Source organism: Mesoplodon densirostris, chromosome X (assembly GCF_025265405.1).
Source record: "Mesoplodon densirostris isolate mMesDen1 chromosome X, mMesDen1 primary haplotype, whole genome shotgun sequence".
In the NCBI taxonomy this organism is placed as follows: domain Eukaryota; kingdom Metazoa; phylum Chordata; class Mammalia; order Artiodactyla; family Ziphiidae; genus Mesoplodon; species Mesoplodon densirostris.
Genome location: NC_082681.1, coordinates 90367677 through 90439765, shown reverse-complemented (window position 1 = coordinate 90439765; position 72089 = coordinate 90367677). Strand labels below are relative to the sequence as shown.

The window sequence follows — 72089 nt, the reverse complement described above, 5'->3', positions numbered from 1 at the left end:
AACAAAGAGGGAAGAAAAAGTGTCTTGCCTCTTCGGCAGGTCCAGACTTTTTCCCGGACTCCCTCCCGGCTAGCTGTGGCGCATTAGCCCCTTCAGACTGTGTTCATGCCGCCAACCCCAGTCCTCTCCCTGCGCTCTGACCTTGCCTTTACATTTAAAGTGTGTTTCTAGTATGCAGCATATAATTTGGTCTTGCTTTTTACCCAATATGGCAATCTCTGCCTGATTGCATGTGGGCATGTAGACCATTTCCTTTTTTTTTTTCTATTTTTTTATTAGTTTCTGCTTTATAACAAAGTGAATCAGTCATACATATACATCTGTTCCCACATCCCCTCCCTCATGCATCTCCCTCCCTCCCCCCCTCCCCATCCCTCCCCTCCAGGCAGTCACAAAGCACCGAGCTGATCTCCCTGTGCTCTGCGGCTGCTTCCCACTATCTATCTACCCTACGTTTGGTAGTGTATATATGTCCATGCCTCTCTTTCGCTTTGTCACAGCTTACCCTTCCCCCTCCCCATATCCTCAAGTCCATTTAGACCATTTCCTTTTAATGGTTGTTGAAATTGCTAAGGTTGAGTCTATTATTTTGCTCTTTGTTTTCTTTTAGTCTGCTCTTTTGTATAATCACTTTTCCCTCTTTTTCTTCCTCCTTTAGGACTAATGGAGTATTTTTATGATTCCATTAATATAATTAATTGGCTTATTAGTTATAACTCTTTGTTTTTTTTATTTTAGCTGTTGCTTTAACATTTACTGTGTATATCTTTGATATATTAGTCTTTCTCAAAGTTTATTATACTAGTTAATGTATAGTATAAAAAACTTACAATAGAATACTTCCATTTTTCTCCTCCTAGCTTTTTTCCCCTATTGTTGTCATGCTTTTATCTTATATGCTTAACCATTTGGTAACAATTTCTGGTGCACTTCATTCTTCTGTGTAAATACAGATTTCTAAGTGGCATCATTTTCTTGTTGCCCAGAGGTCATCCTATAACTTTTCTTTCAGTCCAGGGCTGCTGGAAATGAAATAATTCAACTTTTAAATTACTGAAATGTCTCTGTTTGGCCACCTTGTTGTTCTTGTTCTTCTTCTTCTTGTTCTTGTTCTGTTTCTCCTTTTTCTTCAACTACTCTTACCATATGCATGCTGATTTATTTCATCTCTGTAGTATTGAAAATTCAGATGGGTTTTGGTAAATTATTCAAGTATTACACACTTAATCAGGTGGTGATGACATTCATGTTTATGATTTCTTATGTAGTCTTTTTAGGAAAATTGGCAGTCACTGGAAATTAGTATGTGGCTACCTAGCAAGTGCTTTCCCCCATCTCTGTCAGGATCGAAAATCAAAAGCAGCTTACATTTGTATAGCAAGGAAAATAGAGTGCTTTCACTCTTTTGTTCAGGCCTATATCAAGTCTCCTGCATTGTCAGGTCTGGAAGGGCAGTAATCATCTTGATTTTCTGAAAAACATTGCACTGGTCCATTATATGTATTGACATTAGATAATAAATGGAAGTATTGGGCAGGAAGTAGAAGGCTTTTAGATGGCTGAGTATGAAACATGCATGATAATCATTGGGAGATAAAATATAAATATTCAGGAACTATCCATATTGATGAAGTCTGTAGAGGATTAGTGGTCTGAGGTACATTGGGTTATATTTTCAAAAGTGAGAGACAAAAAAAAGTGAGAGACAACTTGTTGCACTGATTTTGGAGGCATGTTACACTGCATTTAGGCAAGTTGTACTCTTGTATTTGCTGGATTGTCCATAAGGTTTTTGAGTGGGACCTGGAGCAAAAGAAGGCTCTACAGTGATTCAGGCCAGTGTGCAAACTGTTTTACCTCATGAGCCTTATGATCCATTAGACAAAATGGTATCAGAAATATCTGTGCTGTTAGATATGCATTGTGGAGGTGTTGGAATACATCACAGAAAAATCACAGGCTCTTAAGGTTTTGGAATAAAGTATGCTTTTTCCTGCTAACTATCCTCCATTCGAAAAACAGCTTCTGACCTGCTATTTGGTCTTGGTAGTGACTAACCTCCTGAATCTAGGACAGCAAGTGATTATGTGCCCCAAAATGTTTGTCATGAACTGTTCTATTCCACCAAATCAGAATATTGGATATATGTTGTGCTGTTCCTTTGTTAAATTGAATGGTATGTATGAGAACAGACCAAAACAGGATCAAAAGGCACAAGTAGAGTGTATGAGCAGCAACTGGATCACACTCTGATGATACTGATTCCCACTGCTTCAACACCTGTTACTGAACTCACCTTATTGCTTTATGGGGAGTTCACTATAACCAGCTAGTAGAGGAGGAAACAGCACACTCCTGGTTTATAGATGGGTTTGCAAGTGGCATCAGGTGGAAGTCTATGACTATTGCATTATAGTCCAATTCAGGGGTATCCACGAGAGGCTGAAGTGAAGTAAAATCCTGCCACTGAGCAGAGTTTTGGGAGGTACATTTACTTGTTCATTTTGTTAGGAGGAGAGATGTCCTGAGTTTAGACTTTATTGATTTGTGTCCAATGGCTGAATGAGTTTACTGATAGTCTGGGACTAGGAAAGAATATGATAGGAAAATTGGTGACAAACAAGTCTGGAGGCTAGTTATGTGGATGGAATTCTAGGGATAGGCGCAGAGTGGAGGGATGTAAATGCTTACCAGGGGATAGGACATTAGAGGGTAGAAAACAAATGAGTTCTGGGTATTTATTTCTTTGGCTCTTTGTCCTGAGGCATGTACTGACCATTACAATATTTCTATTCTTAAGGTCTCATCTCCTGATAGAGCGGCCTTTTCTGCCAGGGTCATACTCCTTTCCAGTTTGTGGGTGTAATGACTACTTCCTGGCACAAATCCCAGGGTCCTTTGTCATACACTCTTGGTTTCTATTAACTCTGCCAATGCTTTATAAAGAGCCCAAGACTCATGGATTATTTAGAAATATGTTGTTTAGTTTCCAAGCCTTTGGAGATTTTCCAGTTATCTTTCTGTTACTCATTTCTAATATGATTTTATTGTAGTCATAAAATGTATTCTGTATGATTTCAATTCTTTTAAATTAGTTGAGGTTTTTTTCATGGCCCAGGATATGGTCTTTGGGTACTTAAGAAGACTCTGTATTCTGTTGTTGGATGAAGTAGTCTATAAATGATGATTAGATCCTGTTGTTTCATGGTAGTATTCAGTTATGGTACATTATTGTTGATTTTCTGTCTGGTTGTTCTATCTATTGTTGAACAAGCCATATTGAAGTCCCCAGATAAAATTATGAATTTGCATGTTTCTATTTTCAGTTCTATAAGTTTTTACTTCACATATTTTGCAGTCCATTGTTTAGTGCATACACATTTAGGATTACTATCTCTTTTTGGTGGATTGACCCTTTTATCATTATATGATATCCCTCTCTGTGCATGTAAATTTTCTTTGCTCTGAAATCTACTTTATCTGATATTGTATTAGTCAGGGTTCTCCAGAGAAACAGAACAAATAGTATGTGTATATATATAGAGAGAGATTTATTTTAAGGAATGGCCCATATGATTATGTAGGCTGGCAGGTCCAAAACCTGCAGTCAAGTCTGAAGGCTATCAGGCTGGAGACCCAGAAAAGAACTGATGTTGCAGTTAAAATCCAAAGGCTATACTGCTGGCAGAATACTGTCTTGCCTGGGAAAGTCAGTCTTTTGTTCTATTCAGACCTTCAAATGGTAGTCCCTCCACAATATGGAAGGCATTTGGATTTACTTAAAGTCTACTGATATAAATGTTAATCTCATCCAAAAACATCCTCACAGAAACACCCGGAATAGTGTTTGACCATACACATGGACACCATAGCCCAGCCAAGTTGATGTATAAAATTAACCATCACAGATATTAACATAGCCACTCCTGATATCTTTTGATTAATATTTGAATGATATATCTTTTTCCATCCTTTTGATTTCAACATACCTAAGTCATTATGTTTGAAGTAAATTTCTTGTAGTCAGCATGTAGTTGGGTCATGTTATTTTTTTTAACTTACTTTGACAATCTCAGTCTTTTTTTTGACAATCTCAGTCTTAATTGGTATATTTAGATGATTTATATTTAATATAAATGTAATGTAACGTGTTAAGGCTTAAGTCTGCCATTTTAATTTTTGAAATTTATTTATTTTTTTATACAGCAGGTTCTTATTAGTCATCAATTTTATACACATCAGTGTATACATGTAAATCCCAATCGCCCAATTCCTCACACCACAACCACCCCCGTCCTGCCTCTTTCCCCCCTTGGTGTCCATACGTTTGTTCTCTACATCTGTGTCTCTATTTCTGCCCTGCAAACCGGTTCATCTGTACCATTTTTCTAGGTTCAACATATATGCATTAATATATGATATTTGTTTTTCTCTTTCTGACTTACTTCACTCTGTATGACAGTCTCCATCCACGTCTCAATGAATGACCCAACTTCATTCCTTTTTATGGCTGAGTAATAATCCATTGTATATATGTACCACAACTTCTTTATTCATTTGTCTGTCGATGGGCATTTAGGTTGCTTCCGTGACCTGGCTATTGTAAATAGTGCTGCAATGAACATTGGGGTGCATGTGTATTTTTTTTTTTTTGCGGTACACGGGCCTCTCACCACTGTGGCCTCTCCCGCTGTGGAGCACAGGCTCCAGACGTGCAGGCTCAGCGGCCATGACTCATGGGCCCAGCCACTCTGTAGCATGTGGGATCCTCCCAGACCGGGGCATGAACCCATGTACTCTGCATCAGCAGGCGCACTCCCAACCACTGTGCCACCAGGGAAGCCCAGCATGTGTCTTTTTGAATTATGGCTTTCGCTGGGTATATGCCCAGGAGTGGGATTGCTGGATCATATGGTAATTCTATTTTTAGATTTTTAAGGAACCTTCATACTGTTCTCCATAGTGGCTGTATCAATTTACATTCCTACCAACAGTGAAAGGGGGTTCCCTTTTCTCCACACCCTCTCATTTGTTGTTTGTAGATTTTCTGATGATGCCCGTTCTAACTGGTGTGAGGTGATACCTCATTGTAGTTTTGATTTGAATTTCTCTAATAATTAGTGATGTTGAGCAGTTTTCATTTGCTTCTTGGCCATCTGTATGTTTTCTTTGGAGAAATGTATACTTAAGTCTTCTGCCCATTTTTTAATTAGGTTGTTTGTTTTTTTTAACATTGATCTGCATGAGCTGTTTATATATTTTGGAGATTAATCCTTTGGCCGTTGATTCATTTGCAAATATTTTCTCCCATTCTGAGGGTTGTCTTTTCTTCTTGTTTATGGTTTCCTTTGCTGTGCAAAAGATTTTAAGTTTCATTAGGTCCCATTTGTTTATTTTTGTTATTTCCATTAATCTAGGAGGTGGATCAAAAAAAGACCTTGCTCTGATTTACGTCAAAGAGTGTTGTTCCTATGTTTTCCTCTAAGAGTTGTACAGTGTCCGGACTTACATTTAGGTCTCTAATCCCTTTTGAGTTTATTTTTGTGTATGGTGTTAGGGAGTGTTCTAGTTTCATTCTTTTACACGTAGCTCTCCAGTTTTCCCAGCACCACTTACTGAAGAGACTGTCTTTTCTCCATTGTATATCCTTGCCTCCTTTGTCATAGATTAGTTGACCATAGGTGTGTGGGTTTATCTTTGGGATTTCTATCTCCATGGATCTATGTTTCTGTTTTTGTGTCAGTACCATATTGTCTTGATTACTATAGCTTTGGAGTATAGTCTGAAGTCAGGGAATCAGATTCCTCCAGCTCGGTTTTTTTCCATCAAGACTGCTTTGGCTAATCGGGGTCTTTTGTGGCTCCATACATATTTTAAGATTTTTTGTTCTAGTTCTTTAAAAAATGCCATTGGTAATTTGGTAGGGATTGCATTGCTTTGGGTAGCATAGTCATTTTCAAAATGTTGATTCTTCCAATCCAAGAACATGGTATGTCTCTCCATCTGTTTGTATCATCTTAATTTCTTTCATCAGTGTCTTAGAGTTTTCTGCATACAGGTCTTTTGTCTCCATAGGTAAGTTTATTCCTAGGTATTTTATTCTTTTTCTTGCAATAGTATATGGGAATGTTTCCTTAATTTCTCTTTCAGATTTCTCATCATTATTGTATAGGAATGCAAGAGATTTCTGTGCATTAATTTTGTATCCTGCAACTTTACCAAATTCATTGATTAGCTCTAGTAGTTTTCTGGTCGCATTTTTAGGATTCTCCATGTGTAGTATCATGTCATCTGCAAACAGTGACAGTTTTCCTTCTTCTTTTCCAATTTGGATTCTTTTTATTTCTTTTTCTTCTCTGATTGCCATGGATAGGACTTCTAAAACTATGTTGAATAATAGTGGTTAGAGTGCACATCCTTGTCTTGTTCCTGATCTAGAGGAAATGCTTTCAGTTTTTCACCATTGAGAAAGATGTTTGCTGTGGGTTTGTCATATAGGGCATTTATTATTTTGAGGTAGGTTCCCTCTATGCCAAATTTCTGGAGAGTGTTTATCATAAATGGGTGTTGCATTTTGTCAAAGCTTTTTCTGCATCTATTGAGAAAATCATATGGATTTTATTCTTCAATTTGTTAATATGGTGTAACACACTGATTGATTTGCATATATTGATGACTCCTTGCATCCCTGGGATAAATCCCACTTCATCATGGTGTATGATCCTTTTCCTGTGTTGCTGGATTCTGTTTGCTAGTATTTTGTTGAGGATTTTTGCATGTATATTCATCAGTGATATTGGTCTGTAATTTTCTTTTGTTGTAGTATCTTTGTCTGGTTTTGGTATCAGGGTGATGGTGGCCTCATAGAATGAGTTTGGGAGTGTTCCATCCTCTGCAAATTTTTGGAAGAGTTTGAGAAGGATGGGTGTTAGCTCTTCTCTAAATGTTTGATAGAATTCACCTGTGAAGCCATCTGGTCCTGGACTTTTGTTTGTTGGAAGATTTTTAATCACAGTTTCAATTTCATTACTTGTGACTTGTATGTTGATATTTTCTGTTTCTTCCTGGTTCAGTCTTGAAAGGTTATACCTTTCTAAGAATTTGTCCATTTCTTCCAGGTAGTCGATTATTATTGGCATAGAGTTGCTTGTAGTAGTCTCTTAGGATGCTTTGTATTTCTGTGGTGTCTGTTGTAATTTCTCCTTTTTCATTTCTAATTTTATTGATTTGAGTCCTCTCCCTCTTTTTCTTGATGAGTCTGGTTAATGGTTTATCAATTTTGTTTATCTTCTCAAGAAACCAGCTTTTAGTTTTATTGATATTTGCTATTGTTTTCTTTGTTTCTGTTTCATTTATTTCTGCTCTGATCTTTATGATTTCTTTCCTTCTGCTAACTTTGGGTTTTGTTTGTTCTTCTTTCTCTAGTCCCTTTAGGTGTAAGGTAGATTGTTTATTTGAGCTTTTTCTTGTTTCTTGAGGTAGGCTTGTATAGCTATAAACGTCCATCTTAGAACTGCTTTTGCTGCATCCAATAGGTTTTGGATCATCGTGTTTGCATTGTCATTTTTCTCTAGGTATTTTTTGATTTCCTCTTTGATTTCTTCAGTGATCTGTTGGTAATTTAGTAACGTATTGTTTAGACTCCATGTGTTTGTGTTTTTTATGTTTTTTCCCCTTTAATTCATTTCTAATCTCATAGCGTTGTGATCAGAAAAGATGCTTGATATGATTTCAATTTTCTTAAATTTACTGAGGCTTGATTTGTGACCCAAGATGTGATCTATAGTGGAGAATGTTCCATGCGCACTTGAGAAAAATGTGTAATTTGCTGTTTTTGGATGGAATGTCCTCTAAATATCAATTAAATCTATCTAGTCTATTGTGTCATTTAAAGCTTCTGTTTCCTTATTTATTTTCATTTTGGATGATCTGTCCATTGGTGTAAGTGAGGTGTTAAAGTCCCACACTATTATTATGTTACTGTCAATTTCCTCTTTTATAGCTGTTAGCAGTTGCCTTATGTATTGGGGTGCTCCTATGTTGGGGGCATATATATTTATAATTGTTGTATCTTCTTCTTGGATTGATCCCTTGATCATTATGTAGTGTCCTTCCTTATCTCTTGTAACATTCTTTATTTTAAAGTCTATTTTATATGATATGAGTATTGCTACTCCAGCTTTCTTTTGATTTCCATTTGCATGGAATATCTTTATCCATCCCCTCAGTTTCAATCTGTATGTGTCCATAGGTCTGAAGTTGGTGTCTTTTAGACATTATATATATGGGTCTTGTTTCTGTATCCATTCAGCTAGCCTGTGTCTTTTGGTTGGAGCATTTAATACATTCACGTTTAAGGTAAACTATAATTCAAAAAGAGTCATGTACCTATATGTTCATTGCAGCTCTATTTGCAATAACCAGGATATGGAAACAACCTAAGTGTCCATGAATAGATGAATGGATAAAGAAGATGTCACGCATGTATACAATGGAATATTACTCAGCCATAAAATGAAACAAAATTGAGTTATTTGTAGTGAGGTGGATGGACCTAGAGTCTGTCATACAGAGTGAAGTAAGTCAGAAAGAGAAGAATAAATACCATATGCTAACACATATATATGGAATCTAAGAAACAAAAAAGGTCATGAAGAACCTAGTGGTAAGATGGGAATAAAGACACAGACCTCCTTGAGAATGGACTTGAGGATATGGGGAGGAGGGAGGGTAAGCTGTGACAAAGTGAGAGAGTGGCCTGGACATATATACACTACTAAACTTAAAATAGATAGCTAGTGGGAAGCAGCTGCATAGCACAGGGAGATCAGCTCGGTGGTTTGTGACCACCTAGATTGGTGGGTTAAGCAGTGTGGGAGGGAGGGAGACACAAGAGAGAAGAGATATGGGAACATATGTATATGTATAACTGATTCACTTTGTTATAAAGCAGAAACCAACACACCATTGTAAAGAAATTATACTCCAATAAAGATGTTAAAAAATAATTATCAATATATATGATCCTATGACCATTTTCTTAATTGCTTTGTGTTTGTTTTTGTAGGTCCTTTTCTTCTCTTGTGTTTCCCACTTAGAGAAGTTCCTTTAGCATTTGTTGTAGAGCTGGTTTTGTGGTGCTGAATTTTGTTAGCTTTTGCTTGTCTGTAAAGCTTATGATTTCTCCATCTGAATGAGATCCTTGCTGCATAGAGTAATCTTAGTTGTAGGTTCTTCCCTTTCATCACTTTAAGTATATTATGCCAGTCCCTTCTGGCTTGTAGAGTTTCTGCTGAGAAATCAGCTGTTAACCTATGGGAGTTCCCTTGTATGTTATTTGTCATTTTTCCCTTGCTGCTTTCAATAATTTTTCTTTGTCTTTAATTTTTGCCAATTTGATTACTATGTGTCTCAGTGTGTTTCTCCTTGGGTTTATTCTGTGTGGGACTCGCTGCACTGCCTGAACTTGGGTGGCTATTTCCTTTCCCATGTTAGGGAAATTTTTGACTATAATCTCTTCAAACATTTTCTCTGTCTTCTCCTTCTGGGACCCCTATAATGCAAATGTTGTTGTGTTTAATCTTGTCCCAGAGGTCTCTTAGGCTGTCTTCATTTCTTTTCATTCTTTTTTCTTTATTCTGTTCCACAGCAGTGAATTCCACAATTCTGTCTTCCAGGTCACTTATCTTTTCTTCTGCCACAGTTATTCTGCTCTTGATTCCTTCTAGTGTAGTTTTCATTTCTGTTATTTTACTGTTCATCTCTGTTTATTTGTTCTCTAATTCTTCTAGTTGTTTGTTAAACGTTTCTTGCATCTTCTCGATCTTTGCCTCCATTCTTTTTCTGAGGTCCTGGATCATCTTCACTATCATTATTCTGAGTTCTTTTTTTGGAAGGTTGCCTATTTCCACTTCATTTAGTTGTTTTTCTGGGGTTTTATCTTGTTCCTTCATCTGGTACATAGCCCTCTGCCTTTTCATCTTGTCTATCTTTCTGTGGGTCAAGACTACTCTTGCCTTATTAATTTTCAGTCCAGATGATATGTTCACTGATGTAACTAGGGTGTTAAAGTTGCCTACTCTCGTTGTATAATTGTCAGTTTCACCCTTTATTTCTGTTAGTGTTTGCTTTGTATACTTAGGTGCTCCTGTTTTCAGTGTGTTTATGTTAATGAGTGAAATATTCTCTTCTTGTACTAATCCCTTTATCATTATATAATGCCCTCTTTTGTCTTTTGTTATAGACTTTGTTATAAATTCTATTTTGTCTGATATGAGTATTGCTACCTTCCGTTTCTTGTCTTTTCTTTTTACATAAAATGTCTTTTTCTATCTGTTAACTTTCTGTCTGTGTGTCTTTAGCTCTGAAATGAGTCTCCTGTAGGCAGCATACAGATAAGTCTTGTTTTTTTATTCAGTCGGCACCTTAGGTCTTTTGACTGGATCATTTATTCCATGGATATATAATGTGATTATTGAAAGATACATACTGCCATTTTATTACTTGTTTTTCAGTTGCTTTTGTAGTTTTTCTCTGTTCATTTCTTCCTTTTTGGTTTGATGATTTTCTTTAGCATTATTTGCGTCTCTTTCTTTTTAGTGTCTGTGTATCTATTGTAAGTTTTTGACTTGTGGTTACCAGGGTGTTCACATATGTTAACCTATAACTATACATACTTTTCTAAAACTAGCAGTCATTTAAGCTCAAACACATTCTAAAATATGTACATTTTTATCCCCCAGCCCCACATTTTTGTTTCTGATGTCACATTTTACATCTTCATGTTTATCCCTTAATGGTTTATTGTAGTTATAATTGCTTTTACAATTTTTTTTTATCTTTTAATCTTCATAGTAGCTTATTTAAATGGTGAAACTCAGTCCCTACTATATACTTGCCTTTAGTATTGGGATTTTTCCTTTCCTATAAATTCTTACTTCTTGTTATAGTCTTTTCTTTCCACTTAAAGAAGACCCTTGAACATTTCTTTAGGGTGGGTTTAATATTGATGAACTCGTTAGGTTTTGCTTGTCTGAGAGCTTCTTTATCTATTGTTCAATTCTAAATGATAATATTGCTGGGTAGACTATCCTAGGTTGCAGATTTTTCCTTTTCAACACTCTGAATATATTATGCCACTCCCTTCTGACCTACAAAATATTTGCCAAAAAATCAACTGATAGCCTTGTGGGTGTTCCCTTGTATATAACCCTTTGTTTTTCTCTTACTGCCTTTATAATTCTCTCTTTATATTTAACTTTTACCATATTAATTATGACATGTCTTGGTGTGGGTCTGTTTGAGTTCCTCTTGATTGAGACCCTCTGTGTTTCCTGTACTTGGATATCTGTTTCCTTCTTCAGGTTGGGAAGTTTTCACCCATGATTTCATTAAATAAAATTTCAAATCCCTTCTCTCTCTTCTCCTTCTGGAACCCCTATAAGGTGAATATTGCTATGCTTGATGTTATCCCAAATATCCCTTAAATCGTTCTCATTAAAACTTCTTTTCTTTTTGCTGTTCTGATTGGTTGATTTCCAATATTCTATCTCTCAGATCACTTATGCATTTTGCTATATCACCTAGTCTGCTGTTTATTCCTTGTTGTGTGTTTTTCCTTTCAGTTATTGTATTCTTCAGTTCTGACTGCTTCTTTTCTATATTTTTGAGTTCCTTTTAAAAATTCTCACTGTGTTCATCTATTCTTTCCCCTAATTCAGTTAGCATTCTTATTATCTGGTAGATTAATTAACCAAGGAGGTAAAAGACCTATACTCTGAAAACTATAAAACATTGATAAAGGAAATTGAAGATGATACAAAGAAATGGAAAAATATCCCATGTTCTTGTATTGGAAGAATTAACATTGTTAAAATGGCCATACTGCCCAAAGCAGTCTACAGATTTAATGCAATCCCTATCAAATTACCCATAACATTTTCCACAGAACTAGAGCAAATAATCCTAAAATTTATGTGGAACCATGAAAGACCCAGAATTGCCAAAGCAACCCTGAGGAAAAAGAACAAAGCTAGAGGTATCACACTCCCTGACTTCATACTATACTACAAAGCTGCAGTAGTCAAACCAACATGGTACTGGCACAAAAACAGACACATAGGTCAGTGGAACAGAACAGATAGTGCAGAAATAAACCCACATGCTTACGGCCCATTAATATACAACAAAGGAGGAGAAAAGACAGTCTCTTCAATAAGTAGTACTGGGAAAACTGGACAGCTACGTGTAAAAGAATGAAATTAGAATATTTTATCACACCATATACAAAAAATAAACTCAAAATGGATTAAATACCTAAACATAAGACCTGAAACCATAAAACTCTTAGAAGAAAATATAGGCAGAACATTCTTTGACATAAATTGTAACTATATTTTTTTGGATCTGTCTCCTACAGCAAATGAAATTTTAAAAACTAAAGAAATAAGACCTAATTAAACTTAAAAGCTTTTGCACAACAAAGGAAACCATTGACGAAATGAAAAGACAACCTACCTGATGGGAGAAATTATTTGCAAATGATATGACCAATAAAGGGTTAATATCCAAAATATATAAACAGCTCATACAACTCAACATCAAAAAATCAAACAACCCAATTAAAAACTGGGCAGAAGACCTGAATAGACATTTTTCCAAAGAAGACATATGCATGGCCAATAGGCACATAAAAAGATGCTTGACATCACTAATTATTAGAGAAGTGCAAATCAAAACAACAACAAGATATCAGCTCACATCTGTCAGTATGACTATCTTCAAAAAGTCAACAAATAATAAATGTTGCAAGGATGTAGAGAAAAGGGAACCCTTGTACACTGTTGGTGGGAATATAAATTGGTGCAGCCACTATGGAAGACAGTATGGAGGTTCCTCAAAAAACTAAAAATAGGACTACCATATGATCCAGCAATTCCACTCCTGGGTATATATCTAGAAAAAACAAAAATGTTAATTCAAAAGATACATGTACCTGATGTTTATAACAGCATATTTTATAATTGCCAAAATATGGAAGTAACCTAAGTGTCCATCAACAGATGAATGGATAAATAAGATATATATATATATATATACATATGCATATATATATATACATACACATACACATACACGTAACTCAGCCATAAAAAGAATGTAATTCTGTCATTTGCAACATTGTGGATGGATGGACCTAGAGAATATTAGGCTAAGTGAAATGACTCTGACAGAGAATGACAAATACTATATGATATCACTTATACGTGGAATGTAAAAAATAATACAAATGAATGTATATAGTGAAACAGAAACAGACTCATAGATACAGAAAACAAACTAGTGGTTACCAGTGCGGAGAAGGAAGTGGGGAGGGGCAAGTTAAGGGTATGGGATTAAGAGATACAAACTACCATGTATAAAATAGATAAGCAACAAGGTATATTGTACAGAAAAAGGAATTATAGCCATTATTTTGTAATAACTTTTAATGGAGTATAATCTATAAAAATATTGAATCACTATGTTGTACCTCTGAAACTAATATAATATTTTAAATGAAATATTAAAATATTCAATTAAGAAAAAGGAGTGTGAATGTGCACCAAGAATAGAGTTTTGTGTTTGTGCATTCACACCCACTAACACCTCAGAAAGGCATTCTCTTCTCCCCTCTCCTCTCCTCCCATCCTATCAGACCAAGCTCCTCAAGTCTGGCTTCAAACACCATCCCTTGCCCCAAGCTGCACCGGTTCTACTGGCCCTGGAAGAAAACTCACATTTCTCATCCACACTCCCTCTTTCCACTACACTCATTTTACCCTGCCATCCATTCTCCTCACTAGAGCACTCTCATGCTTACCCCTGTCACAAGGCTCAGTATGAGACCACTCCCTCTCCTAGTCTCTCCTTTTCTCTTCTTTGTCAATGGTAAAGCAATGGTAAATGTCCTACAAGGCCTGGCATCAAGAACACCCTCAGATCCTTTGTGTCCCATTTCTATGTCTCCCACTGTTTGTGTATCCCAGTGTCTTTGTGTCTCAACCTTTGAGCGTCACCGTGTTTGTGTATATCCCAGTGACACTGTGTCCAAATGTTTTAGTTTCTGTGTGTCCTAATGTCTTTATGCCCTGGTGTCTCTGTGTTCCAGTGTTTGTATGTCCTAATGACTGTATGTCATAGCTTTTCTCTATGCCCAAGTGTCTATGTGTCTTGGGGTCAGTGTTTGAATATCCCAGCACCATGTTTCCTGCTGTTGGTATTTACCCTTATGTGTAAATGCCAGTGTCTCTGTGCCCCAGTGTCTGTACATGTCCCAATGACTATATTGAACAGTGATATTATCTTAGCATCTGTGTATATCTCAGAGTCTTTGTTTTTCCAGTTTTAATATGTCCCAGTGGCTGTATATCTCAATGTCTGTGTTTCCTAGAGTCTGTGAGTTGCAGGGTCCGGGTATGTTCCAATGACTGTTTGTCCTAGTCTCTGTGTCCCAGTGTGTGTGTCCCAGGGTCTCTGTGTTACAATGTCTCTGTGTGTCCCATTGACCAAGTGTGCCTGTGTTTCTGTGTCCCATTCAGTTGTTCTTATTGTCAGTATGTACTAACTCCTGTTTTCCAGTGTCTATGCATCCTATTTACTGTATGTTCCAATGCTGTATATTTCCTGATGACAGTATATCCCAGTGTTTATGAGCCTTACTTTCTGTGTGTTCCTATATCTGTATGCTTCAGTGTCTGTGTATCCCGATGCTTGTGGTGTGCTCCTGGTGTCTGTGTTTCATAGAACCTGTTAATGTCCCAGAGTTGGTGTGTCCCAATGTCTGGGTACCTTGTGTGTGTGCACCAATATCTATGTGTTCCAGTGCCTGTATATCCCAGAATCTGTGTATCCTAGTGACTATGCACCAGTATCTACATTCCCAGTGTCTGAGTGTCTCAATGAATATATATCCCCATGTCACTGTATCTCAAAGTTTCTATGTGTCTCAAGTTCTATGTGTCTCAGTGTCTATGTACCACAATGTCTATGTATACCAATTTCTCTATCTCTGTAAATAAGTGCATTAGTGTCCATGTGCCCCCAGTGTCTGTGTGTCATAGTGTCAGCATGTTGGTTGTATAGCTCAGTTTCAGTGTTTCTATGTGCCTCAGTGTTTCTATGTGCCTCAGTTTCTATCCCAGTCTGTGTGCCCTAGTGTTTTCATACTAGTGTCTGTGTATTTTAATATCTGTGAAAAGAGTGTCTGTACGTCCCAGTGTCACTGTATCTTCATGTCTGTAAGTTCCAGTGTCTATGTGTCCTAGTGTCTATGCAAATCCCAATGGACTGTATGTTCTATTGTCTGTCAATGTCTGTATGTCCCAGTGTTTGTGTGTTCCAAAGTGACTGTGTGTCCCAGAGTAAGCATGTTGCAGTGTGTCTATGTATTTCAGTGTTTTGTGCGCCTTAGTGTCTGTACCCCAGTTTCTGTGTGTTTGAGTCTGCGTATCCCAGTGTCTACATGTTTCAGTGACTGTGTCCCTATGTCAGCATGTTGTATTCTGTCTGAGTTTCAGTGTTTGTGTGCCTCAGGGACTATATCACACTGTCTGTATGTCCTAGTGTTTGTGTGTCCTTGAATCTGTAGGTTTAAGTGTTTGCTACTGTATATGCCAGTATCTGTATGTTTTCTGGTGTCTGTATGTCCTAGTTTCTGAGGACCCCAATGTTTGTATGTTCCAGTGTGTACCACAACATCTCTATGTGTCAGTGTTTGTGTGTCTCAGGGTCTGTAAGTCCCAGTGGTTGTTTGTCTCAGTGTCTGTGAACCTTGTTTCCCAGTGCCTAGGTGCCCTACTGACTGCATTCCTGTGTTTCTGTACATCCAAGTGTCTATGTGTCTCAGGGACTGTGTCCCAGTGTCTGTACACCCAAGTATCTGTGTGTCTCAATGTTTATGTATCCCAGTGTCTATGTACCTCAATGTCTATAAGTCCCTGTTTCTGTCTACTGACTGTGCAACAGTCTGTGTGTCAAAATGACTGTGTGTCACAGTGTGTATATAACTCCCAGTATCTGTAGATCACAGCCTGTCTGTACTCTAATGCTTGGGTGTCCCAATATCTGTTTATGTCCTAACGACTGTATGTTCTAGTGTCTGTGTGTCTTGATGTCTGTGAATGTTCTGGTATCTGTGTTCTTCAATTTTTATATGTCCCATGGTTTGTGTACCCCAGTGACTATTTCCACGTTGCATATGTCTCTTAGTTTCAGTGTTTTTGTGTACTTCAGTACCTGTAGCCCAGTGTTTGTGTGTCACAACATCTGTTTGATCCAGTTCTGTGGTGGGTCTATGGTGGTTCTGTGTCTCTATGTGCCTCAATAACTGTATGTCCCATGATGTGTCCCAGTTTCTGTGTGTTCCAATGTCAGTGTGCCTCAGTGTATGTATATTCCAGTGTTTGCTTGTTCCACTGTTTGTGAGGTAAATTGTCTGTGTGTCTCAGTGTTTTTATATGTCCTTATGTCTGTGTGCCTCAATATTTATATTCTATTGTCTGTGTGTCCCAGTCTCAACATGCTCCTGTGTGTCTCTGAGTTTCAGTTTTTGTGTGCTTCAGTCTCTATACCCAAGTTTCCTTGTGTCCCAGTGTGTGTGTGTGTCCCAGGTTTTATGTGTCCCTGTTTGTGTATCCCTTTTTGTGTTCCTGAGTCTTTACATGTTTCTGAATCTTTGCACTTTCCTGAGTCTTTATTGTGTCCTCGAGTCATTGTTCATCCTTGAGTCTGCATGTTCCTGAGTCTTTGCATGTGATCTAAGATCTAGTGTCTGTTCATCTCCATGTCAGGGCACCCATGAGCCTCTGTGTTCCAGTATCTGTGTGTTCCTGTCTTTGTGCATCCCCAAGTTTTGCATATCCCTGAACTTTTGTGATCCAGTGTAAGTGTGTCCTGGAGTCCCTATATTCCTGTCTGGGTGTCTTTCTCTGAGCCTCTGTGTTCTAGTGTCTATATTAATGAATCTGCACATGCCTCCTTCCACGTGCCCTTGGTTGGTGAGTCTCTGAGTCTATGCATCTCTGGGGCTCTCCATGTCTGTGATTTGGTATTTATCCTACTTCTCTATTTATTTTTGCCAGATTTTGCCAGTGTTTCTGTATTATTTTCTTGATGTTGCTGTGTCTTAAGTTGCTCTGTGTCTCAGTGCCTCTCTTTCTTAGTCCATTGGTCTTTTTCTCTAGATTCCCATGACTGTGTTCTTGTTTCTATGGGTCTATTTGTCAGGGTGTCTCTCTGTATCTGTTCCTCTTTTCGTCTTGCTCTGTCCCTGGTATAGTTTTGATCTGACTCACCACGTCCGTGTCCCTGTCTCTGTTTGTGTCTGGTGTCTGGATCCATGTCTTTTTATTTTTGACCCACTATTTATGTGTCCTTGGGTCTGATTCACTGTCCCCATCCTTTCATCTGTGGCCTTGGCTGCCTTTTTGTGTGTCTCTATTTCTGGGTAAACCAAGTGTATCTTGATTCTGTGTCTTTGCCCATTTGCTTGTGTTCTGTGTATCTGTTTCTGTGTCTAGGTTTCTTTATTCCTATCTTGATGCTTCCAGAAGTGTGCCTGTGTTTTTGTCCCTATGTCTAGCCTGTATCCATATGATTGTGTTTGTGAGTTCACATCCCCATGTCTACTTGTTCTAAGATTTCTGTCTCTGAATTCCTGTGTCCCTGTCATTGTGTCACAATGTCCCCATCATTGTGTCACAATGTCCCCATTATTCCTGGGCCTCTATTTTGTCTGTCCTTATGTCTCTGTTACCTGGTCTGAAACTTATATCTTTGGTGGTGTTTGTCACTGTTGAGGTGTCTGCATCCCCATGTCTTAGTCGGTGGATCTCTAAATATATAAGTCTATGCTCCTGTCTCACTCTTAATGTGTTTCTCTGCATGTGCGTGTGTCCTTGGGTCTTTGTCACCAAGTCTGGATCTGTGTAACATCTCTGTTTCTATGTCCTTATAGGTCTCTGGTCTTGTATCTCTGTGTTCTCTTCTCATCCCCCACTCCATGTCTGCATGTCATCATGTCTATGTGTTTCTACCTCTCTGTCCTTGGTGTCTTGGTCTGTGGTTTTGACCAATGTCCCCCTGGTTACTTCTGTGACCCTGTGTGTCTTGATTCCTCTGCTCCTGTGTCTGAATCTCTGTGAATCTCTATCTTTTCATTTGTATGCTGTTATGTCTCAGTGTCTTCACATTAGTCATTGTGTGCTTGTCCCTGGGTGACCTCATTTTTTTCTCCCTGCCTCTTTGTTTTTGACAGGGACAGCACCTCAAAATGGGGATACAGAAGCCCAGCAAGTGGGCATCTGTTTCTCTGGGTTTATGTCCCTGATACTGTCACTCTGGTTTCCTGCCCCCTCTTTGTATGTCTACGTGCCCTTATGTCTAGTCTCTTTATTTTGAGGTCCTTGTGTTTCCACATGTCTCTATCTCTATTTACCCATCCATGTCTGTGTCCTCGTTGCTGTCTTTCTGTGTGTGATTCCATGCCTTTGGTTGTGAGTAGTATATGTGTGTGTCTACTGCTGTGTCATGGGATCCTTTTTGGTTCATTCATTCGGCAAATATTTACTAAGCACCTACTATGTGCTAGGCCCTGGGGATACATAGATGATTCAGAAAATGTCCTTGCCCTCAAAGAGCTCACAGTCTAAGTAAGGGATCCAGACAAGTAAATAGATGATTACTACACAGTATGATAGGTTAGCTTGAATGGAATGTGGGAGTGGGCTATGGTAACAGGAGGGGACCACACTCAATCTATGGGAGGGGTCAGGGAAGGCCTCCTAGAGGAAGTAGACAACTAAGACTTGAAGAATATGTAAAATTTACCTGCATGAAGCCAAGGAAGGGAGTCCCACATAGAAGGAAAAGCACATGCAAAGGCCCATTGGTGGGAGAGAGCATTGTTTGTTAGGGGAACTGTAAGAGCTTTAAATATGTCATGGGAGCCAGAGAAGGTCGTGAGCAGGACTGGTGCCTCAGTTTTTTGTTTTAAGGAAGTCACTTCTAAGGCTGCTGTGGAGTATGGATTGGAAAGAGTAGAGACTGGAGACAGTAAGGACTGTGAGGAGGCAGAAGTCCCTAAGCCTCTAGATCCATAGATCTGCATGTCTTTGTGTGTGTGTTCTGGTATATGTGTCACTTAGTGCATGTGTTAGTGTGCATGTCCCTGTGTGTTTCCACGTCATCGGGGCTTTGTTCCTGGCTCACCCTATGCCCTGGCCTCTGGGTCTCCAAAAGTCAGGTCTCCTGCTCTGGGGTTCAGGGGCCATCACAGGACATAGGCAATGTAGGGGTGGCCCAGCAGCCGCTGTACATGAGAGTGCTTCACCAGCCAGCAGGAAGCCCAGCGGGGTGGCAGCCTTGGTGAGTCCTTCAGCAGCCTCTTGCCTAGGATCACAGGCACATCTGGGTCCTGGTGCCTCCTCAAGCTTGGCCCCATAGGCCCTGCCACCAGCTGGATGTCCGCATGCTGGAACTGTCCTGAGGGAGAGAGATGCAGCACCAGTTAAGGCAGTGGCCTCAGTCCTACTGACAGCTCTGAGAGGATCCTAAAGCAGGAAACCTAGAAGGAAAAGTGGGAGGGGGGAGGGACAGCAAAGGCCTGGAGGAGAGAAGAGACTGAGCATTGTGTGAAAGGTGGAGGAGCCAGATGGGACAGTAGTATGAAAGTAGAGAGCCAAAGTGGATGAGATGGCAGTAGAAGGGGTTCAGTCCGGCTTGAAGGAGATGACAAGGCAGATTGGATAAGTGAGGAGGTTCAGAGGAAGTAAAAATATCTGTCCAACCCACCATCACTGCCCAAACTCTTTGACGTGTGCCTCTGCCTCAAGTTCTGCTAGTGTCTCCTGACCTACAGTCTGGCTTCCTGCAATCCCCCTGTACAGCAGCCTCCAGAGGGATCTTTGTAATACTCAGATCTGACTGTATCTTTCACCTGCTTATGCCTTTTCATGACTCCCATTGCCTTCAGGAAAAAGCCAAATTCCTCATGCTGGCACTCTTGTCTGATCACTCCAGCTCCATCTCCTCCAATCTCCATTCCTTTCCTCTACACGTTTGCTCAACTTTCCAGACTCGGTGTGGGTCTCTCTCTTATAGGAGATCTTTCTTGAACTCCAAAGCTGGGCAAGATGCCTCACCCTGGGTTCCTCCAGCTCCCTGGACTGCTGTCTGTCTAGCACTGATAACTCCCTGGGATCACTCTGCCTGGGTCTGTCTTATACATACATACATATATATATATATATATATATATATATATATATATATATATATTGCTGCATAGGGTTTTCGTTGCTGTGTGTGGGCTTTCTCTAGTTGTGGCAAGCGGGGCCTGCTCTTCATTGTGGTGCGTGGGTTTCTCATTGTGGTGGCTTCTCTTTGCTGCGGAGCATGGGTTCTAGGTGCATGGGCTTCAGTAGTTGTGGCACATGGGCTCAGTAGTTGTGGCTCACAGGCTCTAGAGCAAAGGCTCCATAGTTGTGGCACACGGGCTTAGTTGCTCTGTGGCATGTGGGATCTTCCCAGGCCAGGGCTCGAACCCATGTCCCCTGCATTGGCAGGCGGATTCTTAACCACTGTGCCCACAGGGAAGTCCTGGGTCTGTCTTCTTCCTAGACCAGGAGCTCTCCAAGGGCACAGCTTGGCTCTGATTCCTCTTTGTGGTTTGAGGGTCAAGGTGCTGGGGGCTCATTGGCCTTTCACCCTGGCAGAGTCTCTCTTGGGACTGGTGCTCTCTGACCACTATCAGCCTCAGTACCACTTTTCCAGCAGGCCAAGGGCCAAGGGGCTGAGACCTGAGCCATTGATCACATAGAGCCCCAGGTGGGGTAGTTGTGGGGTGCTGGGGTTCTGGTAGCGGTGCTGGAGGACTAGGAATTCAAGGTGGGGCCCAAGGCAGAGGATGAGGTGGGCTGCGGCAGCCACATGGAGCTCCAGCTGGGACCTCTTCAGCAGGGCCGACTGGTCCCAGGACAGAAGCAAGGTACCCTCACCTTGTATGGATATGGAACTGCGGTGATCGTGATAGGGTAGGTCCGGGATTTGTCTTTAGTAACTGTGATGGTCTGGAAGTAGGTCCTTGTGCCCTGGCCTTGATGGTGTCCCCAGCAGCTGTCCACATACATGCAGCCCTGGAGGGAGAAGAATGCTTGCTGGGAGCACAGGCTTTCACATGGTCATTCACATAGTCACCCACAGCACAGGAGGGGTGAAGTCTCAGAGACTGGAGTTCAGATGAATTGGTACAGTTCTGTAGTTAGAGAGCAGCTCCTGAGGAAAGTGCTTCTACCACAGTCCATCTAGCTGCTCCTTCCTGTGCAGTGTATGAACATGTATGTATACCTGTGCATGCTTACCCCAGTGGGGCTGTTTGCATGTATGTGCTTGCCTCTGAGTGTGTAAATGTGTGTGTTTAGTTCTGTTCATATGAGTATCTCTGGACATATCAGTGCATCTGCGTATTTGGGGAAGGTGTTATGGTAGAGCGTGTATTTTTTTTTTGGTTGTATGTGTATATGTGTCTCTGGATATGTTGGTGTTATAAGTCTTGGTGAATATATTATGTTGTGTGTGTCTGGTTGTGTGTTGGTACATATTGTATAACTGGGGGTGTCAGTGTGCATGCATCTGGCTGTGTGCCATGGTATTTGTGTGCTTTGGTATGTTTTTTATGTCTAGAGTAGCAGAGTATGTGTACCTATGTATGTTGAATTCTTGTGTATTGGGATGAGTGAGGTTACCAGCGCATGTATGTGTGTCTGAGTGTGTTGATATATGTGTCATTGTGTATATCTGAGCATGTGTTGTGCATCTCTGTGTATCTGGATGCCTATTTGTATGTTATTATGTGTAGGTGTGGAAAGTGTCAAAATATATGTGCCTAGATGTGTATTTTTGTGAGTTTACTGTATTCCCTAGTGTGTGTGTATGTGTATCTGTGAGTGTCTTGGTGTTAGGGTATATTTGTGTGTGTTTCCATGTGTCTGGGTATGTACTTGTGTGTTAGTGCGGTGCCCTGCTATGTGTTTGTATTAGCCCACAAATGTCTGGGGGTGTTGACATGTGTATATCTGGCTGTGGAGTTATATGAGGTAGAGTCTTCGGGGCTCTCACCTGCCTTTGGGTCATCTATGAGCTGTAGTAGGTCCCCTGGACACCCATCTAGTGTGAAGTGGATCCTCTCTTTTGAGCATAGGATGTGGATCACAAAGTGGGTGTCCCCATCCACTGCAAGGCAGGAGGCACAACTCTGAAGTTATGGTCCTAGAAGTGAGGCAGGAGGTAAATGGGCACCCCAGGGTAAGCAATTGGAGATTCGTTCCCTGTGGACAGAAACTCCAAGATGAGCATAGCAGGACAACTGAGAGAGGAGGCTGGGCCCTGCTCAGATAGAAGATAAGAGACCACATATTTCTCATTCTCAAAGTCAAGGAGACCTTCCCAACTAGAAAGGCTCCTTGGAGGTCAAAAAGGGAGGGGGCGCCACCCCATAGTAAGTGATGTCAACTACCCATAGGCCTCTTGGGTGGCATCCATCTTGGCTCACACATTGGGAGGATCCTGAGATATACCAAATACGGACTCTGAACCAGGCAAATCAAAATGTTTGGCTAAAGGCAACCTGGAAGAAATGCCCCATATAAGTGATTTAAACTACCACGAGGGCGTGACTCTCTTTTTGAGTCAGTCCCTGTGTCTATACATGCGTACTGTACTCTTTTTCCTCCTAATAAATACTTTACTTGTTTCACTGCTTTCCATCTTTGTGGGAATTCTTTTCTGCAAAGCTGAGGGGCCAGAGCCTTGTCACTGACCACTGGTCTAGTGGCTAAGATTTTCTGCTCTTACTGTCATGACCTGACCTCCATCTCTGGCCAGGAACAGAAACTCTGCTTCAAACTGCTGCAGGCTGAGGCACCCAAGATCATATTTGGTTCCGAAACCTGGGAATTCAGGCATTCAAGGTAAACAGTGGGTTTCACCCAGCTGCGGCTTGAGGCCCCTGACTTTCGCTCTTATTTTCTTTCTCACTCTCCACTTCACTTTCTTTTCAAGACCTGCAGGGCATAACCTCTGTCTGCTCACAGCGTTGTGGCTACCCCCAACAACATTGAGGGTGGCAGGCGGATTCCCCAGGCCGTGCAGATTCAAATAACACTTGGGTGACAGCTGATGCTGTCCTTTGGGACATGGTGGAAACGTGATTTCCAACTGAGAAGGAACCCAAGGGGTCTCTTTTTCTCTCTCTCACTCTCTCTCTCTCATTGTCCCGTATGGAACCCTCCACTACGCTTTTCTTTCAGAAATTACTTGCACAACAAGGTCTCTTTCTCACTTCGTATCTCCGTGTCCTTTTAGGGAAGGATTTCCTGGACATCATTCCTAAACTGCATCCCCGCCACTGACAAACCCAGTGCTGCCCGTGTGAGACAAAATTGTCAGACCCTTCCCAGTTCTATCTTAGCTGCCAGACAGGGCAAAGGATTTTGGGTTCTTTTGCTGTCTAGTCTCTCACCTCACTCAACGCCCAGAAATTTACTATGAGAATTTCTCCACCTCCCGGCCCTGGAACCTTGAACCCTGTGGCATCTTCCATAGCACCCAACTCCAATTTCTCCAAGGGTTCCTCTTTGCATCTATGGGACCCCCTTCACTCCAGGTCTTGGCAGCCTACACACTGCTATGGACAGCCTATCTGGCTGGCCATTACCCAGAAGCCTGAATTATAAACTTTGTAGATGCTCAGTCACGAGGAATACACTCCAGCATAGGAAGACTTATCACAGGACATAAGCTCTATAGACAAGGGATCCCTCCTAAGGAAAGTCCTGGCAACTGGTCAGCACTGGTTCGAAGGTCCTTCCCTGGCCATGTTGGGGGAGAAGGCTTGCACAAGTTACCATGGAAGACCAGAGATGTCTGGTCAGAAATCGATGGGAGAGTAGAGGACGCTTGAAACCTCATCAGGTTTGAAGAGAATTTGGGCGATGCCCTGAACCCCTTCAGGTTAAAGCCTCCTGATAAATGTTTCCAGAATGCCAGATTCAATTCTAGAAGCTCTCTCTTGTTCTCACTTGCATGTTACTCAACATAGGAGGATCCCCCTCCAAGCAAGAAGAGACACCTCTGGAGTGTATCCTTAAGAATTGGAAATTTTTTTAAAATAGAAGGGTTAAGAAAGGAAAAACTTAAGTTCTACTGTAATGGTGCCTGGCCTTTGTATGAGTTAGGGAATGGAGAAAAATGGCCTGAAGATGGGTCTCTAAATTACAGTACCATTCTGCAATTGGATCTCTATTGCTGCAGGATGGGAAAGTGGACTGAAGTTCCCTATATTCAGGCTTTCATGGTCCTTTACCAAAATCCCGCCTTATATGGCTCTTATAATTCAAAACCTGGGGAACCAGAAAACTGTCCTGACATTTTAGATGATCCCCCTTCTAAGCTCTCCCATCTCTCAGGGGGAAACCTAGCTCCTCCTACTCCTGACAGTATCCCTACTTCTCCGCAGCCACCTACTTCTCTTGCTCCCTCTGACTGACCCCAAACTGCACCTCCTTATGTCCCACCAGACCCTCCATTACCCCAAGAGAGGCTAGTCCTTCCTGGGTAACTCGCAGTGGAGCTTCCTATCACCCAGGATCAGGGAAACTATGCCTTCTTACGGAAGTGGCAAATGGAGAAGGGACAATCAGAGTACATATGCCCTTCTCTTTAACTGACTTAGCCCAATGCAAACAGAAACGGGGCCAATTTTCTGAAGACCCTAGTAAGTTTGTTGAAGGGTTTCATGACTTAACTTGGAAGGATGTCCAAGTAATTCTATCTATTTGCTGTACTCCTGAGGAAAAACAGAGAATCTGGACAGCAGCCCAGGGACATGCCAACCAGCTTGCCAGACACCAACCCAAACATTATGCTATGGGTGGAGATGCAGTCCCAAATCAGGAACCCCCTTGCAATTATAATTTGCAGGCAGGAACAGAAGCCAGGAAGCATATGCTCCAATGTGTATTAGAAGGGATGAGAAAGTGTATCAAAAAGTCGGTTAATTATGAAAAGGTTAAAGGAGTGACCCAAGAAGAAGAAGAAAATCCAGCTCTCTTTCATGGGCAGCTTGTGGAGACTTATAGGAAGTATAGCAACATAGATCCCTCCACTTCTGAAAGTCAGCCCCTGCTGGGACAACACAACACTTTATTAGTCAGTCCGCCCCTGATATTAAATGGAAACTCCAAAGATTACAATTAGTCCTACAAACACCCATGCCCCAACTCCTAGATGTGGCATTTGGGGTATTTAATAATCAAGATCAAGCTGAGAAGGAAGAGAGAACCCAACATGAGAAAAGATAGGCCAGGGCTCATGCAAAACTGATAGGTGTTGCTGTCAGCCATGCCTTGCAACCTCAGGACAACCCAAGGGGGCCAAGAAAGTCCAACTCTCCATCTGGAGGTAAGACCAACAAGGGGGAATGCTACAAATGTAAGTCAACTGGCCAGTGGCCCCAAGATTGCCAGAAAGAGTCCCCCAGGTCATGCCCAACCTGCAAGCAAATAGGTCATTGGAAGAGGGACTGCCCTCAGTCCCAAAGGAGAAGGGGGGCTCCCGCTCCCAAGATGGCCATGCTCGACCACTGAGGTGGGCTGGGGATTCTGGTGGCTCCCCCCAATGATATGTCTATCTTCATCGAGGAGCCCTGAGTAGTCCTTGATGTGTCAGGAAAGAAGATTGATTTTTTAATTGATATGGGAGCCGCTCGCTCTGTCTTAATTTCTCACTCTAGACCTCTTTGCTCCAAAAGCTGTACTGTGACTGGTGTTGATGAAAAGCTTAGCACCCATTACTTTACCGGGCTTCTCACTTGCCAGTTTGAGCAGTGGTTATTTCGCATGCCTTTTTAGTTGTACCTGAGTGTCCCACCCCACTACTGAGGAGAGACCTTCTGAGCTCCCTCAGGGCCATATTCCAGTTAGGAGGCCCCGAGCAGCCCCTTATCTTGACTCTGACTAAGACAGACCAACTGGAAGAGCAAGGTCCTATTCCCAGCCACATTCTACAAGGAGTGGACACTTCAGTATGGGACAAAGGAATCCCTGGGAGGGCCATAAATGCCCAACTGTAAGAATTAGCCATAGACCAGAAGCTGCCTACCCTAACAAGAGACAATACCCTATAAAGTTGGAAGTGAAGAAGAGTTTACAACCCCTCGTATATAAATTCTTAACACATGGCCTCTTGGTGCCCTGCCAGTCTCCGTGCGATACTCCTATTAGGCTAGTTGTTAAGCCAAATGGGGACTATAGGATGGTACAAGACCTGAGGGCAGTAAACGACGCAGTGGTCACTATACATCCCCTCATGGCCAATCCTTATAACATATTAGCCCAAATCCCTGAGGACACTAAGTGGTTTACTGTACTTGACCTCAAGGATGCCTTTTTTTTTGCATCCCAGTTCATCCCTCATCACAATATCTATTTGCCTTCTAGTGGACTAACCCCGACTCAGGCCAAATGCAACAATATACCTGGACAGCATTGCCTCAGGGGTTTTGGGACAGTCCACACTTTTTCACCCAAGCCCTAGGAAAGGAACTAAGGGAAATACACCTGAAAGAAGGGGCTATTATACAGTATGTAGACGGTATATTAATATGTAGTCCCTCCATGGAGGCCTCAGATCAAAATACCATTGAAGTCCTTAATATCCTTGGGGCCTGGGGTTACAGAGTCTCTCAGATAAAGGCACAAATCTCAAAGCAACAAGTTAAATATCTGGGATCATTATAAACCCTGGAAGTAGACAGTTATCTCCAGATAGAAAACAAGCTATATTAGGCCTAAGTGCACCAAAGACAAAGAAACATCTCCGTACCTTTTTGGGCATGGCAGGATTTTGTAGAATTTGGATTCCAGGATTCAGGCTAATGGCTAAGCCCCTATATGAAGACACTAAAGGCCCAGATACAGAACTATTACTTTGGAATGGGGAATAAGAAAAGGCTTTTAATGATATCAAGCAGGTCATCACCAGAGCCCCTGCTCTGGGTCTCCCCAGTTTGAAAAGCCATTGATCTTGTACGTGGCTGAAAAGCAGGGGACAGCTTTTGGTGTCCTTATATAGAATCTAGGGGAAGTTCCTCAGCCTATAGGCTACTTTTCCAAGCACCTAGACTCCATGGCCCGAGTTTGGCCTGGCTGCCTCCGGGCAGTAGCTGCCACTGATTTATTAGTGGAAGAAGCCAACAAGCTCACCTTTGAACAGCCACTGGAAGTCCAGACCCCTCATCAAGTGCAAGGGATTCTAGATATAAAAGGCCACAACTGGTTAACTGGAGGTCGTCTTATTAAGTACCAGGCTTTGCTCCTTGACTCCCCAGAGCTAACCCTCAAAACGTGCCACACTTTTAACGCCACTACACTAATGTCTGCTGAAAGCCCAGAGCTAACACATTCTTGCCTCAAAACCCTTGACCAGGTCTATGCCTATAGGTCTGACCTAACAGACCAGGCCATAGAAAACCCTGAGGAAGAATGGTTTACTGTTGGCAGTAGTTTCATTAAAGATGGAGTTAGGGGGGCAGGGTATGCTGTTGTGAGCATGCATAGTGTCATAGAAGCAAAACCTTTGCCACCTAACACCTCAGCCCAAAAGGCTGAACTGATAGCTCTAACCCAAGCCTTAATCCTAGGGGAAGGAAAGATTGTAAATATATACACTGACTCAAAATATGCCTTCCTTGTTTTACATGACCACACAGCTATCTGCAAAGAGAGAGGACTCCTAAATGCAAGAAATTTCCCTATAAAATATAGGGCTGAGATCTTACATCTCATAGAAGTAGTTCAAAAACCAAAACAGATAACAGTCATTCACTGCCATGGGCACCAAAAGGGAACTTCTCAAATTTCCCAAGGAAACAACAGGGCAAATCGGGAAACAAAGAAAGCAGTCTTGATGCCCATAACCGAAATGGCATTAATCCCATCTCTTACCCCTTCTAACGTTATACCCAGGTACTCAACTTCCAAAGAGAACTGGGCATGAGACAGAGGAGGAACTAAGGGAATGGATGGCTCGTGGCACATAGATCAGAAATTGCTCATACCTCTCTCTGACCAATGGAAAATTATTAAAGGGCTACATGATTCTCTCCATCTGGGGAGAGGTGCAATGTTTATAATTGTTTTCTGTCTTTTTACAGGGAAAAGGCTCCCGGAGACAATGAAAAGAGTTACTTGAGCCTGTGCCCTTTGTGCCACCCATAATGCAGGAGGCAACTTCAAGCCTCCCCCTCTTGTTAACCCAAGTCCAGCAATGTAGGACTTACCCAGGAGAGGACTGGCAAATAGATTTCACTCAGATGCTCTCTTTCCAGGGTTTCAAATACTTATTAGTTTTTATAGATACTTTTACTGGATGGATAGAGGTCTTCCCCACTAGAACAGAGAAAGCAACTGAAGTGGCTAAGTCTCTCCTAAAGGAAAGTATTCCTAGATTCAGGTTGCCCCATCACCTTCAGAGTGACAATGGACCTTCGTTTGTAGCAAAGATCACTCAACAGATTTTTCAGGCTTTAGGGATTAAATACAACCTCTGTTCATCCTGGAGACCGCAGTCTTCAGGAAAAGTGGAACAGGCTAATTGAAGAAAACCTTGGGCAAACTCCATCAGGAAAGGAGTCGTGGTATTGCTTGCTGCCAATAGCCCTCTTAAGGGTCAGAGCAGCTCCTAAAACAACCACTAAGTTAAGCCCTTTTGAAATGACATACAGAAGGACATTCCTTACTCTGGACGTGCTAACTGACCCAGAAACCCAGGTTCATCTTAAATACATTATAAACCTAGGCCAGGTGCAGAGGCTATACAAGAGCATGGCAACAGAGTACAGCCCTCTCCAGATGACAGTCCCAGTCACTCTGTTGTAAAACCTGGAGATTGGGAACTTTTAAAGACCTGGAAAAATGAGTCCCCTGGTCATCAGCTACTCACAAAATGGAGGGGTCCTTACCAAGTCCTGCTGAGCACTCCTATAGCAGTTAAACTCCAGGGGGTCACCAGCTGGGTTCATCTGTCCAGGATTAAACCTGTTTCCACTGATATGTTACAAGAACCTGAAGACCCACATTCCAGCCATTCCTGTGAATCCACCCCTTCCTCTGAGTCTCCACAGGATCCGGAGGACCCAGGAAAGCCTGAAAATTCCAGGTGGATGAATGAACCTCTCCAAGACCTGAAACTTGTATTTGAAAAGGACAAAAAGACTTCTTAGACCCTAGGCTAAGTACCCATAGCCACTATCTTCCTTCTTGCCTTCCGGTACTCCAACCCACTTACAGAATAATTGATAGACTCTGGTAGATTTAGATAACTATTGTCTTCTTTGCTCTCACCTTTGCTCTTGGAATGTACTAAACCTCTCTGCCCACGCTAGGTGATTTAAATATGACTCTGACTGGTGCTACTATGAAGCCTTAACTTTTCTATGCCTATTTCCCTTATCCACAGGATGGACAGCAACTCTGGTTCGCATTGCACAAACTCTTGCTTCCTCCACTCTTTTGACAGAATGCTGGATTTGTTTACCCTGAGCTAAGTCCATTGTGGACCAGAGCAACCCTCTTGTCCATCCTGTAAGGAATTTTAGCCAAGTTCCTGATGGAAAATCGTCTTCTACCAGAGACCCAAGGCTCAGAACGGTAATGTACAGAGTCAGAATTGTTCATTTTCCTACTGAAGAAAATTCTAATGTCTCTTGCCTAACCCTCCCCTTAGCAACAGAAGGAGAATATGAAGTCAAACAGGGAGGACAAAGAACTGGTATTAAAGCACCCCAGCGTTTTATAATGACCCCCCAAGCCAGAATTCCAGTTACTTATTTGTGCTCAAACTGTAACTCACTACCCAAAGGAAGAACGATCCACACAGGAGAAGCAGATAGCAGGACGGATGTGGATGGAACAGGTTGTATTTGTAGCTGGAGAAGTTTTCCATAACAATAGAATTGGATAGCTAGGTCTTTCTTTTTTTAACATCTTTATTGGAGTATAATTGCTTTACAATTTTGTGTTAATTTCTGCTGTATAACAAAGTGAATCAGCTATATGTACACATATATCCCCATATCCCCTCCCTCTTGAGCCTCCCTCCCACCCTCCCTATCCCACCCCTCTAGATAATCACAAAGCACCGAGCTGATCTCCCTGTGCTATGCAGCTGCTTCCCACTAGCTACCTATTTTACATTTGGTAGTGTATATATGTCCATGCCACTCTCTCACTTCATCCCAGCTTACCCTTCCCCCACCGGATGGCTAGGTTTTAAAACTTTGGGTGAGTTAGTCTACCGTGTCCTGCCAGGATACGTTTTCATATGCTAGGTAGATAAAAAACCATGCACCATTAATTGCCTACAAAATAACTCTATGCCCACACAGTGTATGCTGGGAACCTTGATTACCCCTTTCTTAATCCACTCCTTAAACGAATCCAAGCACTGGGCCACTTAATTAAAACTGTTCACTCAATTAACTCGAGATTTACCTGGTGGCATCCCAGATGGAGATGCCTATTTCTTTAGGTATACATTGTTACCATGGCGGGGAGTAGCCACCCACCAACATGTCCTTCGAAACTTGTCTCATACTCTTACTACCATAGGTAACAGTACTGCTAACTCTCTCACTAGTTTACAGAAGTCTCTAGATTTGCTGGCCAAAGTGGTACTTGACAACCGACTGGCCCTGGATTATCTGTTGGCAGAACAAGGAGGGGTATGTGCAGTTGCCAACACTTCTTGCTGCACATACATTAACACCTCTTCCCAGGTAGAGATCAACATTGAGAAAATTCAACAACAAGCCACCTGGCTTCAGCAGACAATTAACCACGAATCCTCGCTATTATGGGAGGGAAAATTGAAAACTGGTTCTCCAGCTTGTTTTCCTGGATCCCACAAGATATTAAAACATTTCTAATGCACTGTGATAATCTAAGTGGGAGGGAAGTCCAAAATGGGAGGGGATATCTGTATGCGTATGGCTGATTCATTTTGTTGTGCAGTGGAGGCTAACACAACATTGTAAAGCAACCATACTCCAATAAAAATTAATAAAAAAAGAAAGGGATTTAAAAAATGTAACAGGAAGTGGCTTTAAAAGTAAAAGTATAGTAATATTCTTAAAATGAAATTAAAAATAGAATTAATATTAGATTCTAATTAAGTTCACTCAAAAGATAAATTAATTAATTAATTATTTTTGGGTATACACAGTTGTTTCCTTTATCGGTTCTAGTAATTATAATTACATGTATTCATTAGAATTCTTTAATCTTAAAAACTTTAATTTCTAGTGATATCTAAGAATTAAGCAATTGTGAACTGTCATGCCTTCCTATACCAGCATTCTTTTCTTAAAATTAATTTTTATTGGAGTATGGTTGCTTTACAATGTTGTGTAAAAATAAAATCATGAACCAAAGAAAAAGAACCTCTCTGGTGGGAGGTTTCCATTTTCTTATAACCTTCCTTGTTTCAGCCATACTGATTTATGTTATATTTTGCCTAGTGCTCTGTTGTCTTCCATACTGTTGCAAATCTGCAACCAAGACCTTTCAGTCCAAGAAGGAGACCTGGAACCAACAGGTTCAGAACTTCCATTTTAGAAACAGAGAAATATACTAAAATTTTAAGCCTGAGATTAACAAAGATATGCTGACCTTGTATAACCAGCTTCCTACCCTTGCTTGAGTCTCTGATTATAGTAGTCTTTTACTAGTCTTTAGCCCCTGCTTCTTTAATCTAATTATTTAGTTTGTTTTCTCTAGGGCAACATGGGACAATGCTGGTGCAGGGACTCCAACCACTCCCCACAGCCAATCCTGCCGAAATAACAACAGAAATCACCCTGGGTCCCCTTAATGAGACAGGGCAAGAGTTCTGTGACCCCAACTAGGTAGGGTCTACAAGACCCTTGCCAGCCTGAAGAAGCTATGGAAGATAGACCTTTGTCCTTCATCTTCCCCTTAAATATTTCTTGGGGGCTACATCTCTCACGGGGTATTTGAGGCAGGAGGTAGATGCCCCCCCCCCAGGGTAAGCTATTGGAGATTCAATACCTGTGGACCAATACTCTAAGATGAGAATAACAGGACAATTGAGAGAGGAGGCTGGGCTCTGCTCAGATAGAAGATAAGAGACCACATAGTTATCATTCTCAAAGTCAAGGAGATCTTCCCAACTAGAAAGGTCCTTGGAGGTCAAAAGGGGAGTGACACAAAACTACCCATAGCCCTCTTGGGTGGAATCCATCTTGGTGCACACATTGGGAGGATCCTGAGGTATACCAAATACGGACTCTGAACCAGGCAAATCAAAATGATTGGCCAAAGGAAACCCAGAAGAAATGCCCCATATAAGTGATTTAAACTACCATGAAGGCGTTACTCTCTTTCTGAGTCCGCCCCTGTGTCTATCCACATGTACTGTCTCTTTTTCCTTCTAATAAATACTTTACTTGTTTCACTACTTTCCATCTTTGTGGGAATTCTTTTCTGCAAAGCTGAAAGGCTAGGGCCACTGGTCTAGTGTCTAGGATTTGGTGCTCTCACTGTCATGACCTGACCTCAGTCTCTGACTGGGAACCAAAACCCTGCTTCAAGTCGCTGCATGCTGAGGTCACTTGAGATCAGAAGGAATGGGAGAGGAGGGGAGGGAAAGAGAGAGGAGAAGGTAGGAGGCCATGTCTATTTCCCCAGAGAGACAGCCCAGCCCCAGTTCTAGTGCACAAGCTGTCCTGTACTCAAACAGGACAGCGAAGGTGGCTGGCTTACCCGAGGATGAGAAGGTGAAGATGCTTGGTAACGTGCCTACAAAAGAGAGGGGGAGGGCTTCCCTGGTGGCGCAGTGGTTGAGAGTCCGCCTGCCAATGCAGGGGACACGGGTTCGTGCCCCGGTCCAGGAAGACCCCACATGTCATGGAGTGGCTAGGCCCATGAGACATGGCCGCTGAGCCTGCGCGTCTGGAGCCTGTGCTCCGCAACGGGAGAGGCCACAATAGTGAGAGGCCCGCGTACCGCAAAAAAAAAAGGGGGGGGGGCGACTATGTTGGTAAGAGACTGATCTATTACATTCCTAGGTACTCTGGGGCCCCCTGGCCTCTCAGTCACCTCCTCCAAAATAAACCCCAAAATCCTGAGCTCAGCATTTAAGTCTTTTCTGATATCTAGTCCCTGCCTAGCTCTCCAGACTTCTCTGCGCGCTCCAGCCCAACTGAACTGACTATTCTTATGAGTGCCCTGCCTTATCTTGCTAGTGACCCTTTGCTTCTGTTTTTTCCTGCCACCTGGAATGTTCTCCTTCCTTTAGCTACTAAGGATCAATTTCTAGTTATTCTTCCAGGCCAACTCAAATGTTATTTTCTCTTGCTCTCTGCCTGTGGTAGGTAGAATTCTAAGATGCCCCCCAAGATTCCCCAGTATACACACCCTGTAAAATCCTCAGGGTGTGATATGGTGAGTTATCACTCCCATAAATAGGTCATGGTATGTGGTGCAGTTGATGAAATAAGGAGATTATCCAAGTGGGCGTGACCTAATCACATGAGCCCTTTAAATCTGGGTCTGGAGATCGGAGGCAGAGATGTCAGAGGGATTTGAAGTATGAGAAGTATTTAACAGGAGGGAGATTCTCCATGGCTGTCTTTGGAAGATGGACGGGGCCACATGGCAAGGAATGCAGGAAGCCTCTAGGATCTGAAAGTGGCCCCAGGAGCCTCTAGAAGCTGAGAGTGACTGCTAGCCAACAATCAGAAAAAAACAAAGAAAACAAAAAACCCCCAAAAATATCCCACAGCGATCTCAGTCTTAATACAAAGAACTGAATTCTGCCAATAACCTGAACGAACGTGGAAGACAATGAGAACTCAGTCTGATAGACACCCTTATTTTAGTCTTATGAAATCCTGAGCAGAGAACCTAACTAACTCTTGCCTAGACTTCCGGCCCATAGAACTGTGAGATAATTAATAGGAGTGTTTTAAGCTACTAAGTTTGTGGTAATTTATTATGCAGCAATGGAAAATTAATACATTGCCCCTCCTCTGGGCTCACACAATGACTGTGAAAATTCTAACTGAATGGAAATGAAAGCTCAGGGATCTTTGTCAGGGGAGCTCTTTGTTCACTTTGTGCTAGCCCTGAAGAACTTCCCTGAGATTCCATGCTGTCTCCAGCTCCTCCCAGGATCTCCTCAGAATTGCTGTCCCAATGTGGATTTTCTGCCAAGTGTAAAAGAAATAAGAGAAATCCTTCACACTCTGAGGGCAAAGATGTCCTCAGCCCACCAAAGGGGAGACTCTCCTTCTGACCGGGAGAGTCTTCACTGGCTTCCCAATCTGACCTGCACATTGCCAAGACTGAGACCTTATGTTCTCTATAGTACCTTAGTCTTTCAAGCTCAGTTATGTTCAAAATTTTTCCTTATAGCATTTATGCATGCCTTCATGTGATCATTTATTTATTCATTCAGGCACTGTTCAAGTATCAGTGATATGGTGGTGAAAAAGTCAGTCATGATTTCTGACCTGGTGAAGCTCATATTTTGGTTGGGAAGGCAGGCATGAATGAAATTATAATTACTAATGGTGACAAATGCTATAAGAAAAAAGAACAGATTGATGGAGGGAGTTGCAGATCCTTGATGTAGTCTGGGGCAGTAGGAAGGGGTGAGAAGAACATTTGACCTGAGATTTAAGGCATGAGCTGGAGTTTGAGTGGCAATGGAAGAGATGAGGGTGGTAGGGAGGGAGCAGGGCAAGGCAGGTCAGAGCAATTTTCAAGCAGGGGGAACAGCTTGGAAGAGGTCCCTGAGTGGAGGCAGGGATGGGGGTAAGGCCCATTGGAGGAACAGGAGGCCACTGGGGCTTGAGTTCAGAGGGTGAGTGGGAGAAGGTGAGGTCAGAGAGGTATGGGATAGAGGGCAGATCATGCAGGGCCTTGAAGCTCATAAAGAGGAATTTGGACTTTATTCTAGGTATGATAGGAAACCCTTGAGAGGAGATAAGTAGGGAAGGGACATGAAGTGATCTATGTTTTTAAATGATCACTTTGGGCTTCCCTGGTGGTGCAGTGGTTAGGAATCCACCTGCTAATGCAGGGGACATGGGTTCGAGCCCTGGCTCGGGAGGATCCCACATGCCACAGAGCAGCTAAGCCCGTGCACCACAACTACTGAGCCTGTGCTCTAGAGCCTGCGAGCCACAACTACTGAGCCTGTGTGCCTCAACTACTGAACCTCATACACCTAGAGCTCGTGCTCCACAGCAAGAGAGGCCACCGCAATGAGAAGCCCACGCACCGCAACGAGGAGTGGCCCCCGCTTGCTGCAGCTAGAGAGAGCCCGCGTGCAGCAACGAAGACCCAACACAGCCAAAAATAAAAATAAAATAAAATAAATACATTTATTTTTAAAATGATCCCTTCAGCTGCTGGGGGAGAATGACCAAGAGAATATCTCAAGAGAGGAAGCAAGAAAACCAGTGAGGAGGCTGGAACAGTTTTGTCAGTGAGGCACAATGGTAGTCGCCCTAGGATAGTGACAGTTGAGGTAGTGAGAAGTGGGTGCATTTGACAAGCATATTAAAGATAACAGTGTCAGGAATTGAAGATGGATGGGATATTGGGAGGGAGGGTGGTGAAGGAGAGGGGTAGGTCAAGGATGTCATGCCCGAATTTCTCTCTCTATGACTTATTGCCACCACAAACTGGTTCTAATCCTGCCCTACAAGGTCACCCCAGGAAATGTCACTCCTCTCAGGAAGGTGAATAGTGAAGTGGTGAATCACATTCAGCATGGGACCAGATTATGTAGGTTCAAATCTCTTACTAGCTATGTGATGTGGAACAAGTTACTTCACTTCTCTGTGCTTCAGTTTCCCCATGAGTAAAATGCAGATATTAAGAGTTTTTTGGTGAGGATTAAATGAGGACTACAAGTACAATATGTAGAGCAGTACCTGCACATAGGAAGAGCTAAAAAATGTAAACTGTTATTATTTCACAGTCTTTGGGAAATTTAAAGACAACTGTCATCATCTTCCCCAATTTTTGTATCCCTTTCATTAAGCAGGGCTGCTCATAGAGCACAAAAGAACCAATCAGAGCTGACTTGCCCAGTGATACTCCAATTTATAACCCCACATCCCTTCTCTGCTTGGGAAGCATAAGCAATCCTCTTGTCCAACAAAGCAAATGTCAAAGCCATAGCTTGGCCAGTTCATTTCTTTGCATTCCCCAGTCTTAACATCCCTTCTCTCCCAGGGCCTCTAATTCTGTGCCTATGTGCTGAGGCCCAGAGAAGTTAAGTAGCTGGTTCAAAGTCTCAAAGTAAGCAAGCAAGCAGCTTGAATCACAAGAATCTGCACAAGCTTTGTATACTTCTAGTTCCTGGTTCCCTCTATTCATACTGCCCCCCCTTGTGGCTTGACCTTTTGCCTATGGCACTCACCATCTTTGTCAGGAGTGAGGAAGGTATAGAAAGCCAGTGGGTTCAAGGACTCCACAAATTTGGACTCCTCCATTGACTCAGAGAGCAGCTGTAGCTCCTCAGGGATAAGGAGCAGGCTGACCGCCTCAGAGAGGGTGCTAGAAGGCAGCAAGACTGGCAGGTTTGGGGGGTTGCCTTCTGGCATAGGCCTGGAGCTGTTGGGTAGGCCCATCATCGGGACTCCTGACACAGATGGTCCCAGAATTTTCCTGGTGCATTGGGGCTCTGGCAACAGGTCATGCTGATGCCAGAGCCTTCCAGGGGGCAGCAGAGAGGGCAGAGTGGGGTGAAAGAGAGTAGGGAGGGGCTCTCCAAGGACAGAAATTGTCATGGAACTGCTGGGACTTGTAGGACTTGAGATAGTGCTCGGAAGTATGCTAAGGCTCTGAGGAGGTGGGGACCTGAGTTTGTCAGGCCTGTGGGGTAATGAGATTTTGGGTTTATTGGGGATTGTTGTCTTAGGTTTGGAAAGTGATAAGCTTAGGGAAGTTTGATGAGGTGGGGCACTAGGTTTAAGAGGTGATGGGATTTTAAGGGTCTTGGGTGAGAGGATCCCAGGTCTAGGGTACGGCAGGTTGTTTGGGGTCTTAGGAGCAGGAACCCTTGCTCTGGTGTGTGATGGGTATTTGACAATCTGATGCATGGAGACTCCAACCCTGGGCTGTGATGGGCTTTTGGGTGACTGTGATGTAAGTACCCCAGGTTGGGGGTGTGATGGGGCATCTAGTTTAGGTTGTGATGAAGAACCAGGTTTGGAATAGAGCAAAGTAACATGTTTCATAGAGCCAGCTTTGGGCTGGGCTGGGGTGCTAGGATTCAGAGGTGGGACTTGTGTCTTGGAATTCATGGGTAATAGGGTACCAGAATTCTGATGTAATGGCGTGCTGGGCTTCAGAAGCAATAGGCCACCAGAATATGAGGGCACAATGGCAGCAGGTGGTACCCTAAATGTTGGCTGAGCCAAGTTGCCAGAATCCTGTTGTGCTGGAATTTGGGGCTTTGGGTGTGTGAGGGTGGCTAGGGTATTAGGGCTCTGACCTAGTGGCTCCAACTCCTTGGAACTGGGCAGGTGTAGTTGAGGATAAGTAGAACTTTGGTTTCACAAGCCTTGATTTGGGAGAAACCTTGGGAACCAAGGCTGGCTGGGCTGTGCCTGCCCTTAGGCCATGACTGCTGGTGGATGAGGGCATGATGGTGCTTAGTCCATCTGCGGTGAAAGTCTGTTTCCTGACTTCTTCAGTGGCTTCTTTGGGCTGCACCATGACCAGTGAAGTCAGAGGTGTGACAAAATCTTATTCAAAGGACAGGTTGAGGACTTTGGCAGCCAGCAGGTGGTGAGTGCTGGCATCGTGAGCTTGGAACTGTGTCTCCAGCAGTTTTCCAGAGGTGATGTCGGCCCAGAGGCAGCGTATGAAGTGGGCTACATTGGGGGCTGGCTCCCCTGGGCAACCAAAGACCTTCTGGCTGTTGTTGGTGGCTACCTCACTGTGGCAGGCCACAAGAAGCTGACCCCTGGGGCCACGGGTTGCCAGGTAGATGTCCAATTCCTGTTCACTTGGCCTGCCACCACCAGCTCTGAACCACCAAAGTAGTTGGGGAAAAAGGCCCAAGGGGAGGCCCCAATCAAGCCACCCAGGTAGTCCAGATGCACATCTACCAGCAGAGGCATGGAGATCTCTTCATAGAGGCCCTCCAGCTGTAGGGCTGTGTTGGTGTCCTCATATATGCGCCAGGCTGCTCCTTGGTTCTCTAGGGACAAGCGACGCAGCAGTGGGAAGTCAGCATCATCCCCAAAGGCCAAGCTGACCTTGGGACACTCTGTTGTCCAGTGCCTGACGGATGTTGGAGCGGATCACACTGGGAGTCATCACTCCAGCCGTGGGCTCCCCATCTGTCAGGAAGATAATGAGAGGGATCCTTCCCACACTGGGGCCCCTCCCAGGCTCCTAGTTTCTATGGTTCAGCACTGAAGCAGCTGCCAGCAGAGCTGCATTGATGTCAGTCCCTAATTGGAGAGCAGACTGTGAGACCATTTTTTCTAGTAACTTCTACCCCCATTGGACACACTGGGTACCTCACCAACCTCCCAGGCAGAGTCATATCTCCTTATCTTTGCTCACACTGTTTCCGCTGCTTATCCTTCTCAAATCCCCACCCCCACACAGGCTCCCTGAGATCTGACAGTGGGGCCCACATGTCCTTGGTTTTTATCACTCCCTGTCTCAGACTGCTCTGACTGTTTCCTGGGGGGATGTCTCATTCTCTAGTCAGATTGGCAGATCCCCAAGGATAGCATCTCCACCTCCATGCTACAGGGGAAAAAAGGGCTGAGTTGTCAGGAGGTGGTGGGTGGGGGAGACTTCAGTAATCGTCTGAGAGAGGATTGATCAGAAGCCACAATCAGGGCAGCAGCTTGCTCAAATACTAAGATAGAAATATCTAGATTATTGATAAAATATAAAACAAAAGTTTCAGCAAATTCTTTTGAGTATGTGCTTTAAAGAGGAGGAAATTCAGCCCCAAAGAGGAATGTGTCCTAAAATACATGGAGATTTAGCTGTGCTCTTTCCACTAGGCAAAGAAACACAGAAGGAAAAAGGGACATATTTGTGTAAAATGTAACAGTGATATTTCAGACATTATGAGAGGTGAAGTGGATGGGTGCATGAAGGGAGGGTTTCAAGAATTTCCCATGTCACCACAGCCTGCCAATTTGGGTGGGTAGGTCTAACACAGCCAGCAGCTTCCACGTGCCCCAGGTAGTCCTTGGCACTGTGGACATTCTGGATGGTGGCCTGGATGGAGCCTTTGGCTTTCCAGACACTAACTGTGTCAGAAAAGGAGATGATGTTGAAGTAGTCGCTGGCTGGCAGGTTACCAAGGATCACACTCATGGCCTTTTTAGTCTGTGGGATATAGATGATGTGAAGGAGATGGACCAAGACTTGAGGTCTTGTTCAAGACTGAAAGGCTCTTTCTATACAAGGTACTAAGTGTTGCATGGTTTTAATGTTCTCTGACTCTAGCACTTTAAGTCTAGGATTCTTAGGTCAAAATGCTCTATAGGCTGTAATGGCTGAAAGCCTAGAACTGTACTGTCCAATGGTAACTGCTAGCCACATGTATTTATTTAAATGTAAATGTAAGTTAGTTGAAATTAAAGAAAAAGTTAAAATTCTGTTTCTTCATTTGCAGTAGCCACATTTCAAGGGTTCAATAACCTCATGTGGCCAGTAGCTACTGTACTGGACACTGTTTAGAACATTTCCATCATCAAAAAAGTTCTACTGGACTGTGGTGGTCTAGAAGGTTCAAGTTCTATGCTTTCAGAGAGCTAGGATTCATGTGTTCTATGGTTTCTGAACCCATGATCAAGGATTCAATGATTCGAGGGCCCTAAAGTTTAAGAGCTTTATGACTCCAGGCAGGTATTTATAGCTACCTTTCAATGACTTTGCATGCTTTGGTTCTCTGTTCTCTCTAATCTGTTCTTCTACCTCAATTTTTGTTTCTTCCAGGCTGGTCTTCTCACCAGCCTCCAGATAACCTAGATTCCATTTCGTCTCCACAACTTTGTCCTTTACTTACTCATACCTTCATAGTTCCTTCAGTTGCTCTTTCTCTGGGCCGCCCTTCCTTGATTGCCTAGTCTGATCCATGCCCTTCGCACCCAGATATTCCCTGTCCCACATTATTTGCTGACTATCTTACGTGGAATATTTTCATTCTCCATACAGATCTTGAGCCCTCTGAGAACAGGGCTGAGATTGCTACTTCTTCTTGGCTCCCTTCTCCTTGACCAAATTTAGTATAGGGCTACGCTCAGGGAATACAATATGTAGGTTCTAGTATTAGGGTATCATTTATAGGATACTTGCTATGCTCCTGGCAGTGCACTTTAGATGCATCAGCTCATTTCATCTTCACAGCAACACAATGAAGAAGGTACTAATATTATCCTCATTTTACAAGGGATGACATTAAGGCTCAGAGAGTGGAGTGGCTAGCTCAAGGTCACACAGCTAGTCATTGAGGGACCAGGGACTCAAATCTGTATTTTGGAGGTGGTAAATCCAGTGATTTTAAGCATAATATACACCTTCAACCTTTTATAGAGGTGTGGATTCTAGAAACCACAGGAAGGACATTTGTGGCTTGCCTTTCTCTACATCTTAAACTGATAGAAGATGCCTTGAATGCTTTAAAGGGATCAAAATCTTTCCTGACATAAGATGAACTCAGGGGATAGGTCACACATTCTGGGATCAGGAGCTGAGCACCAGGGACTTCCCTGGTGGTCCAGTGGCTAAGACTCTGCACTCCCAATGCAGGGGGCCCCGGTTCAATCCCTGGTCAGGGAACTAGATCCCACATGCCGCATCTAAGAGTTCTCATGCGGCAACAAAGATCCTGCATGCTGCAACTAAAAAAAAAAAAAAAAAAAAAAAAAAAAAAAAAAAAGATCCCACATGCTGCAACTAAAAGGATCCCACATGCCACAAAGAAGATTCCACATGCTGCAACTAAGACCCGGAGCAGCCAAATAAATAAATAAATAAATATTTAAAAAAGAAAAAAGGATCTGAGCACCATATTCCTGCTTCCATTGAGAGGGCTGACACATAAAGGATGGCCTTCCCTGAGAATCTCCTGTTATCCAGGGACAGATTACATTTTTAAAAGTATGTTGTTTAATCTCCTATTACTTTGAGATTTTCCAGCTATCTTTCTGTTGCTGATTTCTAGTTTTATTCCATTTAGTCTGAGAGCATACTTTGTATGATTTATATTATTTTAAATTTGTTAAGATGTGTTTTATGGCCCACAATGTAGTCTATCTTGGCAAATGTTCCACATGAGCTTGGGGCAAATGTGTATTGTGCTGCTGTTGGATGAAGCATTGTGTAGATGTCAGTTAGATTCAATTAAATGATGGTGCTGTTCAGTTCAACAATGTCCTTATGGATTTTCTGCCTGCTGGATATGTCCATTTCTGATATAGGGAAGTTGAAGTCTCCAGCTACAATAGTGCATTTGTCCATTTATCCTTGCAGTTCTATCAATTTTTGCCTCATGTATTTTGACACTCTAATGTTAGGTGCATACACATTAAGGATTATTATGTCTTTTTGGAGAATCGACCCTTTTATCATAATATAATGCACCTTTTAATCCCTGACAATTACTTGCTCTGAAGTGTACTTGGTCTGAAATTAATATAACTGTTCCAGCTTTCTTTTGATTAGTGTTAGCATGGTATATGTTCTTTGCATCCCATTACTTTTATCTATCTGTGTCTTTATATTTAAAATGGGCTTCTTGTAGAAAACATAGTTGGTTTTTGTTTTTGTTTTGTTTTAATTGACACTGACAGCTTCTGCCTTTTTTTTAATTTTTAAAATTTTGTTATGGTAAAAACACTTAAACATGAGATCTAGTCTTTTAAATTTTTAAGCAATTTTTAAGTCGGCCGTACTTTTTTTTTTAACATCTTTATTGGAGTATAATTGCTTTAAAATGGTGTGTCAGTTTCTGCTCTATAACAAAGTGAATCAGCTATACATAAACATATTATATGGAAGCTTCTGTCTTTTAATTGGTATATTTAGACAAGTCGTCATTAAAGTGATTACTGATATAATTAGATTAATATTTGCTATATTTTAAACTGTTTTCTCTGTTTCCCTTTTTTTTTTTCTTTGTCTCCTACTCTTTTCCTGCCTTCTCTGGTTTAAGTCGAGTGTATTATGTGGTCCCATTGTCTCTTGTCTCTTAGCATATCCATTATGTTAAGAAAATTTCTTAGTGGTTGCCCTGGAGTTTGCAACATGCCTTTACAACTAATTCCAGTCCACATTCAAATAACACTATACAGCTTTATGAATAGTTCAAATACCTTGTGACAGAGTAGTCCAATTCCTCTATCTTGTCCTTTATAACATTGCTGTCATTAATTTCACTTATCAGTAAACTATATTCACTGAATACATTGTTGCTATTATTATTTTGAACAAATCGTTATCTGTTAGATCAATTAGTTAAAAAATAAAATATATTATTTTACTTTTATTTATTCTTTCTCTAACAATCTTCCTTTCTTTATGTAGATCCAAGTATCTGAGCTATCCCGTTTCCATTCTCTATGGAGAACTTCTTTTAACATTTAGCTGTGCAAGACAGGTCTACTGGTGACAATTCTCTCAATATTTGTTTGGCTGATAAAGTCTTTATTTTTCACTTTGGAAGGACAATTTTGCTGCATACAGAATTCAAAGTGAGTGGTTTTTTCCTTCAACACTTTGAATATTTCACTACACTCTCCTTTTCCTTGCATGGTTTCTCAAGAGAAATTCAATGTAATTCTTATTCCTGTTCCTCTATAAGTAAGATATTATTTTCTGTGGGCTTTTACAGGACTTTCTCTGTCTTTAATTTTCTGCAGGTCGAATAGGATATGCCTACATGCACATTTCTTGGTATTTATCCTGCTTAGTGTTCTCTGAGCTTCCTGGACCTGTGGTTTGATGGATGTAATTTATTTTGGAAAATTTGATTCTGTTATTCCTCCAAATATTTCTTTTGTTACTTTCTCTCTTTCTTTTCCTTATGGTATTCCCATTACACATGTTACACTTTTGTACATGTACACTGTTCTTGGATATTTTGTCTTTGTTTTTTTTTTTTAACATCTTCATTGGAGTATAATTGCTTTACAATGATGTGTTAGTTTCTGCTCTACAACAAAGTGAATCAGCTATACATATACATATATCCCCATATCTCCTCCCTCTTGCATCTCCCTCCCACTCTCCCTATCCCACCCCCCCATCCCACCCCTCTAGATGGTCACAAAGCACTGAGCTGATCTCCCTGTGCTATGCGGCTGCTTCCCACTAGCTATCTATTTTACATTTGGTAGTATATATAAGTCCAGCCACTTTCTCACTTCGTCCCAGCTTACCCTTCCCCCTCCCCGTGTCCTCAAGTCCATTCTCTACGTCTGTGTCTTTATTCCTGTCCTGCCCCTAGGTTCTTCAGAACCATTTTTTTTTAGATTCCATATATATATATATATATTTCATTCTTTTTTTCTCTTTGCTTTTCAGTTTGGGAAGTTTCTATTGTCATATCTTCAAGTTCATTGATTCTTTCTTTGGCCATGTTCAGTCTCCTAATGAGCCCACCAAAGGCATTTTTCATTCCTGTTACAGTGTTTTATATTTCTAGTATTCTTTTTAATTTTCTTAGGATATCCATCTCTGCTTAAATTTGCCATCTGTTCTTGTATGTTGCCCACTTTTCCCATTAGAACCCTTAGCATATTAGTCATACTTATTTTAAATTCCTGGTCTGATAATTTCTAAGCTCTGCCATATCAGTTTGGTTCTGATGCTTGATTCATTTCTTCAGATTGTGTTTTTCCTTTTAGCACTCTTTGTATATTTTTGTTGAAAGCCAGACATGGGGTATGAGGTAAAAGGAACTGAAGTAAATAGACCTTTAGTGTGAGGTTTTATGTTTATCTTGTTAGGAGTTAGGTTGTGTTTGTTGGTTGCTGCAGTTGTGGGTGTCAGAGGCTAAAAGTGTTTCTAGAGTCCTTGTTTTTGTTTCCTATGTTATCTTGGATTTCCCTAGAGACTCTTTCATAAATAGAGTACAGGCTTCCAGTTCTTTCAACTGTAACCTCCTGCTTTTACACAAGAACCCAGCTGATATGATGGTCATGCATGGGGGGAGGAGAAACATTCTATAGTTCTAGGATTAGGTCTCAGTCTTTTAGGGCACCTAGCTCCTGGAATATGCTCATCATAAGTTCTTTCAGCTTTTTTCCTGCCTTAGATGAAATGGGAAGACTAAAAAGGTTTGGAGTTGGGTATATCCCTTCCCATACATTAAAGGCTAGAGGAGACAGTTTTCAATACTTCCTTCTCCCAGTTTTGTTATATTCTCATAAAACACAAGTCAGTTAGCCTTAGGTCCCATGGGCTCTGTGGTTCAAAATGTCAAGGTAAAAAGGTTACACTGTCCCAAGACACTAGAACTCTATATTTCTAGAGCCCTAGAGTACGATGCTTTGAAACGCTGCATCCAGAAATTTATGGATTCAGGCTCTAAAGTAAAAATCTCTTTGAACTATGGCTCCAGGATTCTGTTTCAAGGGTGCTCTGGTAGGTGGGGTACAAGGCTGAAGCCTAGATGGACCCAAGACTCTATGGCTTCTAAGTACTATAAAACCAGTGCACTGTATTCTTCTGGCTATATAGTCAAACAAAACAAAACAAAGCAAAGCTGTGGCCCCTTGACAGTTCTGAATCTAAAATGACTACAGTTTTAATGTTTTTGACTCATGCTTTATGATGCCAGAGTACTCTAGTCCAAAGTCGCTATGACTCTGGGCCTTTATGAGACCTGGAGGTTTGTGGTTGAGGCTCTTGATGGGTTCAGGCCCCATACTCCTATATTTCAGTGTTCCTAGGATTCTGTGGCTCCATGTCTACGTGGCTCCTGATATGTAAGGTACCAAGACTCTAAGGTAAGCCTAGGCCTATAAGGTCCAAAGGTGATGGGATGGCAGGGTGTCTTGTCTCAGGGAATCACTGCACCAGCACTCTCTGCTTTCTGAGCTTTATAAATCAAGAGCAATGAACGATCCCCGGGGTCCTTGTTACCTGCTTCATTTTGGTACCAAACATGGAGCTGCTCGCGTCAATAACAAACACCACATTTTTCTTAACAGGTGGAAGGCTTCTGGGTGCAAACTAATGAACAAAATAGCCATCGCAAATCTGGAAAAAAAAGAATTGGAATCAACAAAAACTGTGAAAGCCAGACTAAATCAAGTCCCCTCTTATTTTGCTGCATAAAACCCTGCTCTTTTCCTTCCTAGGCCTTATCACATTTGCTATTAAATAGGCATTTGTGGGATTGTTTGCTCAATGTCCATCTCCTCCCCCAGAAGTGTATCTGTGCTGATCAGGCTGCCAGCCCAGGGCCTGCCCCTGAGCTGTGGAGAAAATGAGACTGGCTTGTGGCCCAAGGCTCCAGGGATCAGGATCTCTGTAATATGTGAGTTCCTGTCTGTGAGAGCTGGGCTTGCATAGTCTTGAGGGCCCCTAGGGACGTTTTGCCTGGGCTCCAGGAACTGAGAGTGTTGTTTTAACCTCCCTCTATAGAGTGAGCCTGAGGCCCGGCTCCATTGCTGCCAGGGGCTGGGAGTTTGCAGGGCCTCCCTCTCCTCCTTAAACCTCCTTTCTGCTGTTGCTGGGCAGAGCAGGGAGGGGAGGAGGGAGCAGAGGCTGGCTGAGCTATTTGTTCAGAGGGGATTGGTTAGACCAGGTGCAGATGTCTTGGGCTATCGGGGATATGATTGGCTGCTGACCCCCTTCCCCCACTCCATCTCTCCTTCTGCAGAGCCTGGGGCCTGGGACAGTTGAGGGAAGGGGAGGGGGAAGCTGGAAGGGCCCCCAGGACCAGTGGCAGCTCAGCCTAAGGAAGTATAGGCTTGCTGAGGGTCTGTGCTGCCCAGGAGCCTGAAGCAAGCTCTGTCCTGGGATAACCAGCTTATTTTCCTCTCAGCCCTTCAGGCATTCTCTGGTCACAAAGCTGGACACACTATCTCCTCCCATCTTGGAGGGCGGGAGGGGGGTGGTGGAGAGCAGGAAGGAGATGGGAGGACATCTTGCTCTTCCCCTCCACCCCAGCCTTTGAATTAATTCACAAGCACAAGCGTAGGCTTTGTCTGCACTTATTTCTGACCCTCTACAGCAGTTCCCCAAGCCCTGGGTCAACCATCCTGCAACTGCCCAAGCCGCAGGCAGAGTCCAGCTGTCCTTCTGTGTTCTTCCCATACCTGGGTAGGTGAGAGCTTCTGGGAAAATCACATGCCTACCTCTCCATGGTCCCAGGCTCACCAGTGGTCCCACACCTCACATCCTATTGTATAAACCAGAGGCATGACCCAGGTCACCAACCTCTCACACTCCCTTCAGCTGTCATGCCACCCCATTCTCAGGAAATGCCTCCCCTCCCTCTTCATGAAAAAATTAAGGGCCCCAGGCCATGTCCCTTGGAATGCCCACCCCACCCTTTCGCAGGGTCCACACACCTATATGCCTCCTCCCTCTACTGAAAGACAAAACAATCCTTCCCTGACCCCATGCATGCCCAGCCTCCAGTACCTCCTCCACTAGCCAGACTCCTACTCTCCAACCCAGCCCATGCACCCAAATGTGTCTTCTTTAGAGTTTAAAAATGTTGGTGTCTTTTCCATCCACTAAGACAACCTCCTTTCATCCCGATCCCACCCAAACTTCAAATCAGCTCCTTTCTTCCCGGTAGCATGCCAAGGTAATGAACTCAACAGCTGCAATGATCTTCTCACCTCCGGTTTACTCCTCTGCCCACTGCACACTGGCTCCCACCCCCACCGCTGATCCATCTCTCACCAAAGGTAGCAACGACCAGTTGGTTGGAAAGCTCAGTGGGTGTATTGCAGTTCTCATCAGACTGCACCTCCCTGATATATTTCACAATTGACAATCACTTCTGCTCCTCAGAAGAATCTTTCCCCCTGGGATCCAGAGAGGATGAACACTCCTTATTCTCCTACCAGCTCTCAGGCCCATCGGATTCAGTTTCTTTCTTCAGCTCCATTTCCCCCCATCCCTTAAACAGTGTTGCCTAATATATGTCTGTCATGGCATGCAAAGAAAATGATTACGTTTGTGTAGCACAATGGATGGAAGTGGTGGGGATTTACCGCCATGAATAGGCTGATGGCAGCTCATGGAGCCAGATACCCCAAGGGCTGTGGAGATCAATAGCACCTACCTTAGCAACTGCCATCCTGGATCTGCTCTTCTGGATCTATACATTTGGCCTGGGTCACCTCCCTAGCTCTCTTGGATTCAACTCCTGTATCTCCACTGCTGACCCCACAACTCTTTCCCCAGTCCAATGCTCTTCACACTTCCCCCTCCACAACTTCATACCCACTCACCACTGGACCTGTTCCCTTGGATGGCTGAAGACTCCAATGTATGCTGCCCAAACAACAAATTCATTACCTTCCTCCCATCTCACCCTTGTGTATCTTTGTCATTTAGAGGCACCATCATCCACATGGTCACTCCAGACACAAACCTGAGTGTCACCCCTGAATCCTCCTGTGTCCCTCACTCCTCACATCCAACCGGCAACAAATTCATGCTGGTTTGATCTGCTGGATATGTCGCAGGCCCAACCCTCCTCACCATCCCAAACTAATGAAGCCCAAATTTAGGGCTCCTTTCCCTCTGGTTTCCCTGCTTCTCCTGGGACCCCTCCCATCCATGCATCGTTGCAGCAGCTGCACGGTCTGGTGTTTCTAAACACAAACCTCATAGCGTCATTCCCTCTCAGGGCTCCCTGGGCATGTTCAACATAAATTTTATGTTCCTTATCAAGCCCCTGCAGCACTCATGGCCTTCAGTCTCACCTCTTAGCATTTCTTGGGCCTCAAATCAACACTCCAGGAACTCCAATCCACTTGTCGTTCCCTACACACCCCTGGATATTCCCAGCCTCCATTCTTTGTATCATGCAGCCCTCAGTTTACTAGACTGCCTTTGCCTTCTGAGAGCCCCCTTCCCAACTTGGTACACTTCTTTGAATTCTTTACGACCCAGGTCAGGCTCCCTGACCTCCTCACCCCTCATGATGGCTTCCATCATACTTATGTTGTCATTGACAAAGCACTTCTCATCTTGTGTCATTCTCGTGTCTCTCTGTTTCACCTGGAGACAGTGAATAAGTTCTGTGTGTGATTCACTTCAGGGTTCCTGACATCAGCCAGCAGTGGGCATAATGGATTAGGTGCCCATGGAGTGAGTGTGTTGGGCTTTGAAAGGCGAGCATCCTCAAGTAAAATGGTAGGTGAACTGAGGGGTTCTTGGTTGGAGGATGCAGGAATCATAGCACACAGTGGATGGGAGTATCAGTCGTACTATTTAATGTCTAGTTCCATCTGTTCTATCTGTATCTTTACTCCAGGCAATGGTGGAGAGGTAAAGAATGAACAAGCAGACAATGCCTCAGCTCACATGTGCACGCACACGCGCACACACACAGACACACGCACACACACACACACAGCCCAGAACACCAGGTTAAGGCCCTGCTGCCACCTACTGGCATGATACCCTCAGCTCCTATTCTGAGAGAGTGAATTCCTTCTATTCCCCTTACACAACAGGCCTCTGTCATACCTCTGTGCCTCTGCATATGCTATTCCCCTCTCTCTGCATGCCCTCCCCTTCATCCTATCGGCCCAGGTGGGGGTAAAGTCTATTCAGTTTGCCTATGCTAATTTAAAGGCCAACTCGTTCATGAAGGCTCTCGTGAAACCCTCCTCAGTGGTATGCATACGTAACCCATTACAGATTAATACACAGCCCTTAGAACCTTTTATGACTGCTCTGGCTCTATGTATCGGGTTACCTCAGGATGGGACATTTCCAAAGGGAGATGAGGGGCTGTGTCCAACTCATTCCTGACTTCCCAGAGTCACTGAGGGCGGGACTGGGCTAAAGCAGTTTCCTGCTTGATGGAGAGGAGTCCACATATGAATGAATGAATGAATGAATAAGTAAGTGCATGAGGAGAGGTGTAACCAAAGCACTATATTAGCCCAGAACAGAGAGAGGAATTGTAAGTGGGGTGGGGTCATCATGGAGGTGGCACTGAAGCAAGGTTTTCAGGGATGAGGAGGACACTTACCAGTGGAAAAAGGAGGGAGAAGACATTCCCAGGGTGGCAGATAGTATGAGCACATACTCAGGCACAGATGACTGGCAGGTTCAGGTGCTTTGGGACATTGGTGTGTGGTGTGGCGTAGTGTGGGGCAGCTGGAGGATGGTTTGTGTGCTGGAGGTAGTGAGAGGTGTGGTGGGAGAAGCAGGCTGGGACCAGACATCTCAGGCTGCCATGCAATTGTTGTTGTCAAGCCAAGCGTCCCGGATCAGCCTCTATCCGTCTGGTAGAGCCTGAAGGGACCTCTTCACATTCTTTGTGAGTGTGTGAGCTCAGAATTTAAGGGCTCCCTGTTTAGGCAAATGGCTCAAGTGAGGCAAAAAGAATTTTTAAAACTTAGAGACATCCAGAAAGCCCAAGGGGCCATGAGAGTATCAGAGCTGCAGAAAGTGTGAGAGACTAATCACTGGCCAATGGTTCCTTTCCAAAAGGTCTGGTTAAGAGTGGGCTATGACTTGCTTCAGTTAGGAATGTATTCACCTGGATCTTGATTCAGTTTATGCACTTCCGGGTCTCCAACGCTTTGGGGGACACATGTGCCTCACCAGGTGTGAAGTCATGTGTCGCTACACACCGTCCTGTCCGTGTTCACTAGTCCTCACTGATCCCTAGGGAGAAACAAACGCACACCTTGGGGAGGCCAGCGCCTTGTTTCCCAGGCCTGTCCGACTGCAGAGCCCACGTGCTTTCCATTCCCCTGGCCCTCCGTCCTGCACGTCTCCAACGATGTCCTCCATGACTACATCATACTGGGCCACGAAGTCGGCCCTGATGCCTGAACCGGAGAAGGCAGACTGGTCTTGCAGTGTCGCGCAGAAGGTAATTCGGACACTGGTCTCTCCCCTCTCAATCCTGGTGGATGGGGGTGAGTCAGCCTCACCTGCATGGGTGGGGAGGGGGTAGGTGGGATGGAGAGCTCGCCAGGCAGAAAGCCAGGTAAAGGGACATCAAAAGAGGCAATATCTGGGGAGGGTGAGAAGTAAGCCCTGCACCACCTGCTGTTCCTTTGGCCTGCAACGCCCCTCCACCCGCCCAGATGCTACATTCCTCTCCCAATCCTACAACCAGCTCCCCCTACTCTGCCTCTTCCACGGGCCCAGCCTGACAGACCCAGCCCCCACTCAGCTCCCAGCCTCTGGCAGCCTGGCCCTCACTCACAACTTCATCCTGGCTCATTTGCCATCCATCCCGCAAGCCCAGTCTCTGGAGGAGTGTCACGTCCCCAGGAGCCTGGATCTCCTCCCGGAGAGACCGTGTCGTGTGTGTTGTGGAGAGAGACAGATACACAGTCAGGGCCTCGGTCTCCTCCCATGCCCCTTACTGCTGTGGGAAACTGCAGCCCAGCAACGTTCTCTTCTAGATAGAATTTCATGTGTTTCCTCCCCGCTCTGGCTTCTTGACTCTCAGAATCACGTGTGTGAATAAGACTTTTAGAGCCTCATGAAATCACAGATGAACTTCTGGTCCCGGATGTTTGCTGAGCTGGCCACAAGATCAACTCCTCTGGAATTTCAGCCCAAGACAAATGTCCATTTAGACATGCCTCTGTGCCTCCTTTTTTCCAGAAAATGGAAACTAGGGAATTCTGCTCCCCGCCCCCCTTTCCTGCTACAGCTGTCAGGAAGCTTAGGGGCAAACTGAGCCCCCATACTCTCTGAGGCATCTGCTTACATACATTCCCTTGGCTTCCTTCCTTTCAGAGGTCTTTGTTCTGTTTTATCCCCACAGGATTGGCTCTCCCCTCCGTTTTAACCTTTAAGGAGAAGGGGGGAGGGAGCTGCCATTTATAGCTTAGGGTTTAAGCATGCAGGCTCCAAGGACTCAGATGCTGCCTGTGGGCCCCTGGACAAGTTATTCACACTCTCTAAGCCTCAGGCTCCTCATCTGTAGCACGGGAAGGATAATAGCTCCTCTTTCATAGACAGTGTTTGTGCAAATTCAATGAGATCATTTATGTAAAGCACTTGGAACCATACTTGGATCTTAGTAAGTGCTCGATAATGCTAATGATTACAGTTATCATCAGGTCTTCATTACTCTGTACCAGTGATTTGCAGAGAGGAATTTTCTCAAATTCTCACAGTGGTCCTGCGCCATCGATTGCACGTCCTCATCGTACAGACGGGAAAACTGAAGCAGAGCCAGTGAGTGATTTGCCTGCTGCCCCACCTTTGGAGAAGGTCAAAGCTGGGATTTGAACCCAGGTCTGTGTCTGTCTCTCTCTTGTCTGTATTCCATACTGTCTCTCTGGGTCAGCAGGGTCCAAGTAGGTAGGACATCCGAAGCTAAACAGATTAGTGAGAGTGGCCATGTGACATGGGTGATTTCTCTGTGCCTGTCCACTTGTCCCTCAGCGGAGGCGTCTAGGCCGGATCTGTGGTTCTCCAATATGACTGGACATCAAGTTCGCTTGCAAATGGGTTAAAAGGATAGGTTCCTGGGCCCCTCCCCAACCTCCTGAAGCAGACTTCAGGAGGGTGGGGTCCAAGAATCTGTATTCTCACAGCTCACATAACGATTCTGCTGTAGCCAGCGTGGCCTTCAAACACCTTGAGATGAAAAAACAAACACCTTGAGATGAAGTTTGAAGCAAGCTTGGCAGCCAGGCCATCTCTCTGGCATACAGGGCCTGAAATGATGTCCTCTGGGGCAGCCTGCACTTCACACTGTCCTCCCATTGCCCTTCCATTCTCAGTGGTGATTCCAGAGGAAAGTAACTGTGGGCTCTGAATCTCTTAGCATTGCCAACATATGATTTCATGGAGCTGACCCAGCAACCCCTTCTCCACTTTTTACAATTTCCGGAGGGAAATCACCACTGCGGGAAATGTGGGACTTGTTGGTTTCACACAGCTTGCAAGGATGAAACCAAGTTTGTAACCGAAATATTTTCAACTCTAAACATGCTCTCTTCTCCTTGTTTGAATGGGAAAGGAACCTAGGGCAGAAGTGGTATTAGAGAGAAGCAGAGGCAAAAGGGGCAGCTTCCCATTTAGGGAAGGCCAGTCTTATGGTTGACCTGTAGTGCTGCTCACATACTTGTGTGGGTGTTGGTGTGCAGGCGGCTGGTCCTCAGAGGTGGTACGTGAAGATATCCAATGCCTGTCTTTTCTGACACTGTGATCTCTACACTCAGCCTTGTCACCAATTGTCGGGGTCTCAGGCTCACCACCAGCTGGTACTGGTCCTGGTGCCGCTGCAGCAGCTCCTCGTAGGTGAGAAAAAAAGTCACCTTTGTGGCTGTTGCCAGGCTGGTGAAGATGTGAAACTTCTCTGATTCTCAGTCCCTGGTCTTGAAAGGGAGGAGGATGAAAGAGATGGGATCTCGTGAGGAGGAGGGGAGCTGTTAGATGACCTAGTTCGGCTACCCCCTCTCTGGGCCCAGCAGACCTGGCCAGGCTTCTGTTTCAACTAAGTCCCTTGACCACAGTTAGTTATTCACTCCCCCACTTGTTAAACTGTCTCTCTCCCTCATTCATCCTCTTAAATATTCTGCCTAAGAAATTCTATCACAGGCAGCTTACCCATAAGGAAACTATGTTAGTGAAAATCTGAATCTACAATAAAACAACAAGGGACTAATGATTTGTTTTATAAAAAGAGGTTTCAACTTACACACAATGCCTCTTTCCCTTCAAATAACCCCTCACGCCCACCCCTCCCCCATGCTTTAGACTAAGCTTGTTTATATGGCATTAATTCCTCAGTATGCAGTAACCAAACCTAAAGTTTCCGTGCTTGATGAAACTCTTTTGGAGGCTGGGAGGAAACATTGAAGGAAGACAATACACTTCTGCCAGCAGAATGGAACTCAGTTAGGAAACAGGATTTGATTTAGAGAAATCTCACTTGAACATAACCTTACCGGAAGATGCCAGTTCTTAAATAAGCCACATCCTGCTGGCAGGAGGAAAGTGGAAGTAGTGAAGTAAACTCCCATTTATTGAACACCTACTCTCTTATAGGTTTTGCTATTCATTAACTCACCTCATCTTCATGTAATCCTATGAAGTAGAGATCATTATCCCCACTTTACAGAGGTAGAGATTGAGGCCAAGTGAGAACATGTGTAAGCCCCTGATCACACACCTAAGATGAACTTGTCATGTTTCAGACTGGTTGGAGTCTTACCTGATGCCTACATGAGCAGCTATTTTTTCCTTGCTGATGGGCTTCCTCATAGATTTTCTTTGCCTGGTGCTTCTCTTTGACTTCTGCAATGTAGACTTTATTGTTGGTGGTCCTGATGGAGCAGGAAAGAGGAAGGACAGACAGAAACAGAGAAAGGAAAAAAGAGACGGTCAGTCACATAGACAGAAAGAGACATACAAAGAAGATGGAGGAGGAGGATAAGGGATGGGGGGAGAAAAAGAGCAAAATAGAACTGTGAAGCCAGAGTGAGAGAAGGAAGAAGAGAAGAAGGAGAGTCCAGGGAGCTAAAACCAGGTGAAGCAGTTATCATTATCTCCATTTGTCAGGTGGGGAAATAGAGACCACACAGTTGGTATATGGTTGATTTGGTGTTAGGACTTTATGTTTTCCAAAGTGTTGAATGAATTCCATGTTTTGGTACATAAAATAATTTTAGGTGGAACACAACTGAACATTTTTATTACAATTGTTATATATTTACTGTAATGTGCATTAAAATATAAGTAGCACGTTGAACACATGAGCTCAAGGATATTGTTACTTAAGATAAGCCTAACTTAGGTAATCTTAAGTGTATCTATTTACAGAAACTATAGCAAGTAACTAATATGGTGGGTGGCACAGGCAGTAAAAATTGTCAAAGCGGAATGCAAATTGCTGCAGAGGCATCTGAGATTGACCAGGGAAGGGACCTTGACATTAGTGGGCTCAGAGAGCAATGAGATACTAATTCAAACTTGTTTTACCCCAGTTTTTCCTATTGCTCTAAGGAAGGTAATAAGGTATAAACGAGTTCAAAGAAGGGAGGAAGCACTTTTGCCCAAGTCTTCCAGAAAAGGTCCTAGAGGAGGTGGCCTTGGTGTTGGGGGAGTTCAAATTAGGGAAGATTTGGACAGATGATCATCACTGGCCATGCCTCCTCAGTCTCCTTTGTTGGCTCCTTCTCTTCTTGATTCTAATTCTTTGGAACTTTCCACAGTCACTCTCTAGGTAAGGTCGTCTAGTCTCATGGGTTTAAATATCATTTGCTCACAGATGACTCCCAAATCTGTATCTCTAGTGTGGACCTGTCTCCTGAACTCCAGACCTATATATTGCTTACTTGACATTTCACTAGCATTTCCAATAGGCACCTAAAGCTTAACATATCCCAAACTGAGTTCCTTGTATCTCCCCCACCTCCCAAATCTGCTCCTCCCTTGGTTTTCCTTATCTCAGGAAATAGTTGTTTGGCTGGAAATCTTAGAGTCATGCTTGTTGACTCCCTTCTTCCTCTCATACACCACTTCTAATCCATCAGGGAATTTTGACCCTATCTTTAGATATGTCCACAATCTGATTACTTCTCCCCACACCCACAATTACTACCCTAATCCAAACTACCAACATTTCTTGCTTGGATAAACGCAGCAACCTACTAACTGGCCTCCCTCTTTAAAGCCTTGCCTCCTTATTACCTGTTCTCTTCACAGCAGTCAGACAGATCCTAGATCCTGTTAAATCCTAAATCAGACCATGTCCCTTCTTTGCTCAAAAGTGTCTCTGGCTTTTGTCTCAAATCAGAGTAAAGGCCAAAGTCCTCACCAGGGCCTCCATGGTCCTATACTATCTGGCTCCCTGTCACCTCTTTAACCCCATCTCCTCCTTCTCTTCACCTTATTCATTATTCTCCAGCCACCAAGGCCTCCTTGCTGTTTCTTGAGTTTTTTCAGCACACTCCTGTTTAAGAGCCTTTACAATTGATGTTCCATTTGTTTGGAACACTCTTCCTCCAGATATTGGCAAATCTTATACTCTCTCTTCTTTCAGGTCTTTGTTCAAATGTCACTTCCTCAGAGATACATCCTTGATCACTCCTAAACAGCCCCTTCCCACTCACTCTTTATCTCTCTTGCTCTACTTTCTATTTCTTTGTAGCACGTATCCATACACTGACATATACTTCCTTGTTTATTTTTCCCTTATCTGCCTTCTCCATTGGACTGTAAGCTCCTTGAGGGCAGGGATTTTGTCTGTATTAATTGCTGCTGTATCCCCAGTACTTGGAATGCTGCCTGGCACATAGTAGGCACTCAACAATTATTTGTGGAATGGGCTTTCCATACAGACAGCAGGAAAGCACAGGGACCATGTTTCAGAGAAGAGCAAGTAGTTAGATTTGGCTGGAACAGAGAGGTAGGGAAAGGAGTTATGGAGAGAAGTTTGGAGTGGTTGTGTAGGCCTAGAGAATAAAGGGCTTTGAACACTACACTCAATGAGCTCATATGACAGTGAAGACTAGATATGGAGAATGGGAGTCCAAGATAAATCTTGAAGGGGGGGAATGGGTCAGAGCTGGTCTTTGAGGAGTGATAGATAGTTCCTTGTCCTAGAGAATATTACTGCAACTCTGTAAGCGGCAGGAACAACAGTCTCTATTTTACAAATGGAAGGCACAGGTACTGGGGGTGGTTGGGGTAGAATGAAGTTATTTGACCAAAGCAGCAGTTTCTAGAAACACTTGAGGAGGATGTGCAACCCGCAGAAAAGACCACTCAGGTGGGAAGTGTTTCTAGGCAGCTGAAACAGACGATTGCTGTGGCTGGGCTCATGTGGGGGTGGGCTGGGCTGGCACTGCCCCAAGGTCTCCTGGGGGTTGTGGGGGTGTAGGGGTGGCTGGTCTGGCAGCAGCACACTGGGGCCTCTGTGTGTGTGCTGCCTCCAGCAAGCATACTTTCCATGGAGTCTGCCCAAAACATTTCCTCCAGCCTGCTTTGCTTAATTAAAAAAATTATTTTGGAGTTTTTTCTATTAGAGCAAAAATCCACATTCTGTCTGGCTGCCTAGCTCTTGTATCATTTGACCAGCAACCTCTCTGTTGAGCCCCCATACTTCAAACCCATGCTGTCTTTTTTGCCTTTGATCTTCCTGGATCACCCACACACAGTGATCCTGGTCCCTTCCAGTCTTACCCATATGGAAATCCTGTTTCCAGGAAGCTTTCTTTGACTACCTCACCACCTCTCCCATGAACTACCTTGTCAGGGGCACACTGCCTACCTCCTCCAACCTTTCCTCTCTTCGGGGGAGTGCCATCTGTCCATCAAGGCCAGGAGGTTCCTGATGACAAAGCTCAGTCTCTAGGGCTGCTGTTAACAGAGGCTTACAGATTGTTTATAGCACAAAGCCCACCTCTGGTGAGGGGGTCTGAGCAAAGGCCGAAACTCTGCACATGCTGGTCTCATTCATCTGCTAAATCTGAGTCACTCTTCCCAAATCGGGGCCATTTTCTAATTCACACTAAGGTGTTATATGAGCTCATGAGGCCCCACCAAGCTTCTCCTTATCTGCTCCTCCTCTCACGTTTACCATCTCAAAGAAGGCACTGTCATCTACCAGGTCGGACAAGCTGAAATCAGATGGGCACCTTCTATCTTTACTTACTCCCCACATGTATGCACCAAGTTGTTTCTCCCTCCTTATGGTCTCTCAAATCCCAACCCCACTGCACTGTTCCAGCCCTCAGCAGCCCTTATGCAGATATTGCCCCAGGCTCCTTACTGAGCTCCCTGCTTCCCAGCTGGCCTTTCCAGCCCACCCCACCTCACTATTGTCACTCCTTGCTTAAAACCTTGCCATGTCTCCTCATTATGGGCCACAGTTATTTCTAAAGTGGAGTGCACACACTCTGGGGGTGCTAGAGTGTGTACACTCCAACACACACTGAGGGAGTGGGAAAACAGTGTTAACACTCTACTTATAGGGTTTTCTCCTACATTGTCTACGTACATTTTTGCATATGCTTCATAATGTACCTAATATATTTGCTCAGTAGTATATTTATAGACTTTATAAATTAATAAATAATATATATTTGGGAAGTACATGATCAATTTTTTCCTGATGGGCGTGCAAACACATAAGATGGTTTGGAGACCATCAAGTAAGGGCCACGTGCTTGGTCTGGCATTGGCAGCCCTCTACCACCTAGTCTTTCCTTACCTCTCCAGTCTCAATTTTGACCACTCTCTACCTCTGCTTGTGCCCTACACTCTGGTGACACTGAAGTCCTTCCAGTTCCCCTAATGAGGAAACATTTATTCATGTGCTCCTTTTGCCTGGATTCTCCAGCCCTGCCCTCAGCCTGCTTGCCCGATGAACAGCTTATATTTTGAACCTCAGTTTAGGTGTCATCTTTGTGAGGCTTTCTCTGCATGGGGCTGGGGAACTGACCACTGTCTCCTGGTAGGCCTCGCTATTCCCACCATCCCGCATTCACGTTTCTCTTTCTTCCCAGCATACTTTATTAAAATTATCTGCTTTCATTTTTATTTCCCCCATTAGACTGTGAACTCTTTGGGAGCAGGACCATGTACAATTCATCTTCCTTTTTCCATAATACCCAGCTCAGTGTAAATCAAACAGTCAGCATCAGGAAATGTTTGTTAAAAAAATAATCAAGCGAATATTATCAAGGAAATATTATCTGCCTGCCACTAATTTTAGCATATATTTTCACATATATTAGCTCATTTAATCCTTTCAGGTGGGTTTTAATTTATTTTTAATTTATTTTATTTATTTATTTATTTTTGGCTGCGTTGGGTCTTCGTTGCTGGGTGCAGGCTTTCTCTAGTTGTGGCGAGCGGGGCTGCTCTTCGTTGCAGTGCACGGTCTCCTCATTGCAGTGGTCTCCCTTGTTGCAAAGCACGGGCTCCAGCTGTGCGGGCTTCAGCAGTTGTGGCTCGTGGGCTCCAGAGCACAGGCTCAGCAGTTGTGGCGCACGGACTTAGCTGCTCCGTGGTATGGGGGATCCTCCCGGACCAGGGCTCAAACCCATGTCCCCTGCATTGGCAGGCGGATTCTTAACCACTACACCACCAGGGAAGCCTGGTGGGTTCTAATTTTATCCCCATTTTACAGATGTGTAAAATGAGACTCTGATAAGTGACATGATTTGTCCTGAGTCCCATAGCTGGCAGACCCAGGATTCAAACTCAAGAGTGCATGCTCTTTATCACTATGCTCTGCTGAAAGAATGAACAAAAGAATGAATAAAACAGTGAGTTTGGAAGCAGACTTACATGGTGAAATTGGAGATAAAGGTGAGACGAGGCAGATCCAGGTCAAAAATGACTTCATGAGCCTTGGCATGAGGACTGAACAGGACAGAGGTGACCAAGGTGTGGGCGTAGCGGGAAACCACAGTAGAATGCATGGAATAGCTTTTCATCAGCAGCTGAGGGAAGACAGGGAGGTGGGTTAGGTAGACTCTATCCTTGGCCTACATGCACTAGTACCCAGGACTCCTGGACAGGCCTCAAGGTACAAGTGGAGAAACTGAGGCCCAGAGAGGGAAAACAGCCTCTGTCATTCATTTTGTGGATCTGCCTAATATTTCAGTGAGCTTTACCAAGTCTCAGACCCAAAGGCTCACAGAGGATCACAAATCAAGGGACCTCTGGACAAGTGCTTCTCCAACTTTAATGTGCACATGAATTTCCTGGACATCTTGTTAAAATGAAGATTCTGATTTAGCAAGTCTGGGGTGGGGACTGAGATTCTAACTTTGTAACAAACTCCCAGGTGATGTTGATGCTGCTGGTCTATGAATTTTACTTTGAGTAGCAAGGCTTTAGAATACCACAGTGGCTGTCATTCATTGAGCTCTACTTTGTGCAAGACACTGTGATATATGTGTCTATAACTATATCTATATCTATTCCCTTTTTAGGAACTCAAGTGTAAAGGATTGCACCTGGGGACTTCCCTGGAGGTCCATTGGTTAAGACTCTGCACTTCCACTGCAGGGGGCACAGGTTTGATCTGGTTGGGATACTAAGATCTCCCATGTCACACGGCGGGGCCAAAAGGAAAAAAAAAAAAAAGAATTGCACCTGATAAGTACAATCAGACACTGAAAGCGTGATAAGCATTTGGCATCCATGATCTTATTTAATCCTCACATCGGCTCTATGGGCTACATAATATTATTGTTCATATTTTATGGATGTGTTAACTGGGCCCAGAGCCTGAGGCCGCACAGCAAGTAACATATCGATCTTTTTCCTGACCTTTTCTGAAGCCATGATCCCTTCATCTACCCACACGTCTAGTTCATTCTCAGTGTGGGGCAGAGGGAAATGAAGGCATTTGGGATCAGATGGACCTAGAATCAAATTCTGGTTCTGCCACCTCTTAACTGTGTCAATCCCTGAGCCTCAGTTTCCTCTTCTATAATAGTAGATAGCTTAGCTATCTACTTAGCTATAATAGTAGAGTTTAGCTTACAGGGATGCTATAAGGACTAAATGAAATAATAACTCTAAAATCCCTGGTGGAGCACCTGACATATGCTCAGAAAATAGTAACTCTTTCCTCTGGCCCTAGTTTCCTAGGACTGAGAAAGCAGACCAAATAGCCTTCCGCTGTTGCCCCCAAGGAGCTAATTTCCTTGCAAATCCTGGAGCTCTGTTCCCTCATCCCAGATCTAACCTTTGTGCTTGATGAGGAGGGCCCAGAAGGTCCCTGGCATGTCAGTTCCAGGAGAATGGTCAGCAAAAAGCTGATACGGATGAGGCATCTCCACTGAGACATGATGCCACCTCTGGCCCGGGGCTGTTGTTCACATCCAGAAGGTCTGAGCCCAATCTCCAAACTCGTGCTCTTTTAAGCCTTCAGGTATCCCTTCTCTTGAGAGGAAGGGACTATCCTGAAGGGTGGGGAAGACTCTGAATGTGGCATTGAATCCACACAAGCCAGGATTGTCCAAGAGCTGGGGTTGGCATCTTGCCTGGAGAGGGGCCAGTTCCATGCCTCCGTTTTCCCCATCATCCAGCTGTAAGATGAATGGAAACTAAACATACTAAAGTTCTGGGTCTGTCTATTTGCTGTGTTGGCCCAGGGTGGGGTTTTTCTTTCCTATAAACATCCACAGGAGCCCGGTAACTGAGGCCAGAGAAAGGTCACTTAGCACTGATCATCTTAAAAAGTAGCTGATATGAGAGAGGGGTTGGTGGAGCAAGGCCCCAATCCTGGTCCTTTCTGGCATGGATTTTAGCCTTGAGACAGGAAGGATTTACTTAGGGTCCCATAAAAATGGACTCTTACAGATATGAGCCTTACAATCTGCAGAATATTCAGAGGCCAAGACAGGCTAAGGTAGGACTGAGAAAATAAGATAGTGGTTCAAAATAGAACTACTGGACTCAGACCATCTGGGTTTGTCTCAGTTCTGCCACTTACTGACAGTGTAATATTGTGAAATTTAATTAATTGCTCTGCAGCCTCAGTTTCCTTACCTATAAAAAGAGAATAATAATAGCATCTATTTCATAAAGTTGTTATGAAGTTTAAAAAAGGTTGTACTTTCAGAATGCTTGGCACATGGTAAGCATTCAGTAAACATTAGCTGCTAGGACTAGAGCTGGATGAGGCCTGATTGATCTCAAAAGTATGGGAAGCTCCCTGTCCCTCCGGAGACCTAGGTGGGGGAGGGGTGGGGAGATGCTCAGTTGATGGGGGTCAGTCTGTCTGTGGGCACCCAGAGATGCTCTGGACTGTGTCTACAGGAACTGTGGAGGGCAAGAGTGAGAACCGGAGCTGAGAAAGAAAATTACTTGAAGGTGTGCACACGGGACATCAGCATCAGTCGGAGCCCCTATCCCTCTGCCCTTTCCACCCACATAGAGCACATGCAGCCCCAGCACTTAGCTTCAAGCAAAATCTCTAATGACATTTTACAAACTGCGTAGGGAACTTTCAGACTTGTCCTATGGCATTTGGTACCGCATAACAAAGCCTCCTCATTCTTGTATTTGGTGACCCATGGCCTGTCAGTTGCCACCTCCCCCAAGTCCACACAAGGTTTCCTGTCAGAATTTCCTCATGGGAGAGAGCCCTAGCTAGAAAAACAGCTCTGCTTATACAACAACAGAGAAACCCACATCAGCTACCAGTCCTTTTCCCTTACCTGGGATGGATAACCAAGGGTCTTCAGGCAAATTAAGGGAACCTGCAGCATGAAAGCAAGAGACTAAAATAAGAAAATAGAACAACTGACCCCAGAGAAATTTGGGAATTTTGGAAAGGAAAGAGAATTTCAGAAAAGAAATGATAATATCCTCAGCAAATTTCAAGAAGGTAAAACATGAATAAAACAAGAAGTAAATGCCACAGAACAGGAACAATCAGAGAAAAGAAAGACTCCTTAGGGATGGAAAATAAGTTGCTGAAATTAAAAGAAAATCAACAGAAGGACTGGGAAATAAAATTGAGGAAATTTCCCAGGATGCAGGGCCAAAAAACAAAGAAACACAAAGTAGGAGAGAAAATTTAAGAGATGAAGATTAATCCAGCAGGTTCAACATCTGAATAACAGGAGTCCTAGCCAGAGAGAACAGAAAAAATAAAGGACAATTTGTCAAAAACTTATTAGAAGTTAATTTTCCGAAGCTGAAGAAGGATTTCTAGAACAGGTGCCCAGAACAGTGAAACCAGGTAAGTGTGGATCCAACCCAAGCAATTACTACAACAGCCTCCTCACTGGTCTTCAGCTTCCTACTTTGTCATCACCGCCCCACCCCCCTTCACCAGTATATTTTCACAACAGCCAGAGGGATCCTTTTAAAACCCAAGTCAACATATATATGGAATTTAAGAAAAAAAATGTCATGAAGAACCTAGGGGTAAGACAGGAATAAAGACACAGACCTACTAGAGAATGGACTTGAGGATATGGGGAGGGAGAAGGGTAAGCTGTGACAAAGCGAGAGAGTGGCGTGGACATATATACACTACCAAACGTAAGGTAGATAGCTAGTGGGAAGCAGCTGCATAGCACAGGGAGATCAGCTCGGTGTTTTGTGACCGCCTGGAGGGGTGGGATAGGGAGGGTGGGAGGGAGACACAAAAGGGAGGGGATATGGGAACATATGTATATGTATAACTGATTAAATTTGTTATAAAGCAGAAAATATATATATATATATATATATATATATATATATATATATATATAACTTGTTAATCAACTATACTTCAATAAAAAATAAATTCGAAAAATAAATAAATAAAAATAAAACCCAAGTCAGATACTCTCCCACCTCTGCTCTAAACCCTCCTGTGGATCCCACTGTGGCTTGGCTTACAGGGCCCTATAAGATCAGGCCCCCATTACCTATCTGACCTCATTTTCTATTACTTCCCTCCTTGCCTTCCTCCACTAGTCTAGCAACAATGACTTTTATGTTCTTCAAAAATGGCAGGCACGAGACAAACAATGCCAGGCACGGTCCTGCTCTAGGGCCTTTGCACTGACTGTTCTTTCTATTTGGAATGCTCTTTCCCCAGGTATCCACTTGGCTAGCTCTCTCACTTCATGCAAGTCTTTATTCACATGCTACCTTTTCAGTGAGTCTTTCTCTGACCAACCTATTTAAAACTTCAATAACCTCCCACTCTCACTGGCATTCCCTATCCTTTTTACCCTGATTTATTTTTCTCTATAGCACTGATAACACTTAAACTTGTTATGTATTTTACTTATTTATCTGATCATTTTCTCTTTCTTCCTCATTAGAATATCACCTCCATGGGGACAAGGATCTGTTTCACTGCTGTATCCTCAGCTTCTAGAGCAGTGCCTGGCACATTGTAGATAATCAATGTTTGTTGAAAGAATGAATACAATAAAGGCAAATAATTCAAGGAATAAAGAAAGGCTATTAGAGAACCCGTGTGTGTGTGTGTGTGTGTGTGTGTGTGTACCTGTTCGAAAAAATCATGGTCTAACTACAAAGCCAAATAAAATATAACATGATTATAAGCAGCTGATGGAATATAAGAGGGACTCCCTTTGACCTTGATAGTAGAAACATTCTCTTTGCAGAGGCCAAAAGATTGTGACATAGGACTTGTAGAGAAGGAGCTGTATTCCTGGCTCACTACTTGGCTGGGTTTTGAAAAATATTTACATAGTCATGATAATGTAAATCATGACTGGTTTTCAGGTTTTACAGTCAACATGAAGACAAAGCAGGGAAGAGCTGGTTGTGGCTGCAGAACAGAATGTAAATGTTAATAACCTAGACAATGTGAAGGAAACATCAAACTGACAATGTGGGTCATTGAATGGGCAGAGGGAGGGTGGTGGCTCTAACATCCTTGTCCTAAAAAGTGGGTAGTCAAAATTACCTGTCAAAAATGGATGGAATAAAGAAGTTTGAGTATACATATTTCTTCAAGTTACAAAGTTAACTAGGAACAAAAAAGGAATATCAGCGTTAAACATTGCAGGGGAGTGGAGGGAAAAGTGAGGCAGTGTACAGAAACAAAGCCCTCATTGTCATCCTTGAGAGTCAACAGGATATAGTATAAATTTTATAAACCAAGAGACAGAGTATATACATGTTATCTAGAGTTGTAAATGGAGCCACCAGCAGAACTAAGTGCAAGAACTGTTTTTTTGTTTGTTTGTTTTTTATAAATTTATTTTATTTTATTATTTATTTTTGGCTGCGTTGGGTCTTCGTTGTTGTGCGCGGGCCTTCTCCAGTTGCGGAGAGCAGGGTCTACTCTTCTTTGCAGTGTGCGGGCTTCTCATTGCGGTGACTTCTCTCATAGTGGAGCACAGGCTCTAGGCGCACGGGCTTCAGTAGTTGCGGCACTTGGGCTCAGTAGCCACTGAGTGGCCTAGCCACTCCGCAGCATGTGGGATCCTCCCGGACCAGGGCTCAAACCCGCGTCCCCTGCACCGGCAGGCGAATTCCCAGCCACTGCGCCACCAGGGAAGCCCAAGAACTGTTAAAACGTTGCTTTGAGGGGGTGGGATGGAGAATCAAGGCAGGGGACCATTGGTTTTTATCATGTGCTCCTTCTGTACTGTTTGATTTGTTGCCATGTATGTGCATTACTTTAATAAAAATAAGATCTTAAACACTTCATGTTGATGTTACAACAAAATAGTTATATATCCTATGTCACTTTATGACAATATCAGAATGGGTATGTGGATATCCAATTAGACTTGCCTCCACGGAGGAAAATCACACTGTAATGTGCCTTGCATATGTTTATGAAGAGGGTTGGAAAGGATATTATGGGACTTAAAACATTGGCAGTACTTGAGCGTAGTAGTGGAGGCTCTGGAATTTGGCATCGTACTGGCCTGGGTTCAAGTCCTCTCTCTGTCATTCATTAGTTGCTCTGTCATGGGCAAGTTACCTCCCTCACCCTCAATTTGTCTGCCATAAAATGAGGCTAATGCTCATACAGTAGAAATGTAAGCCCCTCAAGAGAAAGAGCCACCTCTGTAGAGGTGCATAATATATAGTTGATGCTCAATGTCTGCATGTGAGGCCTGAACCTGCCTCACAGGTATGTGCTGATGAAGGACTCAATGTGCAAAGAGCAGGGGAGAAGCAGTGTTAGTTCAAAAGTGGGTAGTCGGTTTCCTCGTCTGTGGGAAATTTGCCTTTGGTTTAATAAAATGTAGTCATTTTGGCTGTGGAAAGAATAGCTCTCAGGGCTTAGAGTGATACAAAATGAATTAAATTGCCCTGTACATAAAAGGAAGAAAACAATAAGAATTCAACAGCAGCTCAAGGGAGAGGGCACATGAGCCTGGAATTGGAAAGGAGGGGAGCTGCTTTCTCTGTGTATCGGGAACAGAAAGAGCCCAACAGCGACAGGGAGTGGGGTCAAGGAGAAGGGTTGGTTAGGAAGCTTTTCCCAGTGATGGGAAAGGCTTAGGAAATGTGAAGAACAGGAAAGTCTGATGTCCAATATTAAGTTGGTTGCTAGGCTGTGCTGTACAACTTAGATGACTAAAGAAGTGATAGGTAGCCTTGGAAGGAAATCTTTGTCACTTACTCCCAGCCTTCAGAATTTTCCAACATTCACAGGTACTGATTTTTATATAGTTTGGGGGAAGGGAAATGTGCTAGGAGAGGACTGATGGTGAGGATATTCTGGGCTTCTCATGTAAGCTTAGGTGTCTGAAATCTTGGATGTCCCGGTACTAGGCAATTTCATCCCCTGACATTCTGCAGTAAGCAGTCTTTAGCCTGTCTTTCCTTATCTCCTGAACAGAGCTGCTTGGTGATAACTCAGCTTTTCATACTTGTTCCTGGTTAATATGTAGGATCTATATGATTTCAGGTATTTTCCTGCTGATTTATGAATGCTGGAAACCGGTCTGGGACACAGTGACCTAGGTTCGTCAGAGTTTATGGGAGGATGCTGAAGTTCAAGATTCCAAGAGTTTACAAAGAGAGAAGGTGGGAGGAAATCTTTCTAGTCAAATGATGAAGATTGTAAGTGAATTTATTTTTTTCTCTCCTGTTAAGGTTTCATCCTGTCCTCTGATCCCCAGATCATAAGATGAGTGGTTATGGTATTATGCTATGAAGGTGTTTGGCATTGAGAGGCACTGGGGAAGTTTGGCTTTGAAAGTCTCTGGGAATGCCTCTCTGATGGACATGGACTGAGATTTTGCCTGAGTCCCTTGAGTCCAATATCTCCTAAGGATCTGACTCTATATTCTTTTAAAGTTATCCCAGGATCCCAAAGGCCACAACCAGGACTTAAAATGTTGTGGAATTTAAAATGATGGAGGTTGTAACAGAGGGTAGATATAACAGAGGGTGTTCCATAGGGAAGAAAAGGTATGAGCAACGGCTCCTAAGTAAGAGAAGGCAGGGCACATCTGGTAATAGTGAAGTGTTTGTTTGGAATATACACAGTACTCAGAACAATAGCAAGAAGAAGCCTGGAAAACTAGTCAGGGCTAGATTTTGGGAGAGTCTCAAAATCAGAGTCAGACATTTCTTGAAAGAGTAGTTTATGCTCATTGTCAGGAATACCTCACCTGCAATTCACATCTCAACTCACTGCAGTCATAAAACTGCCGCATGGCATAGACTCCCAAACAGTGGCTTCAATCAGACATACCTGTATTTATCTCACCTAAAAGAAATCCAGAGTTAGGCAGTCCAAAGTTTGTATGGTGGCCCTATGAAATTGTTAGAGATCCCGATTCTTCTCAGTTTACTCCTCCACTATCCTTAGGGTGTGACCCTTGTCCTCATGGCCTTTATTCCAGGAGGCTATGTGTCCAGGTAAAAATCAGATTTTCTATTAATAGGGAAGGAGAGAAGAATGTATACCGGAGTAAACAGTTATCGACCTATGCCACAAGTGTGAAACTATCCCCTCCGAGGTCACCAGAGACCAGACCACTACCTGACTGCTACAATCCCTAGACATTTTTCAGGACTTTTCTTGACCTCTGGGTAGTATTCAACACTATTGACCCCTCCCACCTTTTGAAATATTCTCTTCCTTTTGTTTTGTGGTGTTACTTTCTCCTGCTTTTCTCTCTGTCTCCTTGGTCAGTACTTATCTTTCTCTCTCCTGGGCTCCTTTTCCTTCACCTATGCTGAGGTTGCTGTTGGCCTCCAGGGCTCTTCCCTGGGCCCCGTCTCTTCTAAGGTTTTTATTCTTCCCAGGCCCAGGGAAGAGCCGTTAGTATTCCATATCTTAGTGAAAGGGGTTACCATCTACACATTTGATCTCTCAAATTAGATTCCCAAAAGTTGCCTTTGACACTTCCCTCCTCCACACCCCTTTCCCTACATCCAATTATTCATGAAGTCCTGCTTTTTATTTCTTTAATATCTTCTGAATTCAATCACTTCTCATGACCTCCACTGCTACCACTCTAGGCCTAACCACAATCATTGCTTACCTGGATGACTACTCTCCCTTTTTCCAGGAAGACATCTAATTCATACTCCTAATGGGTTAGGCAGCTAGAGTGGTGTTCTTTTTGGAACACAAATCTGTGTTGCATCCAAGCCTAGAACCCTTCAATAATATCTCAGCGTTCTCAGGATCAAGACCAAAGTCTTTATCTTGGCATTCAAGGCTTGCCATGATTTGAAAGGGATGGGAATTTGGGGTACTAGAACTGGAAGAAAGGAAGGGCTGTGTCTAGTGTGAAATAAAGCCCTGTAGATGGGGGGAGAGAACCTAGGAGGCAAGAAAGCGGTGAGCTGATGTCACAAACTTGGAGGGAGCAACAATTTAGAGAAAAAGGAGAACAGAAGCCCACCATGAATATCTGTGAAGTATGTGTGTATGTGTGCATGTGTATGTTGAATTGCCCATAGAACATAGGGATTCATATTTTATTTGCTTAATAGAGGAAAAGGTGATTTCATAAAGCAGAAGACATAACCATTTGAATTACTTTTGATATAGGAAACATATTGAATATTAATTCTATAACTGACCACTGTGTTGACTTTTATTATGGTTTCTAACAACATTAACTGATGCTCTCAGGTTGTCCAGGTCTGCATTCATATACTCTGTAATTAATGATAATGTTGTCTACTTTCAATTTTTTATACCTTATTTTGTTCTCTTGAATAGACCCAATTATTAATACTTATGTGAATTTATTACGTGGTAAAGGTGCCATTTCAAATCAGTGGGGGAAAAGATGGATTAATTTGCACATGGTGTAGGGATGAGGCTATATTTTTGGAAAATAATTAATCCTTATACAAAATAAATGTTGGAGTGATCAAACATTTAAATGTAAATAATAAAGCCATAAAACTGCTTGGAATAAAATCAGTGATTATTATAACATAGGAGTGTGGAAAGCATCTCTAAGCATGAAGCAAAATCTAGTCATGGTAAAGGAAAACCTGATACATTTCACTACATAATAATTAAACCTTTTTGTATAGCAAATATTATCCTAAATAACATGGAAAATATTTGTAGTATATGCAACACATAAACGTGCAAGAGACGTTGCTGGTGGAAATGTTATTCTGTGTATCTTTTTAAAGTTGACAAGTTTTGTATCAAAATGGAGTCAGCACTGCTTGTAATAGTAAATAAAAAAATGGAAACAATCTAAATGTCTATGTATCCTGGACTGGTTAAATACATTATGGAACATTTACAGAGAAAAGATTATAGAGCAGTTAAGAAAAATGTGCACTATGGAAAGCTGTTTAGAATATACAACTGGGGAAAAAAAAACAAAGCCTGGTCACAGAACAGTAGGTATAGTGTACCATTTGTGGGGAGAAAACCCAAATAATTAGTATATAAATAGAAACAAATCTGGAAGAATGTATATCAAAACGTTAATAGTGGTTATTTCTGGGGCATGAGATAAGGATGGCCTTTCATTAGTATGTTACATATTTCTGCATAATTTGAAATTTCACAACTACAACACGTTACTTTTGCAATAAGCAATATATATATATATTTATTTATATATAAACATATTCAATGAATGAATCGCTTTGAGGCGGTGGTTTTGGTTTGGAATGGCTTCAGACCGAGCCTGGTACAGTGGCATAAACACGGGCTTCAGCGTCAGACAGCCCCGAGCGGGGCCCCATTGCCCCACCCCCGAGGAAGGAGAAGGGGGGTGGCAGGGGGCTGCGGAAAGGGGCTGGGCTGGGCTGGGCTGGCTGCAGCTCTAGTCCAGGAGGCTGAGACTTCGAGAGAGACTGAGAGAGGGCAGACGAATTCCGGACTCGCTAGAGGACAAGGTGAGGGACGTTGAGATTGGGGTTTCCAGACAGTGGTTCCAGTCCCCTCGAACCTAGAGCCAGGCAGGTGGTCAATTTTTACTGCACCACTGCAGCTAGGGGAGAGGTTACTCGGAGTGGGATGTAGGCAACGAAGAAGACCAAGAGAGTAGTAGGCTGTATGGACTGGAGAGCAGAGGCTAGTTGAGGAAGAGGGGGAGAAAAACTGGGAACCGGGCGTGTTGAGTGGTGGACGGAGAATATGAGGGGGAAGGGGAATACTGAGGGGTAGTGGAAATTCAGAGAAGAAAACAGGGGATGTAGAGAAGGGTTAAGGAATACTGGGGGAGGGGGTGCAATGGTAGCATGAAGGAGGATGTAAGGAATGGGAATACGGAATTCTGTGGGGTAAATAGGAACGGCGATGGAGAAATAGGGAGCAGGGAGCAACGCAGAGGGAATACGGAGTAGTACGGAGTGGGGGATAAGGAATGAGGAGCGGGCGGGGGGAAGGGCAGACTGGCTGGGACGGAGGCCCCCTAGGGAGGCGGAAAGGGGCGGGGCCACTTCCGGCCTGGCGGGGGGAGGGCAGTCTGAGTTTATGAGGGGCTCAGAGGGAGTGGACGAACTCAGGAGTAGTAGGAGGACGAGGTGAGCAGAGGGGCCCAGCTCTGGATCCGAGCCCGGGAGGGGTCGGCCCCACCCCCTGGGATCTGGAGAAATCCTGCTCTAAGGACCGGATCGTACCGGATCCATCCGGCCGGGAAGGGAGGGGACAGGACCCTGTTAGGCTGGGCCCAAGATGGAATCACTAGCTAAATACTGATTTGAGGAGGGGGGTGTATTAGGGAAAGGGCGGAACCAAGATGCGCTTGGCCCCTGTTTGGAGGGGGGCGTATTATGAAAAAGGGCGGGACCGGACGGTGCTGTGGACTTGGACTGGATGTCAGTAGGGGAGGGGCCTGGACCACCAGACGCTGCGACAATTTGAGAGGGAGGCTTGTTGGGGAGGGGGCGGGACCGAATGGTACTACGAACTTGGAGAGGGGCGTGTTGGAAAAAGGTACTGGACTGAGTCTCTATTACGCATGCGCACTATGGATCGCTGGAAAGGGGCGTGTAATGAAAGGCCAGCTTGGAGACAAGCCAGCTGCCGAATGCGCATGTGCACGTTGGACATCAAAGAAAGAGCTTCTGCTGGGAAAGCGGGCGGGGCTGAGATGGGCCCTGCAACGGATGCGCATGCGCACTGTCGACTTGCGGCTGGGGGGGGTGTGCACTGGGAAAAGGGGCGGGGTCCTCAGAGCTGCCGCGCTGGCACATCTTCCTGGAGTAGGGGAGGGTACGGCTGCAGAGAATTGAGATCTAGGCGCTCTGGATTACTGAATTTGAGAACGGAGTCCTTGGGGGGGTGGGGGGAGGGTTTGGGATTGGGACCCTAGGGAAGGTGGGTATCAGCCTCCAGGCAGAGCGGGAGAGAGGACGTTAAGTGAGCTCGCCTCTTGACCCAGGCCTTTTCTCCTTCAGGCTCAGCTCTTGCCAGGCCAACTTGAGACATGTCTGACACAAGCGAGAGTGGTACGGGTCCGACCCCCTTCCAGGTAAGCCCTGCTTCCGCCCTCTCCCTAGCTGCTTTTGCTCTCCAGCCCCTGTTGCTGCCCCAAATCTCTTGGCACCTCCCCTCCCATCCCAGCCTTTCTCCATCTACCTCCCTGCTTTGTTGCCGCCTCCCTCCCCCAAGTAGAGGGAGGGAGGAGGGGAGGAAGGAGGGAGGAAGAAAGGCGGGAGGGAGGGTAGGCCCGCCCCTCTTCTGCTCAGAGGAAAGGGAGGCCTTGTTGGGCTGAGGTGGTCAGAGCGCACTGCAAGTAGGAGTTACTATAGGTCAGAGAAGTGAGGCCCTGGAATTTTGGGGCCATTTGCCTAGTTGGGGGTGGGGAGAAGGTCTGTGAGCTTCCCTGCTTCCTCTTGCAGGCTGAAGCTTCAGAAGAGGACCGTGGCTTGAAGATGCAGACCCTATTGACAGTGACCCAGAACTTGGAGGTCTCAGAGGCACCGAAGGCCTCAAAGGCACCAGAGGTCTCAAAGGCCACGAAGGTCTCAAATGCTGCAGGAGTTTCAAAGACCACAGAGGTCTCAAAGGCCACAGAGGCTCAGGAGGTATCTGCCACTCAGGCCTCAGCTACCACTAAGCTGACTGATACCCCGGTTCTGGCAGCTGAAACGAAGAATCCGGCAGCTGACACCAAGATGCAGAATACTGACCCTCAGGCTGTGACAATGCCTGCTACTGAGACCAAAAAGGTCAGCTGTGGGGCTGATACGAAGGTCAATACAAAGACCCTGGAGACTGAGGCTGCTGCCTCTCAGGCTCTGGCAGATGAACCTGAGCCTGAGGGTGCAGCTGCACAGGCTCAGGAGAATCAGGATACTCGGCCCAAGGTCAAGGCCAAGAAAGCCCGAAAGGTAAGACCCTTGCCTTTCTGTTTCTCTCAGTTGGTTCATGGTTCTGTAAACCTTTAGAAAGTTCCCTCTGCTCATCAAGGCTGTGGTGGGACACTAAGAGAAATGTGATATAATTCCTGTTTTCAGAAAGCTCACAGACTGGTGGGCACATGAGACAGGAATACGAACAGCTGCGATCTGAACGAAGTGCAGTTTATATTTACATAGTAGCTACCATATGTCAGGCCTTGAGCTAGGCACATTCACACAGGTTATCTCATTAAATCCTGAAAGTAATCTAGTTTTGTAGAGAAGGAAGCTGAGTCCCAGAGAGGTGGAGTGACATGTCCAGGGTGGTATAAGCGGAGCCAGTGGTGCACACAGGAGGAGGAGAAGCCTCAGGCCCCACCCTTGGGTTGCTCCTGGCCTGGTGGGAAGATGAAACTTCTGCTTGGAAAACAGTGAAAGACAAATCCAAGACTCAGGCTGTTACTACAAGGGTGGGATTAGAGGGGACTTCAGGAAGGGAGAAGATGAGGGAAAAGGACCATCTGCATCATCTGGCAATGTTGTGCT

The 72089-nt window shown here is 43.7% G+C and overlaps 2 protein-coding genes across 4 annotated transcripts in view; one reads left to right on the top strand and one right to left on the bottom strand.

Moving 5' to 3' along the window:
• Window positions 1-19309: 19309 nt before the first annotated feature.
• On the bottom strand, window positions 19310-60105 carry ITIH6 (inter-alpha-trypsin inhibitor heavy chain family member 6). The gene is given in 20 exon segments (XM_060088073.1): window positions 19310-19523; window positions 20810-21059; window positions 21062-21117; window positions 21119-21173; window positions 22156-22269; window positions 32877-32912; window positions 34229-34321; window positions 36550-37652; window positions 37654-38140; window positions 38143-38398; window positions 38400-38593; window positions 39323-39494; window positions 45258-45374; window positions 49858-49863; window positions 50094-50257; window positions 52417-52664; window positions 53509-53528; window positions 53530-53620; window positions 58593-58747; window positions 60004-60105. Coding segments are annotated over 20 exon segments (3933 nt in total).
• Window positions 60106-68989: 8884 nt separating this feature from the next.
• Window positions 68990-72089, top strand: part of LOC132482167 (melanoma-associated antigen D2) — an 8242-nt gene continuing 5142 nt past the window's right edge. The window contains exons 1-3 of one of the 3 annotated variants that reach the window (XM_060087262.1): window positions 68990-69092; window positions 70599-70672; window positions 71043-71534. In XM_060087262.1, the coding sequence (XP_059943245.1) occupies window positions 70628-70672; window positions 71043-71534 (537 nt within the window). In that variant the 5' untranslated portion in view covers window positions 68990-69092; window positions 70599-70627. Of the gene's footprint in view, window positions 69093-69646; window positions 69723-70356; window positions 70414-70598; window positions 70673-71042; window positions 71535-72089 lie in introns of those variants that run through there. The other 2 variants (XM_060087264.1, XM_060087263.1) reach the window with 2 other exon arrangements.